General features: G+C 37.2%; 1 pseudogene; it reads left to right on the top strand.

The window, feature by feature from the left end:
* The first annotated feature begins 23,755 nt into the window (after window positions 1-23,755).
* On the top strand, window positions 23,756-57,314 carry LOC149207632 (protein RRC1-like; annotated as a pseudogene).
* Window positions 57,315-72,089: the final 14,775 nt, after the last annotated feature.

The raw sequence follows: 72,089 nt of genomic DNA, 5'->3' as shown, positions 1-72,089 counted from the left end.
TAAATAAGTGGGCCCTCATTTGTAAGATCAATCATCATTTCATATTAATTATTTTATATAATATGCAATATATATTTATCCTTAATGGATGTCTTGGTGTACCAAGTGTTCGTACGAACTTTGTTCATAACAATGCTAAATTTTACATTAGCTATACGCATTTTTTGATAATAAAAAAAGTACATTTCTAATTTTTTATTGGATGTATCAATGCTAGCGTGAGGTAAAAATTTTGTGCCCAGGATGGAGTAGAAGGGTGACATGAGTATGTCGTTTGTAACTTTCAGTGGTAGTGACATAATTAAGTGAATTGATTCAAGTGTCGTATTTCACAGTGCTGCCAACACTCCACTTATTTGTTGAAGTATTAAATGTTCGTCATCAATGAGATTAACATTTTATTTGTATGTGTAACAAATTCCATTAACGTTTTACAAATAATTAAGTATGGATCACACATACCAGTTATAGTTTTGTGTTGTACTAATATGCGAAGCCTACTTTTATTTTATTTTATTTATTTATATTTTTCAAGTGTAATATATCTTTTACTTTTTATTTTTATTTTTTACTATTATCATATATATATATATATATATATATATATATATATATATATATATATATATATATATATATATATATATATATGCACCCAAAAAATATGATTATATAGATAACATAGTAACCATTGCATGACACTCTATTAGATAATTGCATACGAAATATTTTATGTTTGCAGGGCCCTCTTCACACTTATATGTTCATGCATATAAAAATTCATGCTTACGGTATTTTATTTTTATTTTTTGGTAGGTAAGCACCCATGGGGGATTTGAACCAGTGACCTATCACAAGGAGTGCGTTAACAGTGCACCCATTCACCATCAATCCAAAGCCCCGTGAGTAGCTTACGGTATTATTATTATTATCTCCTTATTTATTTATTTATTTATTATACATTATATAAACATTGCGAGATAAAACTTATGATGTTGACCCTTTGATATAAACATTATGATATATTTGGTGTGTGGGTAATAATTGTGTACCCCTAAATGATCTGGTGATGGAGCGAAGTTAACATATTTGACACCTCATAATTAATAGTGGACCATGCCTCCTCCCTGTGACAACACCAAGGGGGTCCACATTCATAGTTGTTGGGCTGTGCAACAGGTATAAATTTACCCTTGATTACACTATCTTTTTCCTCATTTTTATGCATTTATGCCATGACGTAATAAGGTTTTGATAAGACTTCAATAGAAAATGAATGAAACTACTTTTGATGTGATTTAACTGACAAAACTAACTTTCGTTGTTTATTATGTAGAAATTGGCGGAGGGAACAACTGTTGTTCAAAGTATTGAACAGCAAAGGCTAAACAGAGGAAACAACGTGCGTCTTATGCGGTCAAATCAAGAAGCAAATCAAAGTGCAAGATAGAAAGACTTTCTAATAGCGTTTAGTTGTGAATTCCTCAGGATCTCCTGATCTTGAGGAACCACATTTATCTCTTTTCCTCTTTGACTATAAGAAGGGAAAGACAAATAGAATAGAGAGGGAACTTTTCACCTTTTTACTTCAATTGTAATTTTAATATATAGAGCGTTATTCTGAAAGACAATGTGTTGTAATTTGGATTTGATAAATAATATATAATTCGTGTTGCTGTTCATTTACGAGATTCTGAAATAATCAAGCAGTAATCACTGGCGCTTGGGCCCGGTAACTAGTGGATTTCACTGTTGTTCCCTATTTTATAGGTTACCTTTTTGTAGTTTAATTACTCTATTTTATAGTTTTATGATTGATTTAATTTCACTAGTTTTGAGTTTGTATGTTCATTGAATTGGTTCTTATTTCTGTTGATTGTTTCATTTATTCAATATTGTGGATTGAGTTGATTAAGAATCATTTCTTGTTATTTTTTTTTTTCTCTGTAAAAACTGTCTAAGTAATATATTATATGTACACAAAGATTACAAACTGCATGACATGCCTTCCAGAGCCTGAAGAGTAGCCCTGGGACTCCTGACTATAAACCTTATAGCTCCCTCGTAGGGGCAGCTTCTCCAAAACCAAACTGAATTATCCATGAAAACAAAAAACCCATACAGGGGCAGCAACGAACCAAACTCTCAAGACAATAAACTAGACACATGATTGCCCACGCAGGGGCTAGCAGCAGAGATAGTCTGACCTTTATATCTGACAAATGTAAGCGTGACTGTGTTACTGATGTCAGCTATCCAATTCGACTTCCCAATGATGAGGCAAGACCATAGACATGACCAAAGACTCAGAATTAACCAGGACCAAGAAGTAAGAAGCGAATGCCAAAAGACTGAGACAGAGGAAGCAAAAGCCAGAGGACCAAAAGACAAAATCAAGACGTTACCCGTCACAGCTTCAATCCTGGGGACGAACTGAAGATGGCTGGATGGACGCGAAGTATGCATCTGCCGCCTCAGCCAGGCTCGGATCTTCCACGACATAAGCCCACCCGTCACCTTCCGCGCGCCCTTCCCACATTTTCCGCCATGTATCTTCTTCCACACTTGGAGGAGGTGGCCCCATTGGAGGGAAGCGGTCTTGCAGACTTGATTCCCCCTTGCTTCCAACAACAGACGCTGGAAGCACCTCAGCAGCGTTCTTTTCCACAGACGAGTGTTCTTTTCCAAGACTGATCTCTCTGCCCGAGTCTTCCAGTTGTTTTTCCTGCGGGTCCTGGAGATGTTCTTCATCTGGAATTTTTGTAAACATGATGGAGATGTGGGCGTTAAAGCCTGCATTATCCTCGGTGCTTGGCAAGGTGAAAACCACGGAACCGAAAGCCGGGAGCTCCGTTTTCCTTTCACAGGAACCCCCAACCTCCACATATTGTCGAATGGGAAGCGGGGTTGCTCTAGCTCTCCTGTGACAGTAGCAGCAGCAGCAGTGGTGGTGCTCATCTGCTGCAGGTGATCTTGAGGAGGACCCTCTAGATGGGCCTCTTCTGCATGGCTGTCGTTCGCGAAGTTTAGCCATTGTAAGTCTAAAGCTACCTCTGTATACTCGATGGTGAACCTGGAATTGGTAGCAGCAGCAGTTTCCTTCCAATTCACTCTCAGATGCCCAGCTTTCCCCTTGGCTACCTTCGCTTGAGAGCCAACAATTTCTTTTCCAGACTTGATGCTGCAAAGCATCAAATTGCCATCTCCTCCCAACCCAGCAACCAGAATGGCCACCAAGACAATTCTCCAGGCTGCAGGGGAATGAAACGGTGCTTGGCCGGAGCTTGCTATGCTTCCACGACCGCCAACTTTCCTCAGGCCAATATGCCTTGAACGAGCCATCAAACCTGTGATATTTTCCCCCAAATTCTCGTTGCAGGTGCACATTAATGCCGCCCTGCTCCTCCATCTACCCCGCCTCTTCTTCATTGAATGAATTATCAACTTGGGTGGCTTAATTGCCATACGACGGCCTCCATCGGGGAGCTAAAGGATTTACACGAGGCAGCCCATGCGCTGCATGTGGCGTGCCTGTACTTCTCGACTCGACACCCGCATCCGGGGATCATTTCTTGTTAATTGAATGCTTGAGTTTTATTGATTATATCAGATGTATTCCTTTTGTGTAGGACCCTAGATTAAGCTGAAAGAGCTCTGTTATCACTATGGTGCACTCAGTTGATGTAATTGTAGTTAGAACTTTCGGTTAAGATTGGATTGTGATCTCTCTTAAGATTGAGCTTTGATGTTTGAATAAGTTAACTTCCTTGAAGTTACAAATTGGTAGTTTATGGTTTGACCCGTTTACTCTTGTATTGAAATCAATAAGTTATTTTAAAGCAGTACTCTCTGTAGATTCAACGATTTACATCGCTTACACATATTGTGTACACTCTTGAAACAAAAAGACTTACCCGGGTTGATAATTAATGTGAGGCGTTTAAGAGTTCTAATAGACACCTTATTTGCGCCCAACATTTTGGCGCCGTTTCTGGGGAGGGTGTTTCCATTTCACAGAAGGTGATGCGTGTTTTATGTTTGTGTGCTGCGAACGAACTAGGTATTAAAAACGGAAGGTAAGAACCTGCGTACGAGTAAGTAAAGTGCTTGCTCCCTCGCCCACTTTTCAGCCCAATTGCGTAGGAATATATGTCTGATGTTTGTTTGCTGTGAAAGAACTGGGTATTAAAAATGAAAGGTGGGAACCTTCGTACGAGTAAATAAAGTGCTTGCTCCCTCGCCCGCTTTTTAGCAATATTGCATAGGAATTAAAGTAGAGATAAATGTTTGAATTTCTGTGTTAATGACTAAGAAGAAAAGAGGAGAAAAAGATTTAATTCCTCCACCTAGATCTGAAAAATCTAAGGGATCGGTGCCCCTTGGATGATCAACCTTTATTGACGAAATCATAAGGAAATCTGAGTCTCAGTCATCAGTAGGACCCCAAATCGTTTCTACAAGAAATCTTCCTGTGACCCTTCAGGCTGTACTGGATCACCATCTGCAGCTGATGCTGAGATCCACAACATGAATAAAGGGTCTGAACAGAGTTTTCAAAACACTGAAAATTTGCAGTTTAGCCCTTTACAAGAAGGGAATTCTTGCAACCTTTGTGAAGGAGAAGGAGAAACAGGTAGTGCTAAAAAGATTAATTCATCAAATCTCCTGAAGTAGTAGTTGAACAGAGGACACCCAGTATTCCGGACCAAGGTAGTGTTGTTAAAATCATTTTAAAAGTCTTTTCTGACTCCCTGAGAAATAGAGCTCTAGCTCCAGAAATCCTTGAAGAATATTGGCATATTTTTTACCAAATGGCCAATAATCCACAACAACCTCAAACCTCCACGTTACAATAACATATTATTGATACAGCTATCAATGCTCCCATGAAAGCTATAGCATTACATAATATTCCTACCTTCCATGGGTTAACTTTAGAGGATCCTGATGCATTCCTTTTTGAATTCGGTGTTTTATGTAGGGGATATGAATACACTACCGACCCCCAGAAACTGAAGTTTTTCCCCTCTACTCTGAAGGGAGCAACTCTGCGTTGGTTTATGGGGCTTGGTGGAGGTACTATTAATAACTGGGTCCAAATGAAAATATCCTTTCTAAAAAATACCAAGATTATTACCGAACTAGAGAAATAAAGGATGAAATCCTCCAAATGGTAGCTAAGACTAATGAGACTCTTTAAGAATATGTAGAACATTTTCAATATAATATGCAAAGATCTCCTTATCCAAATTTTCCTCCTGAAGCTCTTAAAACTGTGATGATCAAAGGTATGAAAGACTAATGGGTAGAAACATTAAATTTAATGGGGAAGGGTGATATTTATTAAGAGGATTATGACAATATTATACAATTATGTATCAGGTGTTCCAGAGGCAGTACAAGGCTAGAACCAGTCAGCCATGATGTAATCACCAGAGACAACAAAGCCTTAGGAGGAAGCATTACATGAGTTGAAATCGGCAATATACTGGAAGATTTCAAGACTGATATCTTGGGGACCCTTACCACACAATTGGATATCATGTAAGCCAAACAAAAGCAGGCCGAAGCAGAACAGAATATGGCTAATTTTTGTCCATGCTACAGAAAGAAACAAAATCATAGAGAATGTCTGTTAGATATGATTCAAACATGCACCATTTGCACTAAGGATCACACTACGGAAAGCTACCCATCTCTTCCTGGATTAAAGGTGATCTTCAAGGAAGCAGAAGAGGAAGTGGAACCAGTATATCTGATGAACTAGTGTTGTCAATGGAAAACACATTTGACAAGTACGCCCACAGAACCATCTTCTTTCTTTCCTTGTTCGCAATTTAATTCTCAGTAGTATTCAAGAGCAGCATGGCAGAACTGACCACCTTTCTCTATGTTAGTGTCAGTCTTTCCAGCCTTCCTCCAGTGATCAAACATTCTCTTACAAAGTGATTTTCAGGTGTTAAGGTCAAATTTTGTCATTTCAGTGAGTCTTCAAGCAAAATTTGGTCACTAGGTATTAGGTCTAGGGTTTGCTTTCACTCCCTTTAAAAGTTTTCCAAATGTTAGTCCATGTCACCATTCAACTGAGTGTACCATCATTCAGAGGGTTTTCATCATCATGTCAGGTTCCAATGGGTCATTTTACACATTGTTCATGTTTCAGTTGCGCCTAGGTAAGGTCATTTCCCTCTCCTAGGGTTTTGAACGCAATTTCTCTTGGACGGTCAAATCATCAGCAAAACTTGTATCTTGATGTTCATCCACCTTCCCCTATCCTTAATGTACCTTATTAAACACTTCCCATCACTGATATTCCCCAAATTCCTCATTTTCGCACAAACCCTAGTTTCTTGCTACAACCTGGCAATTTTCTAGGTTGGACCCGTGTTTTGCCTTTTTTGACCCCTTCCCCTCACTCAATATTTGAAATTCCACTTTCCCCTGCTTCCTAACATCCCTCCATACTTCCAAGAATTTAGAAGCCCCTTATCCCCTTCATTTCGCTTCATCTCGACAAATCCCCTGTTCCACACATCGGGGTAGGTTTTACTCAAATGATGTTTCTGAGCAATAGAAGATGAATTTTGGAAAACTGAGAGAGGTTTTTGTCCACAACAGGTCAAGAAGAAAAGCCTCTTTCACTTTTTACACAGGTGTTTTATAGAAATGTCAAAAATACAATCGCCTCGGGAGAATTGATGCACCTCTGAAGTGACCTTGCGAAAATCAAGCTTTCTCCTAGATTTATTAGCAAAATGACTTGCTTGATGAGTCAAATGATAACTAGACACAAAGCGATTTCCAATGAGATATCATGAGCTCAATTTGGAGTTGAGGAAGGCATTCAAAAGTTGACTTCAACATCACTCTGCCTTGAGGCAGCCTCATTTGGCACATTTTGACCAGTCTTGGGAGATTTGATTTTTGATAGGGCAAATGAACTCCAAATTGAAAAATTCTAGTTGGGTTGGAAAGTAGACTCAAAGAAATCTCCAACGAGCTATCCTGCACCCAATTTGGATACCAGGAAGGCCTCCAAAAGTTGCCTGGAAAGAGGCACGACGCACTGAGAAGGCACGGCGCACTAGGAGAAATTTTCCAGTGTAAATTTACATTGGCGCGGCGCACTGGGGAGGCGTGGCGCATTGGGCTAAAAGGCCTGAAATTCATTGAAATCTTCCTCCAAATTGCAAATTATTCATTCACAAGTAGGTAGAGCCTCCATTTTTGTGTTTCATCCAAGTTTGTGATAAGGGATGGTGGTTTATGGATGCTAATGATTGAAACAAAAATTCAATTCCTCACATGTAAACTGCTGCCTAGGGTTTCAAAACTTGTTTGCCACCGAGGTTACTCTTTTCCATTATTTCTCTTGTCCTTAATTCCCTTTGTTCCTTGACTCTATTGTTCCCCATCCCCTAAAATTACTAAACCCCTATCCTAAATTCCCTTTCCTCAAAACCTTTAAATGTGAAAACCCTAAACCCTATTCCCACACCTAAATCCTAAACCCCCTCCCATATTTCCCAAACAAATTTCTCCCAATAATTCCTAATCCCTTGATATTATTCCCCCTTCCTAACAGTCCCTGTTTCCTTTGTTTTCCCCTTTGGTGGCAGAATTTGCACACATCACTAAAAGAGCTGTCTAAATAGTACATACTCCAGCATCTTTTTCTCCAAGGCAGTTTGCAAAACAGCAGTCATGGCATCTGAGCATTCATCTGACTATGAAGTGGAAAGCAAAAGTGACTCACCCTTGTAAGGACATACACCCAGGAGGCCTCATAGAGGTGGCAAAACATCCGCGAAGACCAGCAGGCTTCCCAACGAAGCCTAAATCAGAGGACACCCATTTAGCAGGAGATAGAGGCTGATCGAGAGATTTGGCTCGAGAGGATCAACATCCACTTAGAGAAGCTGTTGGCGAAAGAAAACAAAGACAAATCATTACTGATACACATGGATTTCCACTATTGGGCACAAAATCATGTTTTCAAGGCACGAATAAGAAATTTAAAGGCAGACCTAAGGAAGGCATCAAAAAGGCAAAAGAGGAAAAAAGAGAATGATTGACTCTGGATATTGGTTGAGGCAATCCTTGGCCCACCATAGCTCTTGATGAAGAAGCTCCAACCCAAATTTCAAGAAATTTGGAGCAATTTTTGACATTTTGAAATTTTTTGCACTAAAAAACAGAGTTTTTCTCCCTCTACGTCGCGCCACTTGGTGCACGCTTTTGCTAGGAAGCTCCAAACTGCAAAACATTTATATTTTTGGATTTTTCATGAAAAATCATGACTGTTGGTGCATGGCCAAGAAGTTTGGGCAAGTTTTGAGTCCTCAGGAGGTCAAAAACACTCAAAAAATGACCTCTCTGCCCCTATTTTGACACACAGGAAGCAGTCTTGAGAGATTGTAGTTTTGGAGGGGAAAATGGGCACCGAATTCAGAAATTCCACTTGGGTTGGAAAGTAGACAGGCAGGGCTTTCTAATAAGCACACTTGGTCTCAATTTGGACTTCAGAAAGTGCCTCAAACTCAGCCTCAAAGTGGTGCAACACACAGAGAAATTGGCGCGACGCATAGAGAATTTTGGCTTGTTTTTCACTGTTCAGCTCAGCAATTCGCCCAGTTTTGACCAGTTTTGCTTCTTGAAGTTATTCTTGACTTTTCATGATGTAATTTGACAACCATGATGTAATTTTGGCACTTATTTACTAGTTCTAGAGGATTCATTCACTAAAAAGTGAAAATTTAATGAATGAATCAGTTTCCTACCTTATAGAGGCAAGTTGTTTTGGTTTCCTAGATTTTAGTGCTTTGTCTAGAATTGGTTGAAACAACTCCTAGAATGATGAGCTCGACCCCTAGAGGTAAGGGAATAGGTTTGGCTTGTCTATATTATGTAATTTCTAAGTCATTCTCAGTGTTGGACACTTGGAATTGCTTTGGCATATCATTGTACATTCTATCTCTGCATTTTTGGCTAAGGAAAGACCAGGGTTTTGCAGCATTGTTTGGGATCCATGTGGCTTTATGTTTTGATGGTGTGCTTCTCTGAGTAATTGCAAGTTTATTAGTGTTATGTGTATCATTTTCCTACTTCTTATTCTGAATTTGAACAAATGAGTGATTAAGGTAGAATCCATAACTGCTATGCTCTGCCTTTGAATTTGTTTAAATTTTCATGTTTTCATCTGTTTAAGGAGAATTCTTGAGACTCTCTTGCTCTCCTTAACTCCTCGCCGGTCTGATCTATCCATTCACTCACTTTAAAGCATCAAAGAAATTGCCTTCCTTGCCCCAATTAGAACTCTGCAGAAACTGTGCCTCATTCTAGAGCCCAATTTGCCTTTCCCATTTTTTCAACAAAAACTACCAAAAACCAAATCAAATCCTTGCACTTAATACCTAGCCTAAGATCAGTTGCAAATTTAGTCATCTCGAGCCTCATCAATTAGCTTTTGCCAAGATTGACCCGGAGAGAGCCCTCTCCTGTCCTCGTAGGGCTAGCTACGAGGCTGAGCGTGGTTTGATGTGGACCTAGAACCTTGTATTTTCACCCGGAGGCAAATCTAGGCTCTAACATGCGACTCCAGTGGGGAAAGTGGTTTGCTTGTTCATGTCATTTGTTTTTATAGCTACAGACGGAGCCTGAAGTTATGCCAGGTAGCCTTCAAAACGCTTTTGCTTTGCATTAGTGGAAGTAGATAAACGTTGCTTTAGTCAATCTCCAGTCTAGCTTGTAAATGTGACATCTAACTTGTTAATTGCCCCAGTACATGTATCAACTTCAGATCTAATTGTTGATGGTGGACAACAATCAGACACTGGAAAGGCTGAAATCATTCACCTGGCGATTCCAAATCATTTTCGAGCAGATCCAAAGACTCCACTGGATGATGAACTTGGTGAGCAGAAACATGAAAAGACAATATGGATAGATCAGGTATTCAAGTTGGAGTTTCATCCAAGACATTTTGTTCTTTGTTCTAAATTATTTCTTCTCTTTTCCTGAGAATGTTAACAAGGCTTTGCAAAGTATACTATGCTTGAGAAAATATCCCAAGCCTGCATTTGATTCCTTCCCTTTGAAGATGGTAAATACCAAAGATTTTCATGCCTTTGAGCTTGATCAAGACCCTTCTTCTGAATCTTGTGATGACCCTCTTCAGATTGATGAACCTAAAGAAAGCAAAGCTGATCCTGTAGCTCTTGTATATACTCCTACACCTTTTATAGTCCTGGATAGGTATAAACCTCTTGTTTTACCTTCTATTCTTCATGCTTTTCCCAAAAATTATGATCTATACTTGCCGAGGCTTGACGGTGAATGTAAGAATGTCAATGCTGAGCAACATGTGCAGAATGTTGAGAATTTTCTAGATCTTTTTGAAGTTGATGAAGAAGATGTCAGTATAAGGCTTTTTGCTCTTTCTTTGCAAGGCAAAGTGAAGAGTTGGTTCAAAGCCCTGCCTGATGCAAGCATCTCAGATCTCCAGCAGTTCGTCAAAGTTTTCCTCGACAGGTGGGTGATCATACAAAACCCTTTCTTGATTATAGAAGAGTATAACCAGCTGAAAATATTTCCAGGGGAGACAGTACAATAGTTTTCAGCCAGATTTAATCAAATTTATTATTCGATGCCAGTTGATATAAGGCCTCCTCCTAGATTTGCTCTCTTGCACTATTCGGGTGCCTTTGATCTGGAAATGGAGTTTCAGCTGAGAGAAAGGAATGTCGCAACACTTGAAGAGATGCAGAACAATGCAGTAAATGTAGAAGCTCATCTGCTGATCCGAAGGGCAAGGTTGAAAGAAGAAGAGGCGAAACACATAGATCTGGAGGAATCGACATCTCTAGAGGTAAAGCTTGACATTTTGGTAAGTGCCGTAGAAGAGATGATGCAAAAGATCACCGAAAGGAATGATTATGATGTTCAAGCCCATGGCTTGCTGATTGAAGAAGAACAAGTTGCTAATCCAAAACATAGATCTGATAATGATTGTTTTATAGATCACCTTGGAGAAGAGAGATCTGTTGATATGAAATGTATGCTTGATGATGTGTTTTATACTGATTATTTCCCTCAGTTTGATCAGTATGATGATGATGATTATGTTCTCCAAACAGAAGCTAATCTTGCAGACAAACCAGTAACTAGTTTGTGGGAAGAGGAAATTCCTTTTCAGCAACTCGAATACAGTGATCAACCGATGCATATAAGCTATGACAATGATGAGGAAAGTGTAACAAATTTTGAAGTAAGTGAAGGACCTTTGCCTTTTTGTTTTGATTCATGTCAGTGCATCATAGACAACTTTCATGCAATCAGAAATCAGCTGTCAACAACTTTTGATTTGGACCATATTGAGGGCAATGAGAACCTTGTTCAAGAATTTTCATATCCAGATTTGCAGCCCCCGAATGCCTTTGATTGTCAAGTTTCAAATAAAGACTTGGAAGCTGGAACATATGCTCAGATGATGCAAGATGATTCCATACCATTTTGTTTCGAATCATTTCAGTTTTTGAAGGGAAAATTGCATAGTACATCTTCAGTAAAGAATGAGCAGCATGTAGGCAATCATGTAATCACATTGGAACCAATAGAAAATGGGTTGCAGCAGTCTTTTCAAGTTTTTCATGATCCAATAGCTGATGTTTTGGATGAGGTTTGCAGTCAAAGTCTTTCTCCATTGACTACATGTGAGCCTGAAATGTGTACTGATATAAACTTGACCCGACAGCTGGTTTCTTTGTCATTTTCAGCAGGAGTTTCGTCACAAAGCTCAGATCAAAGTTTGCATTCATGGTATGAAGAGAAGAGAGGTAATCCATTGGATGAGTTAATTCCCAGTGTGCTTGAACTTCAAGATCCTTATGCAGTGTTTTTGGAGGCAGATAGAGAATCCATAGCATTCAACAGATCTGTTTCCAAGTTGTCATGGGAGTTGCCTTTCAGTAGTTCTCTCTTGTTGTTCATAAGAGAGCACTTGCGGAGAACAGCAGACGGAATAGTTACTTGGTTGCATTGGTTGTTTCATTTCACTTGATCAGGTGATGAATGAAACTGTTAGAGTAGGTTTTGATGAATAAGCTCCACTTTGGGCATCATTTCCAGTTTTTCGGTTGCGTTTAAGTATCAAGTTAGTTTTTAGTTGAGTGAGAGTCAGTTTGTGTCATCAAGTCGTCAGTTTTCAGTGATGCATTTCAGCTTGAGTTTTGACTCCATTGCCCAATGGATGAAGGCACTGTCTACTCTCCCAAAGATCTGTCGTTCTTGGCACCTCCAAGGAGCTACCATCCCCATTGGAGCCAATGTTAGTGTCAGCCTTTCCAGCCTTCCTCTAGTGATCAAACATGCTCTTACAAAGTGATTTTCAGGTGTTAAGGTCAAATTTTTTCATTTCAGTGAGTCTTCAAGCAAAATTTGGTCACTAGGTATTAGGTCTAGGGTTTGCTTTAACTCCCTTTCAAAGTTGTCCAAATGTCAGTCCATGTCACCATTCAACTGAGTGTACCATCATTCAGAGGGATTTCATCATCATGTCAGGTTCCAATGGGTCATTTTACACCTTGTTCATGTTTCAGTTGCGCCTATGTAAGGTCATTTCCCTCTCCTAGGGTTTTGAAGGTAATTTCTCTTGGATGGTCAAATCATAAGAAAAACTTGTATCTTGATGTTCATCCACATTCCCCTATCCTTAATGTAACTTATTAAACACTTGCCATCACTGAGATTCCCCAAATTCCTCATTTTTGCACAAACCCTAGTTTCTTGCTACAACTTGGCAATTTTCTAGGTTGGACCTGTGTTTTGCCTTTTTTGACCCCTTCCCCTCACTCAATATTTGAAATTCCACTTTCCCCTACTTCCTAACATCCCTCCCTACTTCAAAGAATTTTCCCAAGAATTTAGAAGCCCCTTATCCCCTTCATTTCGCTTCATTTCGAGAAATCCCCTATTCCACACATCGGGGTAGGTTTTACTCAAATGATGTTTCTGAGCAATAGAAGATGAATTTTTGAAAACGGCAAGAGGTTTTTGGCCAAAACAGGCCAAGGAAGAAAAACCTTCTTCACTTTTTACACAAGTGTCATGGTTTTATAGAAATGTCAAAAATACAATCACCTCGGGAGAATTGATGCACCTCTAAAGTGACCTTGGGAAAATCCAGTTTTCTCCTAGATTGATTGGCAAAATGACTTGCTTGATGAATCAAATGATAACTATACACAAAGATATTTCCAATGAGATATCATGAGCTCAATTTGGAGTTGAGGAAGGCATTCAAAAGTTGACTGCAACAGCACTCTGCCTTGAGGCAGCCTCATTTGGCACATTTTGACCAGTCTTGGGAGATTTCATTTTTGATAGGGCAAATGAACTCCAAATTGAAAAATGCCAGTTGGGTTGGAAAGTAGACGCAAATAAATTTCCAACAAGCTATCATGCACCCAATTTGGACACCGGGAAGGCCTCCAAAAGTCACCTGGAGAAAGGCGCGGCACACTGGGAGAAATTTTCCAGTGTAAATTTACACTGGCGCGGTGCACTGGGGAGGCGCTGCGCATTGGGTTGAAAGGCCTGAAATTCATTGAAATATTCCTCCAAATTGAAAATTATTCATTCCAAAAGTAGGTAGAGCCTCCATTTTTTTGTTTCATCCAAGTTTGTGATAAGGGATGGTGTTTTATGGATGCTAATGATTGAAACAAAAATTCAGTTCCTCACATGTAAACTGCTGCCTAGGGTTTCAAAACTTGTTTGCCACCAAGGTTACTATTTTTCATTATTTCTCTTGTCCTTAATTCCATTTGTTCCTTGACTCTATTGTTCCCCATCCCCTAAAATTACTAAACCCCTATCCTAAATTCCCTTTCCTCAAAACCTTTAAATGTGAAACCCTAAACCCTATTCCCACACCTAAATCCTAAACCCCCTCCCATATTTCCCAAACAAATCTCTCCCAATAATTCCTAATCCCTTGATATTATTTCCCCTTCCTAACAGTCCCTGTTTCCTTTGTTTTCCCCTTTGGTGGCAGAATTTGCACACATCACTAAAAGAGCAGTCTAAACAGTACATACTCCAACATCTTTTTCTCCAAGGCAGTTTGCAAAACAGCATTCATGGCATCTGAGCATTCTTCTGACTATGAAGTCGAAACCCAAAGTGACTCACCCTTGGAAGAACATACACCCAGGAGGCCTCATAGAGGTGGCAAAACATCCGTGAAGACCAGCAGGCTGCCCAACGAAGCCTAAATCAGACGACACCCATTCAACAGGAGATAGAGGCTGATCGAGAGATTTGGCTCGAGAGGATCAATATCCACTTAGAGAAGCTATTGGCGAAAGAAAAAGGAGACAAAGCATTGTTGAGACACATGGCTTTCCACTATTGGGCACGAAATCATGTTTGCAAGGCACGAATAAGAAATTTAAAGGCAAACCTAAGGAAGGCATCAAAAAGGAAAAAGAGGCAAAAAGAGCATGATCGACTCTGGATATTGGCTAAGGCAATCCTTGGCCCACCATAGCTCTTGATGAAGAAGCTCCAGCCAAAACTTCGAGAAATTTGGAGCAATTTTTGACATTTTGAAAATTTTTGCACTAAAAAACAGAGTTTTTCTCCCTGTGCGCCGCGCCACCTGGCGCGCGCTTTTGCTAGGAAGCTCCAAACTGAAAAAAAATTTATATTTTTGGATTTTTCATGAAAAAGCATGACTGCTAGTGAATGGCCAAGAATTTTGGGCAAGTTTTGAGTCCTCAGGAGGTCAAAAACACTCAAAAAATGACCTCTCTGCCCCTATTTTGACACATAGGAAGAAGTCTTGGGAGATTGCAGTTTTGGAAGGGCAAATGGGCACCAAATTCAGAAATTCCACTTGGGTTGGAAAGTAGACAGGCAGGGCTTTCCAATAAGCACACTTGGGCTCAATTTGGACTTTAGAAAGTGCATCAAACTCAGCCTCAAAGTGGAACAATGCACATAGAAATTGGCGCGGTGCATAGAGAATTTTGGCTTGTTTTTCATTGTTCAGCTCAGCAATTCGCCCAGTTTTGACCAGTTTTTCTTCTTGATGTTATTATTGACTTTTGATGATGTAATTTGAAAACCATGAAGTATTTTTTGCACTTATTTACTTGTTCTAGAGGATCCATTCACTAAAAAGTGAAAATTTAATGAATGAATCAGTTTCCTACCTTATAGAGGCAAGTTGTTTTGGTTGCCTAGATTTTAGTGCTGTGTTTAGAATTGGTTGAAACAAATCCTAGAATGATGAGCTTGACACCTAGAGTCAAGGGAATAGGTTTGTCTTGTTTATATTATGTAATTTCTAAGTCATTCTCAGGGTTGGATACTTGGGATTGCTTTGGCATATCATTGTACATTCTATCTCTGCATTTTTGGCTAAGGAAAGACCAGGGTTTTGCAGCACTGTTTGGGATCCATGTGGCTTTATGTTTTGATGGTGTGCTTCTATGAGTAATTGTAAGTTCATTAGTGTTATGTGTATCATTGTCCTACTTCTTCTTCTGAATTTGAACAAATGAGTGATTAAGGTAGAATCCATAATTGTTATGCTCTGCCTTTGAATTTGTTTAAATTTTCATGTTCTCATCTGTTTAAGGAGAATTCTTGAGACTCTCTTGCTCTCCTTAACTCCTCACCGGTTTGATCTATCCATTCACTCACTTTAAAGCATCAAAGCAATTGCCTTCCTTGCCCCAATCAGAACTCTGCAGAAACTCTGCCTCATTCCCAAACCCATTTTTCCTTTCCCATTTTTTCAACAAAAACTACCAAAAACCAAATCAAATCCTTGCACTTAATACCTAGCCTAAGATCAGTTGCAAATTTAGTCATCTCGAGCCTCATCGATTACCTTTTGCCGAGATTGACCCGGAGAAAGCCCTCTGCTATCCTCATAGGGCTAGCTACGAGGCTGAGCGTGGTTTGATGTGGACCTAGAACCTTGTCTTTTTCAGCCTAAGGAAAATCTAGGCTCTAACACTCTACATGGCCACCTCAAGCATTTTCTATGCCGCCATGGCCTAGCCAATCAAATAATAATTGGCCAAATTCCTCTTACCATCCACATTTTTGGAAAAACACCCCCTATTCCTCTCAATGGTCTCCTTCTACCTCGCAAAATCAGAACTAGCAACCAAATTGGCAACGATCTGCAAACCAGCCTATGGGAATAGTTCCTCTGCCTCAATCAACCTTACCAACACCTTATATGTTGCAGAAAAATCCTCAACCTAATATACGACCGCAACTCCCAGCTCAACCCAACCCAAATCCTAACAATAGACCAATCTAGTCAGTCCAAATTATTGAAAGTATGAACCATGAAGTTGAGATGAGAGAATGTAATGAACTTAAGTTAAGATCTGGTCACATAATTGCTCCAGATGAGGACAAAAATCCGCAATATAAGGTTAAAGAAACACAAATGAATAAGCCTTCAACTATAGATGACCAACAAATAAAACAGGGAGGAGATATAGTCAGGCAAAAATATCCCTAGCAAATTATAATTACTTCTCCCCCATTCCAAAAAAGATTGATAATACCTCAACCAATTGAATATCCTGACTTTGATCTTCTGGGTGAACTCAAAAATCTCTGTGTAAAAATACCCCTCCTCTAGGCCATTCAAGAAATTCCCATATATGCTAAAATCATTAAAGAATTGCATGCAAAGAGGTTTGTGAGGAAAACAAAAATAACACCAACTGTACATGTCATCGGAACTTTGTTTGATTTATTACTAGGCAAAGAGACACCTGTAAAATACGAAGACCCGGGAAATCCCATTGTCACAGTACAAATAAATGGTCGCTCCTTTTGATCTGAAAATGGGGCACTTAGGCTTCTTGTCTAACTTACAAGCACCTCTCCCACTTCCAAAGCTTAAATATTCCCAAGTCATTATGATTAACCAATGTGGACTTAAATATGTGCTTGAAAATAAGGTGTATTCTTATGGTTGTTTTAAACTATTTATGTGCTGTAAATTGATTTGCTTAAACTGATATAAAACATATAACAATGAAACAATGCAGCAAATGAACATCACACATAAGATAGCAAGTTTAATATGGAGTTCACCCAAAACTCTTGGGCTACATCTCCTTGAGCTCTAGTAAACTCAACTAGGCTCTTTGGGATTATGGTCTAAGTTCTTTTACAAGCTCCATGCTCAACTCCACTAGTTTACACAGAACAAAATGGGTTCAGAACACCATCTTATCCCCTGGCTCTGAAGCTCTCGGCTTTCTGGCTCTAGGCTCTCGCTCTGGCTCTAGCTCTGGCACTTGGCTCTAGCTCTGGCTCTCAGCTCTAGCTCTAGCTCTTCAACTTTGGCTTCTTTGGCTCTAGCTTTAGATTTCTGCAACTTTCAGCTCTCTGGCTTTTCACTTGACCTCCAACTGACTCCAAAGACTCCCTCAACTGCTCTGCGCATTATCTTTTCACTCTCTCTGCTCTCTTGCTTCTGCCTACTCTCCATTGAGCTCTCTGCCTCCTTTGAGGTACTTTTCCAGCTTTTCGGCTACCCCAGTCGTTTCTCTGCATATCATCATCTCTCTGCGCCTCTATGGCTTCCCTGCTCCTTGTCAGTTCGACTGGCCATTTGGATCTGTGGCTCTGTGGCTTCAAAATGCATCATTGCCTATAAGAATGCTCGCTTGCAGTGTGGCACGAGGATCTAGAGCAGTTACAGAGGTTTCGAGGCCTTCTCTTAGGCAAAAGCCCGAAAAAGGAGAAAATTTCATTACACAGAGATTTCTGGATAATACACTATCGGACGTGAAATTCCATTCAATCGCCCCTAAAATCCCTATCGGGTCCGCCATTAGGCAACATATCGCATCGCATAAGAATTTTGGGTAAAATCCCAAATACATAGGAAATACGTGAAAAACTTGACAAAACTCTTTCTATTGGACTTGAAAATTTATCGCATCCACCCTATAATCATATTGGGTCTGCCTTGGGTCACTTTCACAAGCCCCACTGTCGATCTACAGGATGTTCAATCCAATGGTCAATATGCGATCTCGGGTGGCTTAAGGGTACGGAGGTTACCCGCCCAAAAAGGTGGTTTTCCTCTCTCCTCCACCAACCACGCATCATTCATTGTATGGGATCGGGCAGAGCCGGCCCAATACCATTTACTACCTAAGGCCCACCCGAAATCTCGCTTACAGAACTCAAATTTTATAAATCGGGCCTATAAGTACCCTTCGGGTTCGGCTTTATCGCTTTGGGCGTCTTTCCTTTGTATTTCAGTTTTTACACTGAAAAACGTTAATACACAGAAAATCCCTTTTACTGGAACTCAAAATTTATCAGGTCGGTTTTATAAAACCCATTGGGTCCGGCTTTCGCTAATCGCTAGTTGCATGTATATCACCCATTTTACATCGCTGCAACGCGACGTTGCGATGCGATATATCGCAATCGCTAGTTGCATTGGCCCGAGGGTCTGTCCCTTGTCTCATGCCATCACCGATGCCTATCCACCAATATCCGTGATCGCAATATTGTATCAGCTCGAGGTCCTTACTTTTACTCGTGGCATCGCCAACGCCAATTCGCCGATATCGACAATTGCAATTGCATTACTTGGGGTCTCGCCATCGAACACAGGCATATCTCTGACCCGATATATCAGAGATCGGAAATCAGGGGTCTCTCCCTTTCCGCTTAAGTCCACCTCTTGGACCATCTGTGATGCGATTTCCCTTTATAAGGGTTTTTTTCCATCTTTTTAGGGGATTTTTCCTCTTTTTCCAAAGAACAAAGGGTATCTTCTTTCTGCGATAGTTTCTGCATCCTAAGTCCATTTTTGCCCATTCAAGTTGTAGTGGATTCAAAATGAAAAGATCTCTACCATGGCGCTATTTCTAGGAACTTCCTTGGACTTTCATTTTCCTCTGTGAGGAACACTTAGACTTAGGAGTCTATACAAAATCCATTTTGGATCATGCCTTCCCACTAAAAGGACTTTTGGTCTCCAAAATACTGATATACTAATCTAAACAGTAAATGAGAGTAACAACACTCTCTTCTTTCAGCCTCCATACACTTGCCTTGCATAGCTCCTCTGAACCAAAGTCTTTGACCACTTTCCTTCCTAAATATGTTGGTCCTCCTAGGAAGAATTGTCTTCCTCCTTGCCTTTCTGCAAAACTCTTGTCGAGATCGTCACAGAAGGTAGTTTGAACTTCTCTGCCTTGATCATTGATCCAAGGTGGTTCAAAAAAATGTGAAGTACACCTGCTCCACAAAATTCTCATTTCTACCTGTTTGAAAAGCTGTCAACAACCACTGTTAACAACATCAGAAATACAGACAACAACTAGATGGTATAACTCCTGCTTCAACAAAAGAAACAGATTTCACATCTTGTGAACACCTCCATGTCTTACATCTGCATACAAATGATGGACTAGAGAACAAGCCCACAAAACATGCCTTTAAAAAAAATGACCTTTCAAGTCAAGCATGTAGAAAAATACCATTAGGACTCTTTCAAAAGATGAAACATTTCATTATTATCTCCATCTTGGAGACCAAGTTAACTTCTCCCAAGTCAACATCACATCACATGCATGTCAAAGAAATCAACTGTGCAAGTTAATTACACATACATGTTCAAATACAAGGAAATCATCAACATCCCTGTGTTCATGCATATCATGCTCATGCATTGATGTAGGAGTGTTCACCCAAGGGAAAATCATTGTAAATAGTAGACAGGGGGGTCATGTATTTTTAGGAAATAGTTTTCCTAAGTCTCAAAATTAATGTAATTTAGGCCTTTTAGTGATTTAATTAGATAATGGAAGGAATTGTAAGTGCTCTCAAATAAATGAGAACATGAGTGGGAATAAATGACAAGAGTCCAAAGTAAAACAGAACTCTTAGACAATTGCATAATTCTAGGAGCGAGAGAGAGTTTTTAGGAATTAAATGGAGAATAGACATGGAACATTGAGCTGAATAAGGGGACTTTTCTGTTTTAAAATAGAGAAAAAGATGGAAGGGACAAATTCTCGAGGAGATTTATTTATCTGCCACATATGTATTAATGTAGCGAGCTTTAGGGCTTTTGTTAAAGGATTGGTCGGATCCTTCAGTGATCCAATCCAATGTATTCTTATAAATAGTGAACCTGCACGTTCAATAGAGGAAGAGGCCACTAATAGTAGAATCAGGCTTGTGTGTGCATGCAAGACCGAGGAGTCTCGAATGTAATCATTGCTTTTACATTAATATATGCAGAGTTATTTCCTGACGGTGTCAGAATATTGAAGTATTCCATGTATGAGTTTATTGTGAATTCGTAGGTTCTGCAACAGGATGCAGAGGGACAGAGTGATTTAGAGGAATCACGATGGATTTCGAATCCAAGTGAAGAGACAGAGGAAGCTCTGGAGGAATGGCGTAGCAAGGATGTGCTTAATAGTTAAGCTCAGAGAAGCTGAACAGTGGAAGGCGGAGTTCTGAAGAACAAGCAGAGAAAGAGAAGCATGATTCAAAAGAATAGAAAGGAATCATCAAGTCCAATTGGAGCATCAGAGTGGAGCTCTGGAGAGAAGGAGTGAAGTTAAACCCTAGCGAGAATGAGTTGAGCCATAGAAGAGTGGAAAGTATAACCTTTGAAGAAACCCGAACTACAAAGAAGAAACTGAATAAAACGCGAAAAACTAAGTACAGAGAGCTGAGTAGAAAAGTGAAGGATGGACACTCAGCAGTTGTTGGATCATTAAGATCAACAGACAAGATTAAGTCGTGTCAGCAAAGACCCTTTTAAGATTATGGGAGCGAGCCTTAGAGGATTGAGATGAGTGAGTGTGATTTTTTGTGAACCGTTGGATCGTGACTAGATCAACGGTCACAAGTTAAATTGCAATTGGAAGTCGAAGGTACCAAGGGCTAGCAGTAGTGGTTAGTGGTGTTTCGATATCTCGAACAGAGATAAATCGCTTATCACATATCAAAGAAGGCAGAGGTCGTAGCGGAAGCGTGGTGGAGCGATACATTATGGACCCGACGATAAATATAGTTGCGATTCAAATGAATTTGAAATCCAAATAAAGGGTTTCGGAGCGGGGTTTTAATGAAATCCCATATACATATATAAACATTCTGATAGTTGAATATCAGAGTCAGAGAGATAATATGACCATATATGTGATGTGGTCGATATAAGAGTGAATGCCAATAGCGATCGAGGTACATCCTCAGAATCTGTGTGAAGCCATAAGAAAAGTGGAAAAAGGGTATGTTTGCATAAGTTTCTTCTTTGTAAACGCATTTATAATAAATTGCGCGAATGAAGGGTTTTATATGTTAAATATGTATTAACCAAAGGTTGAGAGGACTATTTATATATATATGCAGCTAATGACTTGAACTAAGGTTGTGAAGCATTTAATTCCCGATAAGAAGGATTAGAGGAAAAGCTTTAATCAAAGTCTCATATGAAGGCTTGAGGATGAAAATAGTCTCGATAGGAGGTTTCAGGCGGGGTGATTGGTTCCGTTAACAAAGGAACCGTATAAGAGGGCCTTGACCATTAATGGTCTGAAGATTTGACTCCATTGATAGTCAAATTTCCTAGGACAGGTGTGTTATCCAGATTCTTGCATACTGTGGGTATATGTTGGGTAACCTTGGCATCATCTTGCTAAGTATAGTTATATGTTGGGGAACCCCTGCATCATTTGTGGTATCAGAGCAGAAGTTTGTTATCGAAGCAGATCTGTAATCACAGCAGATTCGTATCAAAACAAAACTGAGGTTAGAGCAGAATTGTAAGTGAAACAGTTGGGGTTAGACAGAACAGAAAGATTCTATGTGAAAGAATTAAAAGATGAGATGATGTGTAGCAGTTCGAGTAGAGGCTTGGAATAGGAAGGAACAGAGAATTCCTTAAAGGAAAGAAAAGGAAAGATTGCTTAATGCAAGTTCTGGAGGAAAAAGGACCTAGAGACAAAATAGAGGACAATCCATTCAAGTGCAAAAGAATGGGTGAAACAAGATCATGCTGAGGTCTTGAAGGAGAGGTAATATGTTATGTTTTGTTTTAAATTGAGAATGTGTGTTTTTATACTAATGCACAAGTGACAACAAGAAAAGCTGTGAGAGGAGAACCAGATGTGTTCTTGAAGACAGAGTAAGGGAAACACTCTGAAGGAGAAGTGGCAATGAACCTGAAGAATCCAACAAGAGATTGGATAGAGAGGACAGCTGAAGTGTTCTCAAGAAGAAGTGAGAGATTGCAAAAGCCTAGAAGGAGCAAAGGTGTTTCTCAAGAAGAGGTTCCAAATAGAGGACCGTACTTACCAAAAGAATGAGTGAGGAGAGCTTAGTGAGGTAAGATTGCAGCCAGGAGGACTAGCTGTTGCAGAGGCTTGTTGCAAAGGAGCTCATGAAGAAAGAAGAGAAGAAGATGACTACTGATACTCATAGCAGAGGTTCAGAGAGAAGCCATAGCAAAGGATATAAGAAAGAGGATGCCAAAGAAAATGGCAAGAGGGTGAGTCAAGAAGAAATTGAGAAAAGAGGTTTGCTGAATTAAAAGAACAACTCAATGCATTAAGGAGAATGCTTGAGGAAAGCCAGAGACTAGGCTGGGTCTTGAGGAAGAAGCTAGTGGAATGGCATGAGATGCAGAGAAGGCTACAACAAAAGCAAGTGAAGTGGCTGATCGAAAAACTCAAGGAAGCTGAGTTGGAAATGGAAATGGAAGAGTATATCTGTAAACAAGAACAAGGAGAAATTCTGGGAGAAAGTGAAGATGAAGACTTGAAGACTGAAACTTCAAGTGAGACCAAAGGGTCACATGGGTTAAAAATTGACAATTTATGTGTGTATGCAGGTGAAAAATGTAAAGAAGGACAATTGGTTGATATTATCATGAAGAAGGAAGAAGACCAGCAGAATCAAGCAACCACGTGAAGGGCTTGAAGAGATTGAAGAGGAGACAATCGCAAAATTTCTAAATCATATGAAGGATTTAGAAAAATAAGAAGATATGATGGTTGAACCATCCAGTGGGACCATAGAGTCTATTGCTTTTAAGATTGATAGTTTGTTTGTGGATGCAAAGAAAATGCAGGAGAATATTAATGCAGATGGTGAGACAAGGATAGCTCTTGGAGAAGATAAACAGCAAGGGACTAAAGGAAAACTTGAGGAAGAGACTATGTTAGCTGAAAACATAGTAAAGGAGCATCAATTCACTATGATGATAGGCACGGTGGAGATAGCCATGGAAACAGTTGAGATAGATAGAAGGGCAGAAATACATCTACTCAAGGATGTTAAGAAGGAAGGAACCTATGCAAAGGATTTAACCTTGGGAAAAGGAACACTAACAAAGGAGTGTTTTAAAGAGGATGGACAGTCTTTTGAAGATGTCAAAAGTCTGGAGGAGTACTCTATGAGAACAGAGTATGATGGAGAAGACCTCTTGAATGAGGGAAGTAGTGATCTGCTACAGCAGAAAGACCTTGAGACTACAAGGGTCAGAGGAAGACAGTGTTTTAATAATGTAACACAACATGTAAAGGATGAAGCTAGAAGAAGAGAGCATTGTGATGAAGTGCTTTCTAAGTGTGAAGAGGAGATTAAACTACTGGAGAAACTGATGAGAGAACCTGATGGTAGAACAGAAGCTACAGTTATAGTTTTTGAAGAAGAAGATGTGTCTCAAGTAGCCATGGAGATAGGAAGATGTAATAATTTCTTTACAGGTTCATTAAAAAGCATGAATGAGTATGAGTATGTGATCAAAGAGATTGAGCAAAGATTGTTTGAACACGGTAAAGAGGTAGTAGGAATCAAACAATTTCAAAGTGAGGATAACCAGTAGCAGGTTAAGGAAGGAGAAATTCACTACTGTGAAACCAAGCAGGAAGACATCATTAGAACAGATGGTGTGGAAGAGAGACTAACTGACGGTCTCATGAATTCTGCTAAGAATTCAAATCATCATACTGATGTACTGACAGAGGAGAAGGAGAAAACATAGCAGCAAACTAAATTGTTGCCAAAGGAAGATAAGGCACAACAGCATTATGTTTTTAATTTTGACAAGTGTTTTATGAATGTAGGTTTTGTTGCAAATGTTGGAGAAGATTTCGCACAGCTAAGCCACTTAAAGATGGAAGAAGGAGATTCTGTGGAAGAATTCAATCCATGGAGCAGAGAAGTTAATTTGCTGGAGAAAGTGTTGAACAGTCATGATTCAATCATGAAAGAGGGTAAGGATGATAGGGAGGCAGCAAGTAAACCAAAGGATGAAGCAAGTAAAAGAGAAGTCAGCATAGGAGTCACAACAAGCGTTAAACCAAGAGCAAGCAAACCAAAAGTTGAAGCAAGCAAAGCAAGAGTCAACATAGGAGTCAGCATAGAAGACAACAATAGTAACCTGAAACAAAAAGAAAGAGGAAGAAGTAAGGAGCAGAATATGGACCAGCCCAAAGATATGCTGGACATAGAAATTGAAGAAATGTGGGAGCTGATGATGAAGTAGTCCAAATGGAGGAAAATGGTAGCAGAAGCAAGAAAGATCAATTAGAAGTTGAACCTGATTGATAGGAAGAAGAAATGGAGCAAAAGACAGTAGAAGTGCAGCAACAACAAGGGAACAAAGCATGTGGACAGTTATAGAATAAAGTGTGGGATCCAGGAAGACAAAGATCAAAAGACACATGATCAAGAGATCATGAATATTTTCTACTTTGGGAGTCTGATGCAGGAGCGTTCACCCAAGGGAAAATCATTTTAAATAGTAGACATAGGGGGTCATGTATTTTTGGGAAATAGTTTTCCTAAGTCTCAAAATTAATGTAATTTAGGCCATTTAGTGATTTAATTAGATATTGGAAGGAATTGTAAGTGCTCTCAAATAAATGAGAACATGAGTGGGAATAAATGACAAGAGTCCAAAGTAAATCAGAACTCTTAGACAGTTGCATGATTCTAGGAGCGAGAAAGAGTTTTTAGGCACTAAATGGAGAATAGACGTGGACCATTGAGCTGGATAAGGGGACTTTTTTGTTTTAAAATAGAGAAAAGATGGAAGGATAAAGTCTCGAGGAGAATTATTTATCTGCCACATATGTATGCATGTAGCGATCTTTAGGGCTTTTGTTAGAGGATTGATAAGATCCTTCAGTGATCCATTCCAATGTATTCTTATAAATAGTGAACCTGCGTGTTCAATAGAGGAGGAGGCCACTAATAGTAGAATCAGGCCTGTGTGTGTGTGCGAGACTGAGGAGTCTCGAATGTAATCATTGTTTCTACATTAATATACGCAGAGTTATTTCCTGTCTGTGTCAGAATATTGAAGTATTCCATGTATGAGTTTACTGTGAATTCGTAGGTTCTGCAACAAGTTGCAGGCATAATTCTGAAGGACGCATAGGGATAGAGTGATTCAGAGGAATCACGATGGATTTCAAATCCAAGTGAAGAGACATAGGAAGCTCTGGAGGAATGGTGTAGTGAAGATGCGCTTAAGATTTAAGCTCAGAGAAGCTAAACAATGGAAGGCAGAGTTCTGAAGAATAAGCAGAGAAAGAGGAGCACGATTCAGAAGAATCGAAAGGAATCATTGAGTCCAATTGGAGCATTAGAGCAGAGCTCTGGAGAGAAGGAGTGAAGTTAAACCCTAGCGAGAATGAGCTGAGCCGTGGAAGAGTGGAAAGTAGAACCTTTGAAGAAACCCAAACTACAAAGAAGAAATTAAAGAAAATGCAAAAAACTAAGTATAGAGAGTCGAGCGAAAAGTGAAGGATGGACGCTCCACAACCGTTGGATCATTAAGATCAACAACCAAGATTAAGTCACATCAGAAAATACCCTTTTAAGATTTTTGGAGCAAGCCTTGGAGTATTGAGATGAGCGAGTGTGATTTTTCATGAACCGTTGGATCGTGACCAGATCAACAGTCATGAGTTAAATCGCAATCGGAAGTCGGAGGTACTAAGGGCCAGCAGTAGTGGTTAGTGGTGTTGTGATATCGTGAACAACGATAAATTGCTTATCGCATATCGGAGAAGGTGGAGGTCGCAGCGGAAGCGTTGTGGAGCGATAATTTATGGACCTGACGATAAATATATTCAAGATTCAAATGAATTTCAAATCTAAATAAAGGGTTTCGGAGTGGGGTTTTAATGAAATCCCATATACATATATAAACGTTCCGATAGTTGAATATCAGAGTTAGAGGGATGATATGACCATATATGTGATGTGCCCGCGATAAGAGCGAATGCCGATAGCGATCGAGGTACAACCTCGGAATCTATGCGAAGCTGTACGGAAAGTAGAAAAAGGGTATGTTTGCATATGTTTCTTTGTAAACGTATTTATAATAAATTGCGCGAATGAAGGGTTTTATATGTTAAATATGTATTAACCAAAGGTTGAGAGGACTGGTTATATATATATATATATATATATATATATATATATATATATATATATATTCAGCTAATGGCTTGAACTAAGGTTCTGAAGGGTTTTAATTCCTGATAAGAAGGATTAGAGGAAAAGCTTTAATCAAAGTCTCATACGAAGGCTTGAGGTTAAAAATAGACCTGATAGGAGGTTTCAGGCGGGGTGATTAGTTATGTTAACAAAGGAACTATATAAGAGGGCCTTGACCATTTATGGTCTGAAGATTTGACTCCATTGATTGTCAAATTTCTTGGGACAGGTGTGTTATGCAGATTCTTGCATACTACGAGTATATGCTAGGTAACCCTGGCATCATCTTGCTAAGTATATTTATATGCTGGGGAACCCCTGCATCATGCATGCATTTCATTCTTCAACTTCCACTTAAGCACATTGTACTTTCGAAGTTGAAATGAAATATAATGTTGCAGCAACAAAGTGAGCCTCCTACTCAACTTCTCCCATTCACCTTCTTGGTAAAGTCCTGCAACTTGCATTCCATTAACAAAGAAATGAAAATAGATGCATCAATAGATATGCAATCTTAATTGGATAAGAACTCTAACCATTTCTCACCAATCCCTTTCAAAGGTACTACCTTTGTTTGCACATCAGCATCAACATGTGAATCATCCTGAAACACATCAATCATGGAAACTTCCTTTCCATTTCTGCCATCTTCTCTTTCCACTTTCTTCAGCTTTGGTGGAAGCATTGTTGGATTCAGATTCCAACACCTTCGAGCAATATTTCCTTGCTTATGGCAGTAAGTGCAACACATGTGCATTCTCTTGACAACATGATTTGCCTTGTCCAATGGACCTTTGGTTTCTTGCTTCTTTTCCTTCAAAAGTTTCCTGTATGTGGCCATTCTCTTCCAACATCTAGAAACATGATGGCTATCCAAACCACAAAAGGATCACGCAATTCTTTTGCCATATCTATGTGGAAATTTGCCATGCTTTACATAATCAAAAGGAATATGTTTAGAACCATATTTATACCTTTCTCTTTCACCTTTATTGCTTTTATGAGGAGGTGAATTGAATGAAGAAGTGGCTCCCTTTGGAACACCATCAATCTCTTCAATGCTGTTAGAGTTTCCATAACTCTCTGGTTCAAGTGTGTGCTTCTAAACACCTGCATCCTACAAATTATGTTTCAATCTATTGCATTCCTCCCGAATACAATTTTCACACTCTTCATTGAAACTCCTTCTTGGAGCTATTTCAATGGTCTTCATGGCAACTTTGGAACTTTCTCCATAAGACTGTCCATATCCAAGACCCAAATACTTAGGCCTTTCCTCAACCATTATTGGTTCAACAATACCTTGTTCATGCTTACCCAAGCCTTTCCCTTCATAGCCCATCTTGGACATTAGCTTGGAACCTATGCCTCTAGTATGTTTTTCAAAAGAACCAATATAAGAATTCTTAGAAGAATTTGAAGACAAACTGGAATGGTTTACCTCTTCTTCAAGCTGATACTTGACCAAGGATTCTTGGGCAACAAAGAGTTGTGACTCCAACTCATGCATCCTTTTCAAGTTCATATTTGAAATATGAATTTGCCTCGCCATTTCCTTCAATTTGTCATAAATCAACTACTTCTCTTCCTTCATGGAATTCAATTGCTCTCTAAGTATGCTACTCTTCCTTCCCTCCTCACACATTTCTCTCACCTTGTCCATCATAATGAACAAGTCTTGCTTCATGTCTTCATCAAAGAGTCTTGTGATGCAAGAGGAGTTTGAGGACTCACTTGTAGAAGTTGTCATTATACCAATGAACAAAATAACTTCAAACAAGATTACTAAAGAGCTTATTTAAGCAACCTTTTGCAACAAACCTCTTGTGCTTCAAGGATTGCCTTGAGGTCCTTTGGGATAGAAGAATGCCTTCAACCCTTCTTATTTCTTGTCCTTCCTGGACTGAGCTATCAATAGCTTTCCCTTCATCTCTGCAGACTCAAACAATAGTCAATCTGCAAAACAAGCGTACAATTAATCAGATAATCAACCAGTCAAGGATTTGATTGTCAAACACCCTTCAGACAAGCAATCTTTGCTCTGTCAATCAAGCATTCTGAGTTGATACCACTTGCTCTGGTATACCCAGCTTTAATATCACCTTCTTGAAGGTGAGGTTAACCAATCTTAAGCTCTGATACCACCTGATTTGAAAATGGGGCACTTAGGCTTCTTGTCTAACTTACAAGCACCTCTCCCACTTCCAAATCTTAAATATTCCCAAGTCTTTATGATTAACCAATGTGGAATTAAATATGTGCTTGAAAATAAGGTGTATGCTTATGGTTGTTTTAAAATGTTTGTGTGTTGTAAATTGATTTGCTTAAACTGATATAAAAAATATAACCTTGAAACAATGCAGCAAATGAGCATCACACATAAGACAACAAGTTTAATATGGAGTTCACCAAAAACTCTTGGGCTACATCTCCTTGAGCTCAAGTCAACTCAACTAGGCTCTCTGGGGTTATGGTCTAAGTTCTTTTACAAGATCCACGCTCAACTCCACTGGTTTACACAGAACACAATGGGTTCAGAACACCATCTTATCTCGTGGCTATGAAGCTCTCGGCTTTCTGGCTCTAGGCTCTCGCTCGTGCACTCGGCTCTGGCTCTGGCTATGGTTCTTCGACTCTGGCTTCTTTGTCTCTGGCTTTGGCTTTCTGCAACTTTAAGCTCTCTGGCTTTTCACTTGACCTCCAAGTGACTACAAAGACTCCCTCAGCTACTCTGCTCATTAGCTTTTCACTCTCTCTACTCTCTTGCTTCTGCTTGCTCTCCATTGAGATCTCTACCTCCCTTGAGGTGCTTTTCTGGCTTTTCAGCTACCCCAGTCATTTCTATGCATATCATCATCTCTCTGCGCCTTTGTGGCTTCTCTGCTCCTTGTTAGTTCGACTGGCCATCTGGCTCTGTGGCTCTATATATTCAAAATGCATTATTGCCTCTAAAAACGCTTGCTTACAGTGTGGCATGAGGATCTGGAGTGGTTACAGAGGTTTCGGGGCCTTCTCTTAGGCAAAAACCTGAAAACGAAGAAAATTTCATTACACAGAGATTTCTGGATAATACACTATCGGATGTGAAATCTAGACGTGAAATTCCATTCAATCGCCCCTAAAATCCCTATCCGGTCTGCCATTAGGCAACATATCACATTGCATAAGTGTTTTGGGTAAAATCCCAAATACACGGGAAATACATGAAAAATGTAGAAATTTTGAATAATTTAACACATATTCACAAAGATTATCCTGATCATACAATTATAAGCGGAACATGTATAATACATAATCTCCTCTACGTTGATCATCAATTTACAGAAGCAGAAACATTCACAGGCACACATAGAAGCATCAATCAAACTCATTAACACAATATGTATCCCGGGGAAAGCATCTCGCTAAAAACCCCACACTATCTGTATATTATAGTGATTGAATCATGTAACAATACATAGTACAATACTCCTCACAAGTACTCAGTACTATCTCCACATGCTACACATAATACAGCTTAGATCTGATCTCCAAATCTCCCCTGCTGCTTGCCTGCCTCCACAGCTCAATACCTGCTCAAGAACTGATGAGAATGGCTTACCAAACTCGTATTTGAACTGCAAATAATCACTCACACTCTGTTGGACGTGAGCACAGGCTACAATTCTTGATATTGGCCAATTCATTGGCATACTCAATCCCTCTAATTGTGCAAATCATCATGCACAGCTATAGTCACAACTGATAGCAATCTGATCCTCTAACACCTGTCCCTGATGAACTGAACATGCACTGACATGCAACTGAGTTAACTGATGTATTCTATAGTTGCATTATGAGTTAATAACTTGTGAATTAATTAATAACTAATTCACCCAACTCATCTCTAGCCTATTGATCAGTTAGACTAAATACAACCAGTTTAACAAAGCTAAATTGAACACAACTCCATCAACTGCACCTCTAGTCCACTAAACTCAACTCACTTGAGTTCTAACTGAAGTCCTGCATGCAAATATTAGTCATCCCATAGGTAACCACATATTTCCCTCTGGGATCTGCATGTACCACATCCGTAGCTCATCCTGAAGTGATCCAAGAGAATAAGATCAAGTTTATAGTCCAAATATTATTATGAGACAATAATATTTGACTTTTCTATTTTTGACAGCCAGTCTAAAAATAGACTTTGATCACTCACACTGTGATCACTCACACTGTGGTCACCCACACTGTGGTCACCCACACTGTGATCACCCACACTGTGATCATCCACACTGTGATCAAAAATAGAACTTGCGCCATAATTTGCCTGCAGGCCCACTTAGTGAAGGTGACTCCTTTCCACTAAGCTCCATCATCTTGTTGCATTCTCAACAAGCATTTCTTGTTGCACACTTTTCAACACTCACTCTCAACAAGAAAGGCTTCCTCTCAAACCTGATCCTGAAACTCTGGAATGTTCTCCATGCAACACATCTGGCTGGTCCACTTGCTCTGTCATCAAAGTCTTTGACTACTATTGCCTTTGTCGACTGAAAACTCTGCATCTCTGTGCTCTTCAGTATCTGACTGCTCTAGCCTCTGTCACTTTGATCTCTGACTGCATCTATGCTGCTGCTAGTTCTATCTCCCAGCATTGCATCCGCACTGCACCTCCCAACTGACCTCCCTGTTGGGCTAGAAACACCCTCTGATGCTGAAGCTCTACCTGCTGCTGACAAGTGCTCCCTCTCTGACATCTACGCTACTGCAACATCTCCATGCATCTCGCACCATTGCACACTTCTCTATGCCACCTAGCACTGTGCAAAACACTTGTGCCTCTTGCATTGCTGTAGCCTGCTAGTTATGCGCTGTCCTGGGATTCCCTGCACTGTCGCTCTCTCTGCCGCTCCATCCGCATCTGTCTCTACCCAATTAGTCAGTTCCTACTACTACACATCTGGGGCTCCCGTAGCAAGGTCTCATCCAAGAGGTTGGGTACCTTAAGGATCTTGCCCCTCCTCCTTGGGACGATCAATCCACATCACCCCACCTCCTACCTGGAGGTATGGCTGCATGCGATCCCTCAGCCCACCTGGCTCGAAGTTTCCCCCTATTGGAGGTCTCTGCATGAGTAGATGTCTCTACTCTATCTCCTCTCAGCTTCCCTTGTTGTGGCTCCTCCACAACCTCCTGAAGTTGCTGCACCAATCGTGGCTCCTCCAAAATTGTCTGAGACTTCTTCTGGCTCTGTATGTTGAGAGGTAATATATGCTCCCTCTCAACCACCAAGTCTCTATCAGTTGCCTCGCTGCTCAAGGCTTTGCATGCATCTTGAACCTCAAGAGCATACAGGTTCTTGACCCGTGAACCAATCTGGTTCACCTGTCTAGTGTTGATGTGTCTAAGGAAAACCTTTCCCTTACTGAAGACTACATCATAGCCTCTGTCTTCCAGCATCGCGATCGACACCAAGTTTCTCTTCAGTCCTGGTACATACTTGACATCGGTCAAGGTAAGGCAAGCTCCATGCTCCCTCTGAAAAATAACCGTGCCTACACTTGAGACACTATACTTCTCATCATTACCCATCCCTATGAGTATCTGGAGATCTTTCTCCTCCAAAGTACTGAACAAACTTTTGTCACCGGTCATGTGGAAAGAAGTTCCACTGTCAAGAAACCAACCACTTCCCATCGTGGATGAAACCATGTATGCGAAGAGGGTGAAATCCAACTCAAACTGTGAAGCAAGTGCCTCACCTTCAGATCCTTCCCCAGATCCCTTCTTGGACATCTTCTTTGGGCAATTAGTAGCATAATGACCCAACTCATGACAACGAAAGCATCTCACCTTCTCCTTGTCAACCTTCTTCCCATCATTGGAAGAATTGGATTCGGAAAGAGAAACCTTCCCCTTCCCCTTCTTCGCCTTACTCGCTAAGGCACAGTTCTCCTCATCCTGCATAGATGAAGAACTGTCTTTGGTGCGCCATCTAATCTCCTCCTGCATCAAATCTGACCATAGTCATTCCCAATTTGGCAGTTTCTCCCTTCCATTCACCGAGTCCTGGTAGCTATGCCAACTCTTAGGAAGGTCAAGGAGTGCTAGACTCACCATCCTCATCCGACAGTCACCCCCACACTTCCCAGCTCATCCCGACATTGGGTGAACTTCATGAGATACTGGGGCATACTGTCTCCATTCTCACACTGAATGTTTCTGAGTTTTATCTCTTGCTTTGGAATTAAATCCGAATTCCACCAGCTCAAAACTCAATTGCTTCTGATCTAGAATTCATGAGAACAAAGTATTTCTTGTACAGAGATTGACTGTCTGGGAATTCATCGGATATCTCACCTTCCAAAAGAAGGATGAATCCAGAGGCTACCTGGCCCGATTACAGACTCTACCTGAAGAAATAAAATGTAAACACTTTCTGAATAATAGATCCGATGATCAATCCTCGCTTGATATCCTGTAAAAATCTTTTCTACAAATCAAGCAGCTCCGATACCATGTAGAAATTTTGAATAATTTAACACATATTCATAGAGATTATCCTGATCATACAATTATAAGCGGAACATGTATAATACATAATCTCCTCTACGTTGATCATCAATTTACAGAAGCAGAAACATTCACAGGCACACATAGAAGCATCAATCAAACTCATTAACACAGTATGTATCCCAGGGAAAGCATCTCGCTAAAAACCCCACACTATCTGTATATTATAGTGATTGAATCATGTAACAATACATAGTACAATACTCCTCACAAGTACTCAGTACTATCTCCACATGCTACACACAATACAGCTTAGATCTGATCTCCAAATCTCCCCCGCTGCTTGCCTGCCTCCACAGCTCAATACTTGCTCAAGAACTGATGAGAATGGCTTACCAAACTCGTATTTGACCTGCAAATAATCACTCACACTCTGTTGGACATGAGCACAGGCTACAATTCTTGATATTGGCCAATTCATTGGCATACTCAATCCCTCTAATTGTGCAAATCATCATGCACAACTATAGTCACAACTGATAGCAATCTGATCCTCTAACACCTGTCCCTGCTGAACTGAACATGCACTGACATGCAACTGAGTTAACTGATGTATTCTATAGTTGCATTATGAGTTAACAACTTGTGAATTAATTAATAACTAATTCACCCAACTCATCTCTAGTCTATTGATCAGTTAGACTAAATACAACCAGTTTAACAAAGCTAAACTGAACACAACTCCATCAACTGCACCTCTAGTCCACTAAACTCAACTCACTTGAGTTCTAACTGAAGTCCTGCATGCAAATATTAGTCATCCCATAGGTAACCATGTATTTCCCTTTGGGATCTGCATGTACCACATTCGTAGCTCATCCTGAAGTGCTCCAAGAGAATAAGATCAAGTTTATAGTCCAAATATTATTATGAGACAATAATATTTGACTTTTCTATTTTTGACAGCCAGTCTAAAAATAGACTTTGATCACTCACACTGTGGTCACCCACACTGTGGTCACCCACACTGTGATCACCCACACTGTGGTCACCCACACTGTGATCACCCACACTGTGATCAAAAATAGAACTTACGCCATAATTTGCCTGCGGGCCCACTTAGTGAAGGCAACTCCTTTCCACTAAGCTCCATCATCTTGTTGCATTCTAAACAAGCATTTCTTGTTGCACACTTTTCAACAAAAAACCAACAAAACTCTTTCTATTGGATTTGAAAATTTATCGCATCCACCCTATAATCATGTCGGGTCCACCTTGGGTTGCTTTCACAAGCCTCACTGTCGATCTACGGGATCTCCTATCCAACAGTCAATATGCGATTTCGGGTGGCTTAAGAGTACAGAGGTTACCCACCCGAAAAGGTGGTTTTCCTCTCTCCTCCGCCAAGCACACATCGTTCATTGTATGCGATTGGGCGGAGCCGGCCCAATACCATTTACCAGCTAAGACCTGCCCAAAATCCCGCTTACGGAACTCAAATTTTATAAATCATGCCTATAAGTCCCCTTTGGGTCCTGCTTTATCGCTTCGGGCATCTTTCCTTTGTATTTCAATTTTTACACCGAAAAGTGTTTTTACCGAGTATCAGAGCCGAGAAACAGCCTGTCCTTCTTTTTATATTATCCAACAAACTGAATAGATACAACCTACAACAGATCCACTGTAATTCCCTCTTCGCTCTCAATCTCCTCTCTCTTCCTCCTCAGAATACAGATATATGTAGACGTAATACAATTCCCTCATATATAGTGAGGGGTTGCCTTCTAGGGCAAAAATCCCTAAATTAAACACAACTTTTACCGTCAGATCTCTGCCTAATGAATGACCCTGTAGCGAATATTTTACGGGTGGCCATTACGAACTGGGGTCCAATGCGGCAATACCTTTGAATACAGAAGATAATTAGGCTCCACACCCAACAATAATCTTCTCTGTCTATAACAAATAAGACTATGGGTATACTTTTCTATTGACATGTTCAAGTTCTTCTACCATCCCTGCTCTTAAGGAGTATTGAACCTCCCTCTATTTATCACAAAAATGTGTAAGAACAACAAAATTTTGTTTTCAGATGGAGGATAGGGGGCCAAATAACGAACCAGCCTACCATGTTCATAAGGTTATAGAAAAGTGGCATTCCCATTATGGCCACCACACCATGGTTATGATCCATTGGATAGCCAAAATATCCTTGGAACAGGAGGTCTTGTCAAGAGCCGGCCTGATCACTTTTGCTACATCCCAGTGAATGGAAGTGTGGTTATCGGGTTACCACACCAGCACACTGATCTCCTTTGTAGAACAACATTGGAACTCTCCATTTATAAATTAAGGATCCTGGCTCATATGGGTTAAAAAGCAACCCTGCTAAGGCTATGGATGCCTGCTGGCAGCAGAGGCTCTGCTTGTGGTATTGAAGTTATATCTTATCATCAATTACTACTATAATACCCTCTTCTTATTCTTTCTTTTTATCGGAGAAATTATTTCCTTAATTTTCCCCTGTTTTGAACCGTTATGCATGAGATAATGTCTTTCGATCAATCATATCATTCTTGGCTAGAATACCGTCAGCAGAGTACCTTTTTGGCATATTGATGTCCTTTTCTTTTTCACATAACTTATCATCAACCCAAAGCATCCTATATCTTATTCATAACTATCGTTACACACTCTGCTCTCATTATAACCATACCTCTTGTCATCCTATCATTGATATGCGTACTCTGCTTCATTTACTACTGTACTATTCATTCCCTTGCCTTGCCATCAGAACAACACTTTCCCTGTCTACTCGGTCATAGGTGACCTCTCTTTTAAGGAGGGGGAGGATTTCCATTATGCCTTTGCATGCGCTATATTTATTCCGCTTATTCGACTTGATATGTTGCTGTGATATCCCATGATCAAATGACATGTGGCAGTATGATAGTCCTTGAATTAATATTATTAATTCTCATGGAAATTCTGCTTAACATCATGGAATTTAGTTGTTACATCTACTTGCTATTCTATTTCACCAAAGCAATTGTTGTTCTCTGCTATTTCTTTTATGTTGTGTTAATCCTTGAAATTGTAGGACAAATATTGGAAGAATTTCAAGCATTATGGGTGGAAAATCAATTCGTCAAGAACCCTTAGTATTGGAGATTTTTGATAGAGCCGGGGAAATTCTAGAGCATGCAAGATGGATATCATATTTCAGTAGACTTTAGGCCCCCAACGAAGAAATTGCTATCGATTTTTTACAACACTTACATAATGGACAGTCCACAGTAAAAGGCGTAAGAGTAACAATATAAGAGGCTGTGATAGCTAAAGTTTCCGAGTTGTTGACAGAAGGAGCAGTATGGCCTAAAAAGCACATAATGTTGCATGACATGGTGGAGATTTTTAGAGACGTAGACGAGGAATTAACACGAAAAGGAAAGGGCATTCAACCATCCTCTTTGGGAGAACCATGGCACAAATTGGCAAGTGTCATCTAGAAGTACATCACCTGTGATGGTCGCTGAGATGTGGTAAAACCACGACAACTTAAACTCTTAGCTGTTTTAAAGCAGAAGCTCACTGTCAATTTACCATTTTTCTTGAATTCATTATTGCATGACACATCAGATAGAATAAGATGGGCTAGACATCTTGAGACTGTAGTTAGTCATCATGGTTTGATCAGACTAATTGTTAGTCACAGTCTGGCCCAGCAAAATTTAATTTGGGATAATTTTATAGCACCGCTAGAGATAGGGACAAACCCTGTAGTCTAAACCCATGAAACTATGGAAATTGAATAGCAGAACCCTGCTCCAAAGAGAAAACAAATTGCTCATACAGCAACAGGACCCCACAAGTGCAGGCGTTCAACAAAGCCAAACCTAGTTTAGAGGACTTTCGTAGATACTTAGGGTAGCATCGAACAGTTGGTAGAACCAACAAGTCCAATTACTGTGCAAGAATCTGAACTGGAACCAGAGGAAGAAGGTAATTCTGAAGCAGAACTAAAGGAAGAACCAAATTTTGAACAGGAACAGGAGGAGGAACCCAACTTTGAACCTAAACAAGAGAAGGAACCTAGTTTTGAACCAGAACATGAGGAAGAGCCTAATTCTGAATCAGAACCTGAGGAAGAACCCAATTTTGACCCAGGACAAGGGGAAACACAACATTATTTTCAAAATTATGATGAATTAGAGAATGAAGCAGGGCCTCCTCAAACACCACCTATGAGCCCCCAAGACAATTGTTTGGAGGAATTTGAGGAAGGGATGGCCCAGGTTCTTGCAAATTTGAATGCCTATATGCAACCTGGAGAATCACTTGACCAGAATCTGAACAAAGCTTAATCCTCAGAAGATTCTTGTCACACAGAAATTTTGCCTTCCCCAGAAGCTGTACATCAGGAAGAGGAAATGGACACAGAAGTAATGCATGAATATGATAAGTAGTCAGGTGAGACGGATATATTGGAACATAGCCAAGACAAGCACCAGTAACCCTTAGATACAAAGAGTATTGATAAAATTGTTTCTATAAAGGGCACTCCTCCAAAGAAGTGAGTAGCCAAAACAAAGTTAAGGAAGCTGAGAAAGAAATACAGAAAGCTCCAAAAGATGGTTAAGCTGCTACGTCGGAAATTGAAAGAGACTGAAAATAGGGAAGCTCAGAACACTACCACTGAGTTAGTCACTGTCGCCACACAAACATAAATATGTGAAGGTAGGGCAATAGGAACCCAGACCGAACCTATTTCCACTCAGATGGAGGTTACACAAACAAGCTTCCACATAGAGTTGATAGATAAGTCTACTCAAACCAAGAGCTTACCCTCTCACACCAAAATCATCCAGACAAAAGAAAAAGTCAATAACGCTCCATCATGCAGTGATCATTTTCTTTCAGAGTTACAAGAGAAGTTGGCACAAGCCCAACTTGCTTTAGAGAAATTTCATATGGAGATAGTTCCTCTGTAAAGGTATCAGGAGTTGTAGAAGAAATTTAGAGAATTGACCATAACCGAGAATGAAACTTTTGATAAGTTCAGGTAGGAGGAAGAAAAGCAGAGGAAAATAAAAGCCAAGCTAGATAAGGTCGTGGGCCAGGTCGATGCTATTTTCTCTTTATACTCTGATGTCTTATCTTGCAGGTCTCCTGCCACAAATTACACTCTATTTTTATTAGAAAGATATTTGATGTTGAAGATTAAAGCTGTTAAGGTTGGCAAGTCAGTTGAATTGAAGACAATTGACGAATTCATAAATTGTTGTAAGGAGCATTGGAAAAAAGGTCCAACGTCTCATCTGTGAATTTTATTTGCACAATTTTGTATTAGAAGGGGAGGTGGATAATAATCCTAGTCCTTTTATTGGGGATATTCAGTTCCAGGCCTTTATTTCTTTTGCAGTAAACCAACTCAAGTGGTTTAAGGCTTATAACACCTTTCAAAGAAAAGAACATGGAACCTACACAACCCTTGCAACTTTTTATTAGACACAAAAGGCTCATGACACAGGAGGGTGTAACTAAGATTCTGGGGCCTATACATAAAGAAATTGTGCAAATAGGAAGGGAGTATTTCTTATCCATTTAGGAAAGATCCTTGATTACATACAAGCAGAGATGGACAGTCTCAACCAATAGTGTCAAGGAAAGAGAACTATTTAATTATAGGAATTTTAAAGCTACTTCAAGCTATTTTGTCACTTACAGAAATATTATCTTAAGGGAAGGACCATATCGGCTAGGATGTCGATTTAGGAGTCCTATTATTTGGTACCCACCTGAAGGATACTGTTTTGATTATGAGTTGCCTGAAGGTCATGAAGGGACAACTTTTGCAAATTTAATACAAAAGCATGGTTTTAGGTCAGATAAAGAAAAAGTCTTTCCTGCTTACTCTTTAACTGCATTACATAATAACTATTTATGTTCATGAGGACGTGAAACAAGGTAAGCAGGGAATACTGTTGGGCTGTGAAACAGGTATAAATTTACCCTTTATTACACTATATTTTTCCTCCTTCTTATGCATTTATGCCATGACGTAATAAGGTTTTGATAAGATTTTGATAGAAAATGAATGAAACTGCTTTTGATGCGATTTGACTGACAAAACTAACTTTCGTTGTTTATTATGCAAAAATTGGTGAAGGGAATAGCTATTGTTCAAACTATTGAATAGCAAAGGCTAAAGAGGACGTAATGCGCGTCTTGTGCGGTCAAATCAAGAAGCAAATCAGGAGGATCAGCGCAAGATATAAAGACTATTTGATAATAACATTTAATTGTGAATTCCTCAGGATCTCCTGATCTTGAGGAATCGCATTTATCTCTTTCCCTCTTTGACTATAAGAAGGGAAAGACGAATAGAATAGAGAGGGAAATTTTCACCTTTTTTCTTCAGTTATAATTTTAATATACAAAGTGTTATTCTGAAAGATAGTGTGCTGTAATTTGGATTTGATGAATAATGTATAATTCACGTTGCTGTTCATTTATGAGATTTTGAAGTAATCAAGCAGTAATCACTGGCAGCTTGGGTCCGGTCATTGGTGGATTTCACTGTTGTTCCCTATTTTAGAGTTTACCTTTTTATAGTTTAATTACTCTGTTTTATAGTTTTATGATTGATTTACTTTCACTAGTGTTGAGTTTGTATGTTCATTGCATTGGTTCTTATTTATGTTGATTGTTTCATTTATTTAATATCGTGGATTGAGTTGATTAAGAATCATTTATTGTTAATTGAATGCTAGAGTTTTATTGATTATATCAGATGTATTCCTTTTATGTAGGAGCCTAGATTCAACTGAAAGAGATCTATTATCATTATGGTGCACTCAGTTGACCTAATTGCAGTTAGAACTTTCGGTTAAGATTGGATTGTGATCTCGCTTAAGATTGAGTTTTGATGATTGAATAAGTTAATTTCCTTGAAGTTACAAATTGGTAATTTATGGTTTGATCCATTTACTCTTGTATTGAAATCAATGTTATTTTAAAGCAGTACCCTCTGTAGATTCAACGATTTACATCACTTGCACATATTGTGTACACTCTTGAAACAAAAAGACTTACTAATGTGAGGCATTTAAGAGTTCTAAAAGACACCTTATTTTCACCCAACAATAGTTCCGATGGGTTCTTCTAAATTGATTCAATGGTCAAATTCCACTACTGTGATATTAGCATAATGTGGGGGGCTGACCTTGTTCTAGTACAAAGAAGGAGGGGGTAGTGTCTAGTTTTGGATCCTCACTTTCCATCAGTGATGGATATCAATCATTGAAGGGATAAAATGCTGGTGTTTTGACACCTGGTCACATGATTTGAACCACTAGTACAAAATGGCTAATTAGTTACTAAACAAATGGCTAAAATTTGCATACAAACGACCATTTTTTAGTCAGTGACCATTAGTAGCTAATTTACAGTATCTTATAATGCGACCAACCTTTAGTCATTTTTAGCTTAATCATTAGTTGGTTGTCTCAATTTTATCTTCTAGTAGTATATTTAGTCATAAATTTGATCATTAATTTAGTCATTAATTTTCACAATTAATGACCAAATATACAATAAAATATATTACTATGTGATCATCCAAGAAAACCAATTAATGACCAAAGAAATATGAAAAAAATGTTGGTCATGTTATAAGATACTGTAAATTAGCTACTAATAGTCGTATACATGTAAAATTTAGTTGTCATTTATAGTCACAAATTAATCATTTGCAAAATTCATTTAATATTTTTTTGGTAGTTTCATATTCGTTATATAAATTACTAATTTAGTAGTTTATATTCATTTCATTTATTTTCATTAAGAATGATTATAAATGACTAATTTAATCGTATATTCATTTTATTTGTGTTCATCATTAATCAATATAAACTACTAATTTAATAGTTTTAGATTGATTTTATATTTTCATTGTTAAAAAACATAAATTAGTTAGCATAATTTTGTGACTAAATTAAAAAAAATGTCATACAATGTGCACTAGTTCATCTAATATGAAAATGCAAAGTTATATATGTTAATTAAAATACTAAACAATATCAAGTGCAACTATAAATAATTTCAACCACATAAATTATATAAATGAAATGTCAAGTATTAAAATATGAGTTTCCAAATTAATATTAGTTGGACTATAATTTACACATGAAATGTTGTTCCATCGCTACAAAACATTATCATTGTGTTGTGAAGTCATTGCAGGTGAATTCACCAACTCTGAAGACTTGAACATTAGCCTCTACATGTGTGTCTTATGCAGGATATTGGCTATAAGGGTATCACTAGACTGGTTCTCTTCTCTCTATTTTTTAATTTGTTGCTCCAGTGTTAGTGTTCTCTTCTTTCTTCAAATCCTTCTCCTTACCATCAATATTGAGTTCCTTTTCTGAAAACAAAAGAAGATACAATGCAAAGTGTAAGACATGAAAGACGATGAACACTAAAATATAAACTAAAGTAAACTATAAAGGATTTATATGACATATACCTCAACATCAACAATGTTAAATCCATTCTTCCCCATAAAACCAAGAAACTCGAACAATTTTTCTTCAGTTGAGCGATAGTAGCCAAATGACCTATAGAAACAAATAAATGTCACCATAGAAAATAACACCTTAGTAACTCAGTACTCAACCTTCAGCGAAATATTATGCACAATCATGAAAACTAAGTTACATGCTAAAAAGATCACGCTGTAAATAACTTGTGAAAACAAATAATCTGAGGTGTGGTGTCTAATCCTAGTCATTTTATTTGCAACAATATTTTGTTCTCTAATGCATGAATTTGGTCAATTGTATAAACAACACGTGCAGAAACAACAACATGAAAGTAAACTTTTCTAATAGTCATTAAAATTTCAACGTAAAACATTTAAAAGGATTTCAATCAATATCGTGTGATACTAATTTCATCTTCAAGCTTTGGTTGTTGTTTAAATGGACATGATACCAAGTATTTTCGATTTCATAGTTAAAATACAAAGAAAAATCAAAATAAACATTCAAATAAAATCAAACAATAAAGAGAGGATATCATGTAGGGTGATTTAATGGTATGCTAAATCCCTTGTCATTTTAATATGTTAACCCGAGGGTTTTGTAAACTTAGAAGCAAACCAAAATATATGGGACCTCAGATGAAACTGTTGTAGAAAGTTTTTTTATGATGGAAAAAGAGAAAGGAAATACATATTACAAATATAACTAAAGAAAATTGCAAAAGAAATCTCATGCAATAAAACTAAATTAAATTCTGAAGTTTGAATGAATGAATTAACACCATGGAATTTCTAAACTATTCAAAAGCAAACAAATCTATGAACAACTGTAAGAAGCAAACTATGATAATCTAGAAAGCAACCAATTAATACAGAAAGCAATAAATAATAACTAGTGAGTTAGTTGTTAAGCATGCAGTTTAAAGGCAATCAAATCAAATGTAAGAAAGTAAATCAAACTTGTAGAAAGAAAATCACACTTATAGAAATTAAAGCACACTTGCATGAAAGGCAATAACATGAATCAAACAATGTTACAATGGTATGTAGGTTGTGGTTGATGGGGATCCTTCCATTCCTCAATGAGCATACAAGAACGGTTATCACATCTTAAGAATCAAACAACACTCATAACTCATGATTTGGAGAAAATGATATTATTCATGCTGAATGAACAATCATAAATCTGATGCTAATGAATAAAATGACAACTATTAGCTTCCTTTGAAGGATGCTCCTCCTATTTATACATGAATTAGGGATATCTACTCAATAAATGTAGATCCCTTAAATATCTACTAGATCCATACTTGTCTCAACTTATCCCTAAATGCTAGATACAAATCCTATGACACATCAATATCTTCAAGATCCTTCTCCTTGGAATATGGTCCACCTCTTGAGTTGAAATTCGAATTTGATCTTGGGAGGCCAAGTAAGACCCTTCTAGCACCTCCAAATACGCCTACACATGTCACAAAACTCATAACAAATATATAGATATATGAAACCATGTTAATTTCCTAGTTTTTAATCATAAATTCACTTTAAATACATGAAATAAATAACTTTGGAAAACAAAGATCCTAACCCATATAAACATGAAGATGGTCACTTGATGTAGGGTTTTAGGCTAGATAGCTATGAAATGAGGGCTAAATGGTTTATGAAACGATGGAAATATGGATGAATATGGAAGACAATTTTGAGACTCAACATACCCCCCAACTAAAGTTGTTGCATGTCCTCATGCAACTATTGCATTGATTCACTTGTCCATGAGTTGATCTTTTTTCTTGAAATGCTTTGCTTCTTTATGAGCTTTGACTTGTACAGATTCTTTCCAAACTTTGCTTGACTATATTTTTTCTTTTTGCAAAGTGTAATAGATTTGATTGCAACATATATTTTTTATGGTTGGTTCTTGTGTGACAACCAATTTTTTTTTTTTTGGAGCAATGGTTCTTGTGTAACAATGCGTTATTTTCTTTGTTGCATCAAAGTTTATGAAAACATTTATAATTTTTTTCAAGTCCTATAATATCTTATCAATGAATTGATAATTTGCAAAGCATATAATCTTTTGGAATCATACTACAAGAATAGTTGATTGGAAAGAATATGCAAGTTGGAATGAAATGAAAATGTGTGATGGTGTATGAAATGTGAATATGAATTGATGTCCCTTCCCCCCAACTAAAGGTGTTTTTTAGTTTATGACAATATGAGAAAGGGAGCGTAAATGAGGAATTTTCCAAAATTACAATTTTAGCATTTTAAGGAATTGCATGACTAAAAATTAGAAAACCACATACCTTCACTTACCTTCAATGTACATGAGTTGTGGATGTTGAAGAGTGTAGTTTCTGATGTTTCCGGATCATGGAGTATGTAAATAAAGGAATTTGGATCTTCTTATGTGTTCTCTTTGTTGATGACAAGGCTTGAATCTTTATTGTTGTTATGACAAATTGATCTGCTACAAACTGCTGAAATGATGTAGTCTTCAATCGTTACAAAACCGATAGTACAATTCTAGTCATGCGAATAAATGTGTCGATGTCGAACATGAAGAGAATTTATTGGATTATTGACCATTGATGAATGTCATTAACCAATGTGAGGCAACTCACCACTAATATCAATGAGTGCCAAGGTACCTAAGTACATCTTGCAAAGGGTGAATAGATGAGCTCATGTCAAGCCACTTGCAAGATCCAACGATCAAAGGGACATTGGTGTATTCCCAAGATTGTTGGCGAGAGAGCTTGTCGTTAAGGCATACAAGCCTCAAGGTATTACTAAGGACAATAGCCTTGATCCTAGATAATGTGATGATGTTGATAGGCCAAGACTTGTTAGAAGGGAGGCCTTAAGGAATCCTCCATCATTTAACACAAGCATAAAATAAGAATTTTGAAGGACTATGGATGAAAAAATTTGTAGTGGTTCAAGGTTTATTTGACAAAGCAAAAAGTAAAATGGAATGAATCAGCTTTGTAGGGGAACTGAACGGTTTTATTGTTGGGTTACAAGTTAGTGAAAGAGAGGTAGGAAAGTATAATGACTATGAAGGAAAATGAATAGTGGATCAAGGTTTTATTTGAAAACATGAAAAGGAAAATGGAATGAAAATTTTATTGACTGAAGAAGTGGGAATGCAATGAAGGTTTTATTTACTGAAAAAGGAGGAATGCAATGGTGAGACTGGCATCTGAAAGCTTTCAAGTGATGAATCTGATCTGACAACATGTGCTCATGCATTGATGTTTCATCTTTGTTTCTTCTTTGATCATTTTCTTTTGAAAGAAATGTGGTCCTTGAGAGACACTGTTTGTTTGTGTCCATCTGTTTATCTTCCCGGAACCTGCGAAAACTTAGTACTTTTTCCGCAATGAAATGTAAAATTATCAAAAGAGAGAGGTGATAAATTTCTCTATTAATGACATTCACACAAAAAAATGAGAATCAGTACTAATAAAATAAATTCACGAAAGAAAACCAAATGAATTTTTACATGTATCGAAACTAGTGTCTTCATTTACCTGTCATGTATTGTTGAAAATTTATTCATTATTTTTACGTTTCAGACTCTGATGATATATTTCTCATTATGTAGATCTCGTTGATATATTTCCAATGACGCTTGAATCGTTCAAATCTGATGTCGTATGAGAAAGTTATTGATGTTTGAAGTTTTTTAAAAAACTGTAAAAATGAAAACATAAGTGCCATGTGGAGCACCATGGAGTGACACATGACATGCTGACATGAGAGTTGAATTCGTTGATTGGGCGATGACGGGCCAATCTGGCAAGCACATCGTCTAATGATACGCTACCATGTAGACCACTCGATAGTTGCCACATGGTAGCTTAATTTTTCTTTAAAATGATTTTTTTTTCTTCGTTTTATACACAACAAAACCCACATTACTTGAATCCATAACCTCTTCGTCACAAATGAGACACCTTACCATTAAATCATTCATTTAACATGTGACATTAAATTTTAAACAAAATATTTTTTAATTTGTTTAATGCCAAATATCCAATTTTGCGAAAAACGTTGAAGCATGCACTGGGATCAAACCATGATTTCTGCCGCCACAATCTCAACGAAACGATAATGATGCCCAACCCAACGGGTTGCTAAACAACTAATGCGGTGGTTGTTTTCAATCCAAATTTGTACCCTTGGAGATTTAAATCAACAATTTAATATTTTTGCTGAAGCTCGCAACTCAGATTGTTTACATTGCAGGTTTTTGCAGCGACAAAAATTTGAATGGCAACAATAATTGCATTGAACTCATAGCTCGTCAATTCATTTTCAGGTTGGAACAATGCCGAGGCCCCTGAATGGAGTCAGTGTGGGCCTACAAATTTGCATTCACCTCCTCGTTGTGACCTAGTCGTTTAAGATTTCAACCCTTGGTTTTTTTCGCATATATAGTGCATTTTTTTTAAAACATAGGTTATCTATTATTTGTTGGTTATGTATTATTTGTGTTCTCTCGTCCCTTTATGGGTTATGTATTATTCATTGGTTTGTTTTATTGGTTTTGTTTTTTAAATGTTGTTTATGTGTTTTGTTATATTTTCTGTTTTGTTTTATTTGGTTCGGTTTGTTTTTTAATTTTTTTTATTAATTTTTTTGGTATTTGATTTGTTGTTATTTGTTGTTTTGTTTTTTTAATTGATTAGGTTTTTTCTATTGTATTTCATATATGGTGGTGCATTTTATGATTACTATTTTTTATTTGATTTGTTTTTGTTTTATTTGTTACAAAATTTTATGTTTTGGTTTTGTTTTGTTTTTTTTGGTTTTGTTTAGATTTTTTTTTTTTTAATATTTTGTTTTATGTTGTTTTATTGATTTTTTTAAATTTTTTAATCAACAATAAATAATCTATGTTAAAATTTATATGTGAAAAATTTAATTGGTTTTTTTTTAAGGAATTTAGAAAAAAACTAATTAGGATTTTCTTTTTCTTTTTTGTTAAAAATAATGATTTAGCTATTCTGAGACAAATGTATGTGAGTTGGAGATCAAAATTTAAACAAAGTTTGACAATGAATAGAAAATTTAGATCTCCTAGTCTTTTTTATTATGGAATTTCAAAGCTAACTTATCCATTTTTCCTTTCTGATCTTCCATGTCACAACAAAGTACAAGAAGAGAGCATACTTATGAATTATTTATGTAATCGAAATCTAAAATTTGAAAAGAAATATAAGAAGAATTTGATTTCAAACCTCCAATTTTAACTCTCTAAACTCCACTTATTTTCCTTCCTCACAAGTATCCCTTTGATTGTAGATCTTCCTGCCAATGGTTAGTGAATCAGGTGGCTCATACTGCACCATAAAACCCTAAAAATTCACAAAAACTTGTTTTTATTTGTTAGTCCTATTCTATTGAAAAATAAATGAAACATTCTCTTAAATATAAGAGAATTTACAGTGCATCCATTTGCATAACAGGATCATGAGTAAACTCATATTCATGTTTAAAATATACTCTTTCATATGTACCGGTATATGAGAGACCAACTACCTTGATTTGAATAATGTTAGAAGATACTGAAGAATGGAATCCTGATATCTGATAACTGTCTTAAACCTAGATTCAATGTAATCCTGTCTTCCTTGGTTTTTTGATATCATGCCATGCAAGTCTTCAAAGATGTGATCTTCATTCATAGAATCGAGTGATAGACCTGCATGACACTCAGGTTTCAACAACTTCTCTTCTTTAACATGCATCCATGATTCTTGGAAGTTACCTGAATATTTTTCCTCTTCTGATTGTTGTTCTTCAATGGCAATTGGTGCTTTATTTTGCAGTACCTCAACATTATGAGTGGATTGAGGTGTTTTATTGTTGGGGATTCCAAATGGTTGTGCAGGTAGTGGAGTGGAAATGGATCTTTGGGGTACTTGTGCGGATGGTAATGGTTGAATTGAGGTCAATTGAGCATGAAATGGATGTTGTGGTGGAGGTGAATAGTATGAATAGCATTGAGCTTGGCATTGAGGATAGTGAGGAAAATATTGAGGATACGGTGGATTTCTTTTGTGAGGCCCTTGCCAACCTTGTTTCCAAGATTGGTTTTGAGGTTGGGATTGAGATGGTCAAGGTTGCCAAGGCAAGGGTGTTTGCCAATTACTTTGAGATTGTTGTGCATAACCTTGAAATTGAGAAGTAAGATCTTGCATCATACCAGGTTGATGAGGTTGCCATGATCTTTTTGGAGCCCCATAACAAGATTGTTCCAACGTTTGATTTGCTCCTTGGTAAACTGCCTTTAACCCTGGTAATGATGGACAATCTTTAGTAGTATGTGATCCTGCACAAATTTCATACATTTTAATGTTATCAAGTGGACATTCATGCAAAGCATGTTTCTTTTTGCATTTAGGGAAAAACATAAATGAAGCAATGTCCTCAACTATTAGCTTGTTTTCCATTCTTAGCATATCAATTTGTTCTTTTAAGTTACCAAAAATGTCTAGCAAATTGTTAAGTTCATTTTGACTTACCAATATTGATGTCGACTTACCTACTCTTTCCATAACAAGCTCCTGAGGGGATCTCGCATACTTTGTTTTTCCTCTTAATATGTTCTTACATAATTCACAAATCTCTTGAAATGAAAATTGTGAAACATCTCCTTTTCCCACCAGGTTAAGAAGATCAATCCATTCATCCTTTATAACATTTAGTAGGAGATATTTTAATATGTCTGATCCTAAATTATGCATTTTAGCTCTTTTGACATGATATGTAAATCTCTCCACTAAATCTTCTAAACTTTCATCCTATTTTTGGTTCATCTTAAAGACTTGATTTCTAAGGTCATGCTCTATACAATAATCTTTGTATTTTTCCAAAAATACTCTTTTCATATCATCCTATATCCTTATTGAATTTTTTCCTAAAGTCATCAACCATTTAAGAGCTCTATCCTTTAATGTTGCTGGAAACAAATTCAATTTTGAATGTGTAATAAGTAGCCATAAGATCTACAAATTATTTCAAATTCAAATAGAAAAGTTTTTGGGTCTTCTGATCTCATACCATTGAAGATAGGAAGTACAGATGGGGAGATGTTCTTCATACGAACATTGATATCAGTTTCTTGAATGGGAAATGCAAAAGGATCTTCCTCGTCTTCACCATCTCCATCCATTTCTTCTACCTGCAAAACTAGGAATTCATGATATGGATGGCTTCTTTTTATGTTTTTTTTTTTAGTGAATGGGGGTCTAATTTTATGAATGTTTTATCTTTTATAATTTCTATCTAAATGCAAATAACCCTAATGAAAATGCTTTATAAACAATATTCCTAACTAGCTACAGCTAAGTATGCTTCCCCAGCAATGGCGCCAAAAATGTAGGGCAATTTAATGGTATGCTAAATCCCTTGTCATTTTAATATGTCAACCTGGGGTTTTGTAAACTTAGAAGCAAACCAAAATATATGGGACCTTAGATGAAACTGTTGTAGAAAGTTTGTTTAGGATGGAAAGAGAGAAAGGAAATACATATTACAAATATAACTAAAGAAAATTGCAAAAGAAATCTCATGCAATAAAACTAAATTAAATTCTAAAGTTGGAATGAATGAATTAATGCCATGGACTTTCTAAACTATTCAAAAGCATACAAATCTATGAACAACTATATGAAGCAAACTATAATAATCTAGAAAGTAGTCAATTAATCTAGAAAGTAGTAAATAACAACTAGTTATTTAGTTGTCAAGCAAGAAAAATAAGATAGCTAGTAAGCAAGCAGTTTAATGACAATCAAATCAAATGTAAGAAAGTAAATCAAACTTGTAGAAAGAAAATCACACTTATAGAAAGTAAAGCACACTTTCATAAAAGGAAATAACATGAATCAAACTATGTTATAGTTGCATGCAGGGTGTGGTTGATGGGGATCCTTCCATTCATCAATGAGCACACAAGAACAACTATCACATATTAAGAATCAAACAACTCTCATAGTTCATGATTTGGAGAAAATGATATTATTCACGTTGAATGAACAATCATAAATCTTTGATAGAAGAGGAATGACTTGTTATAGAGTTTTGTGAACCCAACATTTCAGACTACTAAGTGAGTCCATCATCAGGGGATGCGTCAATAGATTTTAATATAGAAATGATGTATCCAGGAGCTATATTTCAGAGTATATATATATGGTTTATGAAAGGAATACTATAAGAAATTTAGTCGGCCAATATTTGATTAGTTTGTTAATTTTTATTTATTTTTTTAATTCTTGATCTTAGAATAATAAATGAATAATTATGAAGTTTCTCTTTGTGTCTTAAATTGATTAAGGATTTACTTAATTCATTTACTATAATACATCTAATTTATCATAATCTAGAAATTCACATTAAAAAGGGTTGTAATAATTCAATTTAAAAATAAATCAAAACATAGTGAACACTAGAGTTTAGATATCAAAATGATTATAGTAAATTAATTAAGTAAATCCTTAATCAATTTAAGAAACAAAGAGAAATTTCATAATTATTCATTTACTATTCTAAAATCAAGAATTAAAAAAGAAAAGAAAAAGTATTAACAAACTAATCAGATATTGGCCTACTAAATTACTTATAGTATTCCCTTCATAACCCACATATATACTCTGAAATACAGCTCTTGGATACATCATTAATATCTTAGAATCTATTGACACATCCCTTGATGATGGACTCACTTAGTAGTCCGAAACATTGGGTTCACAAAACTCTATAACAAGTCATTCCTCCTCTACCAAATTTTTTTCTCACCTGTATGGATTCATTATTTAATAATCATAACTATGATGCTAATGAATAAAATGACAACTATTAGCTTCCTTTGAAGGATGCCCCTCCTATTTATACATGAATTAGGGATATCTACTCAATAAATGTAGATCCCTTAAATATCTACTAGATCCATACTTGTCTCAACTCATCCCTAAATGCTAGATACAAATCCTATGACACATCAATATCTTCAAGATCCTTCTCCTTGGAATATGGTCCACCTCTTGAGTTGAAATTCGAATTTGATTTTGGAAGGCCAAGTAAGACCCTTCTGGAACATCCAAATAAGCCTACACATGTCACAAAACTCATAACACGCATATAGATATATGAAACCATGTTAATTTCCTAGTTTCTAATCATAAATTCACTTTAAATACATGAAATAAATAACCTTGGAAAACAAGGATCCTAACCCATATAATCATGAAGATGGTCACTTGATGTAGGGTTTTAGGCTAGATAGTTATGAAATGAGGGATAAATGGTTTATGAAAGGATGGAAATATGGATGAATATGGAAGACAAGTTTGAGACTCAACAAAACAACACGTGCTCAAACAACAACATGAAAGTAAACTTTTCTAATAGTCATGAAAATCTTTCAACTTAGAACATTTAAAAGGATCTCAATCAATATCGTGTGATACTAATTTCATCTTCAAGCTTTGGTTGTTGTTTAAATGGACATGATACCAAGTATTTTTGATTTCATCGTTAAAATACAAAGAAAAATCAAAATAAACATTCAAAATAAAATCAAACAATAAAGAGAGGATATCATGGAATGGACATTACAATTAAAAAAAAAAAAAAAAAACTTTCCCAAAATAACCATGAGGTAAAAGAATCACAACATTAAAAACCATAGGAATACCTACTAGAAACATTTCCAAAGTCAATGGCTCAAGTGCCTAAAGGATCTCCAACAACAAATGAACCATATCCAAGACGTGAACTGTACATTGTCTCCCTATCATTTTTCCATTCAAATTTCATGTAACCTACCCTTTTCTAACCAAAATAAACAAACAATCCCTCTAATAAAACTTCACACCTGATAAATTACTCTGCCACGTGCTTAGACTAAAGATGATATTATTAGAATCATATTTAGGTCATATGTAATGGGATATTTGTATGTTTTCCATGATGCCAATTCAGTGCTAAAAGCAATATACAAATCCAGGTTATTATTAGTGAATTTCAACTATAATTCAAAAAAATAATGTCATTGCAAGATATGGAGAGAGAAACATCTTCGTAATTAGGATTCTCTATTTTATTTTGATTTGAGTTGAGTTGGTATTTGAATATATAGTTTTCTCTAAAGAAGTGAAATAGAAATATGAGAATCGAAATATCCTGTGAATTTTTAATTAATTCATATTATATATCTCTAAAATAGCCAGGTCATCCTTCTCTGCTATTTGATAGAGATTTATTGTGCATAGAATAATAATGAATTAACTATCAAACACAATGATGCAATATATTAACCAAGGAAATAAAAATGGCATGGTTGTGGTATTTGTGTGCTCGAAGGAAATCCAACAATGGTTGCATGCTTTCTTTATCATGAAATAGTAATGAAGGAAAATGTCAGTTCAAAAATTGAACTCTGTTACTGATAGGAGATGGTCATGTTGGGTAAGGAAAGGATGAATTGAAGGGCTCAAGGTCTAGCCCCAATACATAGTTATCCTTGTCACTACAAAATACAAAGTTTTCATCATTTGCTTATCCAGGTAAAAAAATTGAGTTTGTATTTGTGCACTTGTGATAGTATATGAAAAGGAGAGAACTAGTTGAAATCAAAGTGTCTCGTCCCATCATCCAACCTACACACAAAAAATCTATATTCAATTGTTGACTATAGTGGAAATCAAATGTAAAACCCACTCAAATCTATATTTACATGACATAGGCGTAATGAACTAGTACAATAACAACATACTAACTCAGAAACATGAGATGATAAAAAAGAATAATGGAACATTATTTCCTACCACATAAATGGCATGCATAAAATTTCCACAGAATCCATCCAAAAAATGAGAAGAACTTATGGAAAAAGAACATACCATTAATGTTTTGTACAGTTTTTAAAACATGTAGACTCGGGAAGTAGAGGAGGCCAAATGTAGCAAGATTCCAATTGTGTTGGATGTGGGAAAACACGCCTGCCAATTCACAAAATCTCACTCTAAATAATAGAACATGTTGAGGATAATAATGATGAAAACAAAGCATGTATGAATATCAAGTGCCTTTAACTTGCACTAAGATTCAGATTCTCCATGTTTTCTAATTTTATGAAAACAATCAAGAATATCTTGGGTCTACAATTAAAAGACTACGGTTTGTCCTTTCCAGAAATTACTTGAAAACTTATATAGTCCAAAGGCTTTTCAAATCCAAATCTCAACATTGTACCTGTAGCTTTGATTTCTCCAGTTTAGTATACATTTATTTTTGTTGGCCTGCATACAATCAATATTTAGGTGCTTTATGATTCCATAGGAACTGGCCCATCCTAAAGGTAGGCTAAAACTTGAATTTTTAAAGAAATCCTTCCCTTGAATCTTTGTAACATGATTTTTTTCATGCTTGTGAAAAAAATATGCATCTTTCACTACAAGCAATAACTCTTATAGACATATTTCCACAACAATCTTGTTTATCAATTCAGAATACATCTAAGTTCCCCCACTCGTGTGATTAAATTTGAATGTGCTCATGAGCATGAGAAATCCTCAAATGCAACTTAAGATGCTAGGAATAGGAGAGTGGATCAGGAATGTGCTTTAACAGAGGGCCAAAGATATTAATTTGAGGAAATTATTTGTGCTTTAAACTTGGAGAGAAATTAGATAAAAGAAGTAATGGGGTTTTCTCTAGATAATGTCGATGCAGTTGTCGAGGTATTTGAGGTACTTACAGATTCTTTGACTCTAAAGGAGATGCCTATTCCAACTAAAGTTGCAAGGCTCATGTTAGTTTATGATATTATTCACAATAGTAGTGCTCCTATGAAAAATGCTTCTGCATATAGGACAAAGTTTGAAGCAACATTTCCTGATATTATGGAAAAATTTAATCTTATACCGAAACATCACTGGTCGGACTACTGCAAAAGCTTTGAGGGAGAGAGTGATTAAAGCTCCACTGGTTTCGTGAGACTGGTTTCTCGTTTTAGATGCTTATGATAATGGATTGAGAGCTTTCTTTCTTCAGTCTGGAAATTTAGGTGTCCCTCATTTTCATCCAATATATGGAGATGCCCCACCATTGAAGGACCTTAATAGTTTTGAAGCCAATATTACGAACGTAACAAATGATTCTGGTCCAAATCAAGATGCGGCTCTAGTGAGTGGAGAGGGAGCAACAACTTAATAATTTTTTAATATTCCTCTTGTGGAGCTTGAAAAATGGTGTAGGAAAAATAGTTTAAATATTTGTGGTGATAGGGAGGTAATAGTTTCCCAATTGTTTAGCTTAGGAGAAGCAGAGAAACATAAGAACCAAAATCAAAACTAGGATATCAAGTATGGGTATAAATTTTCAATAAGAGGGAAGGATTCAAGAGAAACTAATGCTTATTTAAAATTGGGAGAGGGAAGGTGGAGGATAGGTGAAGGGAAAAAATCCATACTTGATGATGATAAGGACTGTATGTCCAGATCTAGGCAAAATGTTTAGGAAGAATCATATTTATGGTCACAAGCTGAGGAACATGAATCAATGGATGCCTCTTGCAATGGAACTTTACCAAAATATTCTAGTGTGGTGAGGACCTCAAATTCATCAATCCCACAACTAGATCTAAAACCTTTAATAGAAAATTCTATGAAAACACATCATGTATTACAGGCTTCAAAGTGGACTTGTGAGGATGGTGGAACTTATACAGAGGACAAGGAAGAGCTTAAGGTACTTGGTTTGAATTACTCTTCTTTTGGTAGTGATGACATATTTGGGGGTTTTGGGAAACAAGACAAACAAGAAGTCACAATGGACAACATGTATTCCACTCTTAATGACAGTGGAATGGATGAAGGTTGCAGGTGATTCTCCTTGCCTCTAGGATGCTAATTTATTTTGTTCCTTTATATATATACCATCTGGTTTGATACTGTAAACATGTAATATCAAGAAAAATCTACGTTAATTGGAGGTAACACTCATGGAGTATCGTGAGTCTCTTGAAGAACATGGCACTAAGAATGCCGAAGAAATTGAAAGAAAAGTCTCTTCCCACATAAAGAGATTAGAAGTTGAATATGGGTTAATAGATCCAGTGACTAATAAAGACACTAGATCAAATTTTGGATACTACAGGCATTCGTCTCGCATGGCAGGTAATGCATGAAATTGTATATCTATTGGATTGCATTTGATTGAAGTGGGTTCCATATGAAGTCTCTCATTCTTGGAAATTGCAACTCATTTTAAGTCATATTTATAACAACTGGTATCTACATGATTAATATATTTGTGGATTACTTATTTTACTTTGTGATGGGAATCGTAGAAAGAGTCTATCACACAGATTAAGTAAAGACAGGAAAAGAGAGGACAGGGAGAAGGGTTTTGATGGGGATGGGGAACGAGATCTTGATATTGTTTCTATTCATCGTGAAAGAGATGGTAATAGAGATAAGCTTCATGATTCTGATGCTGGAAGGGGGAGAGGGAGGAGTGGAAGTAGAGAACATGACAATCATGATAGGGATAGGGACAAAGACAAGGAGAGGGGCAAGGGAAGAGAGAGGGATAGGGATCATTATAGAGAAAGAGAGAGGGAAAAGGAAAGGGATAGAGATATGGAAAAAAGGAGTAGAAGAAGCTAGTCATTTATTTTAGTGTCTTCTAGTGCTAATATGTACTCTGCATTTTTATTCGAGTTGTGATTTCTATACAAGTAGGTAGATTTCTTTCAATTTTAGGTTTAAATAAATGTTTCTTTACCCTAGAGGTTTTTGATTCAAGTTATATTTTGCAGCCTATGTGATTAATGAAAAAATCCTTTATTGAAATTCAGTTTGATACAAAGTTATCCCATAAGAATACTAAGGTGGTTTCAAAGTATAGAAGGTGACTTCTATCAATGTTTCATTTCTCATGTAATAGAAATTGATTCTAATGTGCATGCCTTAGAACCTTACATATGAAAGCGTTGTTTGTTATATTCTCTTGTTTTTGAGATGCTATTGATGAGTTGTCAAGATGCCCAAAATATGCACACTTATGATGGTGATTAGCTCCCCATGTTTCAAAGGGTTTTGTTCTTCAGCTGGCTAGCCTTCTAAAGGAGTATTCAAACCATTAGAGTTTATGTAGTGGAGCATAACTATTACCATATTATATGTATTTTCCTTGTTGAACTTAGGGGTCATGGAAGTGAATTATCTAAAATACGTTTTCATTATCATGTGACTAAGTGACATGTTTCATGGAATCTACTGAGGGACCTTAATTGTAATTTTCTGATGATTGCAGGTGTCGTTGTTAGTGAGTGTATTTGATTTCTAGCATCTTTCTTCCATTTTTATGTTTTCCAATTTAAATGCTTTGAAGGTTATAAAGCCTATAGGCATTTTAATCTCTTTTTAAATGAAACTTTTTTAGATTTAACCAGTGCAAATACTGATATACTCTGCAAAAATGAGATTAAACGCAAATATAGTGGTGATAATTTGAAAGATGAGAATGTGTGTAACAGTTTGATAGGCGAGCCTAAATATTTTAGAATCAAACCATGATTATAATAGTCATTAGTAAACACACCCTTATATGTCACCCTTCATATGAAAATTATATAGAGAATCATACTTCAATATTAATGACCATATATATTATTTTGAATTTATTATTAAAGGCTATCTTTTTCTTTTACACTTGGGCCTTCTTTAATGTGTTAAAAAACCTTGATGGGATGTGTAGACTTCAAAACTGATTTCTAATACCTTCCAAAAAACTTTCATTGCAATTGTTAGACCATCTTGCAATAATTATGTTTAGAGTCACCTGGACTAGCTACAGAACATCGAATCAATATTTAGTTTTACTTGAATGATGCATCACAACTTTGGATGAAAGAAATAATATTTTATATAAATATATTGATTTTGAATCATCATATCTTCAATTATTGACTCTATATTTTGTTATCTAGGTGGATACCACCACATTTACCACAACAAAGTACAAAGAGTCTAGAGCATGAGAAAGTATCAACTGCAACTTACGCTACTAGAAGGACCAGGGTAAGCACCATATCATCTGTTGGGATTTTGATTTTTAATAATTTATTAAAGGTCATTTAAATATTTTTGAGACATTAACACCCATTGACTTTTAGTAATGTAAAACTTCACCAAATACTCTGCAGGGTCAACATCTAATCAATTTTCTTTGAGTTTGAAGTTGAATAGATTTTTGCCCCGCTGTTTCTGATTTGTAGTCTGATGTAATTGTACCATAGAGTGAATTTGAGGACATGCTTCATGCTTTAACCTTGGAGAGAAATCAGATAAAAGAAGCAATGGGGTTTTCTCTATACAATGCCAACACAACTGGCGAGGTATTATTGTCATGATGATGATGTAGTTGTGGGCTTTATCTTGTGTCTTGGTTAAGCACTTTGACAATATGATTTATTTACAACTTAATTGGTACCTTGCATGCATTGTAGGTAGTTGAGGTACTTACAGAGTATTTGAATCTAAAGGAGATGCCTATTCCAACTAAAGTTGCAACGCTCATGTTAGTTTTTGATATTCTTCACAATAGTAGTGCTCTTGTGAAAAATGCTTCTACATATAGGAAAAAGTTTGAAGCAACATTTCCTGCTATTATGGAAAGCTTTAAAGCACAAAGCATGTCCTAAAATTAATCTCTTTGGCCCTCTATTAAGCCACATTCCTGATAGATAGGCATATGACAGCTGCCTTATAGATAGGCATATGACAGCTGCCATATAGCGGGTATCCCAAAATACCCTAAGAAGGTCATCAGAAAGGACTATGCAAAGAAAATGATGAAGGAATTAAGGCGGAAGTCTTCCATCAAGGCTATTAACTACAAGCACATCATGCCCACCAAGTATAGTTTCGATGTGGATTTGAAGAATGTGGTTACCTCTAATAAACTAGAGACCCGAGATAAGAAGGTGGTGGCACTAAAGGGAGTAAAATATTCCTTTGAGGAGAGGTTCAAGGCAAGGAAGAATAGATGGTTCTTTACAAAACTTAGGTTTTGAGATTCTCATTTTTGAGAAGTACCATGTTAGAAATTTCAAGTTTTTATATTTTGATTATTTATAGTGGCCTTGGTACCATCATAGTGTTTGCAATTCCTAGACATTTTTGAGCTGCTTAAGAGTTTTGATAGGAAACTTAATGCTAGTCTATCTTATATCTACCATTTATTTGACAGTTTTAGATTTGATTTATCGTGTCAGTGGGAAAAGTGTATGGAATATTACATTATTGGTCATCAATTAGCAAGGTGGATGGTAATTTTTACTTGTAAAAAAGAAATATCATAATAAGTGTAATGACTGTGTGGATCATTCTGTGAATTTTTTCACATTTATATTCTGGTGTCCTTGTAGGGAGAGTGATGAAATCTCTCCAGGTTTGGTTAGACTGGTTTCTCCTTTTAGATGCTTATGTGAATGGACTAAGTGCTACCTATCTTCGGTCTGGAAATTTAGGTAGTCCCTCCTTTTCTTTCAATGTGGAGATGCCCCACCATTGAAGGACCTTGATAGTTTTGAAGCCAATATTACAGACGTAACGGATAGATCTTGTTGAAATCAAGATGTTTCTATGGCAACTGGAGAGAGAGAAGCAGCTCGAGAATTTTTTAGTACTCTTGTGGAGCTTGAAAGACGGTGTAGGAAAAATTGTTTATCTATTCGAGGTGGTAGGGAGGTAATGGTTTACCAATTTCCTAGCTTAGAAGAAGTGGAGAAGCATGAGAACAAAGATCAATATGAGGATGTCAGGTATGGATGTAACTTTGCAATCAAAAGGAAGCATTTGGGAGAAATTGATGCTTATTTAAAATTGGGAGGGGGAATGTGGAGCATAGGTGAAGAAATAAAATCCATACTTGATGATGATAAGGACTATATGTCCTTATCATAATTGAGGAAAAATGTTTAGGAAGAATTATCTTTATGTTCACGGGCTGAGAAACGTGAATCTGTGGATGCCTCTTGTAGTGGAATTTTACCAAAACAATATCTGTGTGGTGATGGTAGTGTCACATGAGGTGCCCCCAAAAGTTTAAATATTCTAGGCAATGTCAAGGAAAATTACTTTCTCTTCTCCTTAACTCATATTTTGCCCCATTAGTGTTTTGATAGACCAATTATCAAGATCATAGAATGATCTTCTCTTTAATGAGGGAGTCCAAGGGCTAACAGTTTATGGATATGATCAAATATTTATTTTTAAATAGACATTCTTGTCTAAATTGCAAGGACTTGGGTGTCAAACTCACTTTTGAGCCAAATTTATTCAGATGTTAAAATTTCGAGTATGACTTTGGGCTAAGCTTGACTAAGAGGATTTCGCTTAATACTATTTAGTCAAGGAAAAGAATCAAATTTAGAGCCCATTTGAATTATTATTCATGAAGTGTAGTAACAAAGTTGGTGAGCTTAATAGGGCTCATCCTTACCGTGATCTATTACACTCAAATGGCATGAATTTCAAAAGGCTAAGATATGATATAAATCTTGGAAATTTTTAACCAAATAAATAACCCAAACCTGACACCTGAGAAATGATATAAATCTTGGGAAATTTTAACCAAATAAATAACCCAAACCTTAAACATGGTAGTGTGAAATCCATTGTTTGAAGTGTGGCTAATGAATACAAATTTCTTAAATACTTTTAAAAATTAACATACAAATAATTTATAAAAGCAGGGCATTTTCTTGTCAATCAAATGTCAAACCAGATAACAATTCAAGCGATGAGTCGAAATGAAAATCCAAAATCGACAAGGCGTATTGGAAAAATGTTTAAAACTCATTGGTAACATCCTAATCGTATAGGTTTCTCACCTAAAGCACCCAAAAATGTTACCTAGCCTGGGAAAAATGGAATTTTAATGATACAAAGTGACCAGAAGATAAAAAAAAAAAAACTGGGTGTCGGAACCAACACAAACAATGAATGATAAACAAAATGAAAATGGGGCAAAATGTCGCATACCCACTCCATGAGACTGCCATCCTCTTCCATACTAAATGCTGCCCAAGACTAAGCAGGTTGAACTAGTGTCCACATCCTCGTATCCACGTTAGAATTCATCCTGGTACCACATACAACCTGCATTGGTCATAACCTTCCGTAAAGAAAAGAAATAAAAGAAAATGAAGCCAAAAAGCCTTTTTACTGGTCAACAGTTCAAATATTTTGAAGCCTGTATTTACAAAGAATATTCTCATACCAATATTCTTGCTTGCTTTGAAACTCTATTCAAATACATCACTTCTTCCAAAAACTTTACATACAGTGGATTCTCATAATCCAAGTCATCAGTTAAACCAAGTTCCATCATCTCTAGTGTAGGGGTGATATGAAGAAAGATTTTTTCTTTTTTTTTGACAAAAAATTAACCTGAGAGGAATTCATTTCATAAAATTTCATTCTATTGAATTGTTTACAAATTTATAATTCATTTCATTCAATTGTGTTTTGTTTGTGATGGTGAAATTCAAGAGCTCAATTCAACGAAGCTGAGAGCAGTGGGATGTTTTGCATTGCACATCTACTTTAGAGTCTCCACAATCTTCCCATCCACTAACGAAAAGATGAGGTATGTGATTATCTGTATATGTTTCATGATGTGGGAGACCATGGGGGGATGCTCAATCTCTTCTTTAACATGTGCACATGCTTCTCTATGAGCAACACAAATGTTGTCAACTTTCCTTCCCTTTGTAATCGTGTGCTCCACTTCTGGTTTTCTAGTGAGAATTCCTTAGGCTATATTTGGAAATTGCAATTCCAAACGAATGAGTGTTTTGCATACTGGAAGTATTCTTAATGCAAAGTCGTCTAAAATTATGTGGATATGTGCTATATTCATGGGCATGTATTTGACAGGTATAACAGTCGGTGTCTAGTTATAGCTAGATATGTCAAGGGAATTGGAGTCCCTTGAGACATGGACTAGGTGTGTTCAGTTACAAGGCAACATGCTTCGCATAACAAGGTAAGCTAACTGGTATGTTTTTATGTTTACTTATGCACTGACAGTTATGTGTTTATGGCATTATGATGTAGGGGATTGCATGGAAAAAGAGATTGCCATGAAATCTTAAAGAATGTCCAGGTTGAACTTTTAGTTGGAGGTACTGGGAACAATGAGGATGGATTCAAGGTGTCTGTTGCTAGTTTTTTTCTTTTGATATGTGTGATTTGGTTGCGCTTGATTGCATCTTTATTATGTGTGGTGCAAGGCCTTGCAAGTTTGTTTGTCATGTTGTATTGTTATTGATTTTCCTGGCTTTTTTTCTTGTTTGTTTCTTGTCTTGCATTTTATGTTTTGAGTCTTGGGAATTGGTTTGGGAAAGAGGAAAGTTAATGGAGTTCGATGAGAGTTTTGTGGTACCCCACATGTGATGTAAGGCCTGGATGAAGCTCAGTTTATGTATAAGTGTAGCTAAAGGCAAGCATATGATAGCTAGTTGGATTGGTTGGGTCCATTGAGGTAAATGGATGGTGATATGACAATCATGATAAAGGTAACATAAAGGGTAAAGTAAATGGACTTGAGGTATCATATGCCTTGGCTATGTTGGGAATCGTTGTTCTTAATGTTGGGCATGCTGTGAACAGATAAAGGGAGTTCTCTTAACGTTGACCTTATGATATTTGGTAATTATGTTGTGATCATGATTATGTTGATCTCTATATATGTATACATGTATGTATGTATGTATGTCATGTCTGACAGGGTCATCATGGATCATGATTGTTTTTATGCTAATGTTTATATGTACACATTGGATATGCAGTGTTGTGTACATATTGTACTCTGCACATTATGGATATGCAGTGTTGTGTGCATATGGTGTTGTACGCATGTTGGATATCCAGTGATGTGTACATATGATGCTATGTACATGTTGTATATTCAGTGCTATGTACATATGGTGTTGTGTGGATGTTTTACATGTGGTACTATGTGCATATGGTATTGTGTGCAAGACTGTGCAGTTGGTGTTGTGTACATCTTGTACATGTGGTGTTGTGTGCACGTGGTGTTGTGTGCACGTTGTGCATGTGGAATTGTGTACATGTGGTGTCATGTACATGAGGTATCATGTACATGTGGTGCATGTAGTGTTGTGTACATGTGGTATTGTGTACACATTGTATAGGTGGTGTGGTGTACATATGGTGATGTGTATACGTTGTGCAGGTGGTGTTGTGTACATATGATGTTGTGCACACATTTTGCAGGTGGTGCTATCTACATGTGGTATTGTGTACATGTTGTACATATGGTACTGGTGTACATGTGGTATTGTGTGCATGTCATACATATTGTGTTGCAGGCATGCAATACTATGTATGTGCATTGTGTAGTCGTGCTATCATGACATGTGCATTCGTTGTGTTGTACTCTATGTACGCATATGTATTGCGATGTACATCGAGTATAGGTGTATGTATTGTGTTGTGTTGTACACTAGGTGTAGGTGTATGTGTTGTATGTCAAATGTAGTTGCATGTATTGCATGGTGTTGTATGTTGTGTGTGATGCACACTATGTCTATGCACACATGGTTGAGGAGAAGGCACTAGGTGTTTGTCAAGTGTGGCAACTAACCTGGTGTGCGTACAGAATAAAGACAAAGGTAGAAGTTAAGGATTGATTAAAGGATAAGTATCAATATTTTATTTCAGTTTTATTATGCATGTGATTTATGATTCTAGTCTATGATGATTACATGTGATTTATGATTATTACATGTGATCTCTGATTCTAGCTTTCTAACAATCCTCATTAAAAATCCATGTAAAATATATAAGACAACGGTCATGGGACACATATTCCAAGCTGAATGGTGGGAAAAATATCCGAGTGGGTGTCCATTTCAGTTATTATGGCTAAGAAAATTGGCAAAGGCTTTGGAAAGGAAAAATGGCATTTTTGGTACTTTTATTTATGAAAATAATGGAAATTAGGAGAAAAGGAAGGTGAAAGGTCACAGGTTGCGTGTGAGGAGGAAAATGAAGGAAAGTAATGGAAAATGAAGAAAATAGAGGCCTCATTAATAAAAAGGCTTTTGATGATCAATTAGCAAGCTTTTTCTCAAGATTTTGATAGGTTTTGGTGGAGCTCTCTTCTATTTTCTCTCTCTCCATACTCTTAGACACTTGGAGTGTTCTTGGAGAAATCTTGGAGCAGTGTGGCATACTTGGAGTTTTGGAGCAAGAAGGAAAAGGAATAGAAGGAAACCACAAGAGGACATCGGGATCAGCATCTAAAATGGGTTTTCCTTGCAGGTACCGAGTTGCATGTATGTTTTTCTCACTAGTTTCGGCATGCAGGGCACATGCATGTGGTTTATTGATCATGATCTGCCATTGGCATGGAGGATTGCCTAGATTGACAGTGGATTTTCCTAGCCTTGCCATTTCCTCGATCGCCATGGTGTGTGGGTTCATTTATTTGTTTTTCTGGTTGGTTCTCGTGTTTCCTTTAGCTTGGGTTGAGTTACTAGTTCCTGGAAGATCTAGTTGGAAAAACACTCTAGAAAGCCCTATAACAGCTTGGGTTGAGTTACTAGTCTTGGAAGCCTTGGTTGGACAAACACTTTGGAAGCCTTATAACAACTTGGGTTGAGTTACTAGTCCTAGAAACCTTGGTTGGACAAGCATTCTGGAAGCATGGTGGAAGTTGTGGGTTGAGTTACTTGTCCTGGAAGCCTTGGCTGGAACAAACTATTTGGAGCCTTGGAAGGCGTGGGTAGAGACCAATCTGATGATGGTTTTGTGATGTTCGACCATGAGGTGGAATCATTGTTTGATGGATTGATGTGGTTGGCCTATGGAAGCCTTGAATGGTTTTGGATTGATGTGTTTTATGAGATCCCACTTTTGTGCTTGGAATATAGCATAGGGGTTACTGGTTGAAGAGATATTTGGCTCAGCCATGTCTACAGTAGGGTGGTTCATGGAAGTCCCACCACTGGTTGGCCTTTGCATCATTAATATGATGTTATTTCTCCTTGTTATTTAATTAGTATTATACTGGTTTATATGTGGATTATATGGTTATCGTTTCCTTCGTATTTTTGTTCTTATTATGCTAATTAAGAATATGAATTATGGCAGTAGCTATGTATGGCTCTCATCATGTTTTTCTTGTAAATGATTGAACATTGTATCTATGGCCTAATGGATGAAGATAAAACTAATGTGTTGAGGCATTAATGCTTCTTAGCAATTCTCAGATGAGTATGAGACCCCTATTCTTAGATCTATTGTTTACACCTGTAGATTACATATTTGTGATATGTTTGACAAAATGTCTATCATGACTAGTAGGGGTCTAGTCAATGGCTGGTTCAAGTAATTGTATTTGTATCATCATTCCATTGTTATCTTTCTGTTATGAAGGTGTCATTTAATTTTGGGCAGCAACCTGGGTTCTGGGCCTTAAAAAGTGGCTCAAATCCCGGGGACGTTGGCACAAAATGAAGGAGAATAGTCCTTAGAAACTGCCACACCATGTTGTGGGAGCGTCCAAAACCTTCTAGGCGCATGCATGCCCATATCATGGGAGTGTATGGGGGATAACTGGTCTAAAAACTTAGTGGGACTCAAGGGTTGGTTACCTGAGAGGTTGGGATGGTTCTTGAGAGTCTTGTTGCTGTTGTGGAAGTCTGTATTGTGTGTTTCCATTGATTCCATTTCCTTAATGTGACTTAGGAGGTTCAATCATATGATAGTAACTTCTCCTCACATGTTTACCCCTATCAACTGGTTACATGGGTAGATGTGGGAGGAGGGTTTTATCGATTTATGATGGTTACACGTGATTTATGATTTTGATCTATGATGGTTTTGTTTTGAGTTAATATGATGTGATATGTTTATACATGATGATTTGGTCAAATATGCTAGTAACTCAACCCAAGTTGTTCCATTACTTCGAGAGAAATTTTCCAACCAAAGCTTCCAGGAACTAGTAACTCAACCCACAACCATAAGGAACATGAGCACCAATTAGAAAACTAAAGGAAAAACCCACAATGCCATGGCTATCTAGGAAATGGAAAGGCTAGGAAAAACCATTGTCAGTCTAGGAAATCCTCTATGCCAATGACATATCATAACCAAATAACCACATGCATACACCATTCATGCAAAAACTAGCAAGTAAACCATACATGAAACTCGGTACCTTCAAATTAATCTAATTGTAGTTTTTGATCTCTTTGTCCCCTTGTGTAGGGAACAACCCTATATTTTATTTTTATTTTTTATCAAAATACAATACAACCAGAAGAGAAGAACATTGGGAATTCAAATTTATTAAGCACTATCTAACACATCCCTGAATTTCATTTCACTGAACATATCATAAAATTTACATATATTTAACTAAAGCCATAAAGAAATCATACAAAAGAATATTGTAACACATATGTACCATTCACCAGAAGACAAGATTCCACTTGATTTGTTGTTACTTGTCTTCCTTTTTGTCGGTCACCTCCGAATGTGAATGACGACGTACTTGATCTGAATGCAATGACACACTGGTTGACCTCCCAACCTACTCCTTGGGTACTCTTCTTCCCCGCGGACCCCCAAGCTGCAATGGGGTTGTACAATGGAGAAATGTAATAGCTGGTAGAGGAGAGCACTCCTTGGCTCAAGAGTCCCCTCTCTAAAGTCCTCTACCTCACCAAACTCACTATAGTTCGTAGACACTACTCTGACATAGTCTCATCCATCCAACAATAGGTTCCCCCCCAAAAGTCTCTTCTCCCATGGCCTACCCCTTATTTTATACGAGTCCTCATAGGTGACACTTCACATTTCATGCATAATTAATTATTTTTTTATAATTCAGTAGTTTGATTATTCACCCACCCATGTGTCACTCTCTCATCAAGGATCTCCAAAACTATTTACTTAAATTTTAATTTAAAAATAATATTTTTGCTCACCTCAACAAGATTCCTATTTCTTCTCCTAGTTGTCTCTTGATCCCTATTTTTACTCCTTAATTTGTGTTCATTACTAAAGTCAATTGATAAGTCGAGATTTGATCCCCTATCTACTCCCTAATTTAACTCAAGTTATCTCTTAGATGGATATTCTTATGTTGGTTGTTGCCACATGGAGGTTCTCTATACTTCTCTAAAATTTAATTTAATAATCTTATTTTAATTCACCATCCTCTTCTCTTAATTAGGTTTATCTATTTTAGGATTAATATATATCCTTACATTTATGTCCCTCTTTCCCCTTTTTACCTAACTAAACTACATTATCTACTTAATATTTGCCAACATGGGTAGGGTATATTTTTTAAGGTAAAATATTTTATTTCTTCCTATGATCCTCTTAACCCAAGTTTTATTCTTGATTTAATTACCTCAGTTTCTAACATCATTTACCCTTGATGTGAATTTACCTGGTTTTCATTTCTTGATTATATTTATTAATTTATTTATTTTTAATGATTCCAAGGGTGCCAAGTTTAGTCATGCCCTTCAAGAACTTCCCTTGAAGTTCCAAGGGTGCCACGTGTAATAGTTTATTTGTGATGCCAAGGGTGCCAAGTTGGTCGTGCCCTTCAAGAAATTCCCTTGAAGTTCCAAGGGTTCCACGCCACTTTCCCTTCATGCATTCAGTGGCTACGAGGGGAAAGTATAGGTGCAACGACAGAGACCACTATCATCTCTTATGTTGCTAGCTATAATGAGACTAATGGTGTCGGGGATCAAGGAATTCGCCTTGATCTGCGCTCGCCAGTAAAATCCTCATGAGCGACCCGGCTTTGGGACTTGCCCTCATGACATCGTGATCTTCAAGGTGAAGGTGTTTTAACCTTTCCAACCCAAGTCACGGTGGGAGTGCTAGTGGGTGAGATCAGGGACACTGTCCCACCCCTCCCATGTAGTTCCATCAAATTTGTACAACCCCCTCACCCATATGTGAGTCATTTGGCCAAGCAACTGATCCGTGCCTATAGCCACTAACATATCATCAGAATATAGATAAACATATATAGCAGGTTTCAAAATTGACTTAGAATTTCAAAGGTAAAATAATATAAATTTTCATCAAACCAGGTGTCGTCAACTTGTCATATATACAAGTGCCTCTAGTGGTTTCCTGCCATACTCAATAATCATTAGTAACAAAGTTTCTCAGTGGTAGTCATTGTCCTAATAGAATCATCAACATGACCTAGTCATTCACATCATTTTTCATTGTGAACCAAAAAAAATGCAAGTAAGTAACATAGGGGACACATCCATCACGGCTATCATCATCATAACATCAATGGAAACATACATATCCATCAAAGCTATCAACATCGTAACATCCATAGAAAACCTACCTATCCATCAAAGCTATCATCATCATGAGTAGTTTCATAATGTAGGTATCTTACACGGGAGTTCTAGGTGGGTAGGGTTAGTGTCTTAGCATCATACATATAGTGAGGTCAAAATTCATACCATCCAACAATAAATTATCAGCATTGATACTTCATTTGTCTTTAGTATGTCAGAGACACTGTGATGACTCTTTCCTTCTAGTTCTGTTGATTACCAATTGGGTGCTAGGTGTCTAAGCTACTTGGCATTTCAAAGATTGACGGGGATGAGATTGAAAAGATTATTTAGAGGCAAGCAATGAAGTATTCATTTCCAGTTCAATCTACTCGCTTAATAGATTGGGAAATGTTGTAAATTTTTGTGTCATTCTCTTTGTCTTGGGCCGTATACATCATGGGATATATTTTTTCTTTGCCTCCCAGTTTTCTTCCCTTAGCTGCACTTCTTGCATGACTTTTGCTGGCAATTTCTAATTCAATTCAGAGAACTGAGTAGCAGACTCTCCACGATAAGGGTGATTATTGCCAAACTGTACTATGCAGGTAGCATAATAAAAGAAATCTTTCCTGCCGAGAAGGTAAGACCAACTCCATTTTTGTGCCATAATGCAGTTAGAAAAGTCCTAACACAAAAGGATAATATAGAATTTCTACTGGTCAATGACATCAAAAAAAATAAAAATTAAAGGAACATCGGCCACATACGATGAGAATTTCCTAGACAACTCAAGATCATTATGTCCTCTCTTTTTTTGGCAATGACATGGGTTAGAAACTCCAGTTTGAAATGTAGACCAATAGAAGGCACATGACATTAACCATGAATGATTTGATCTCCAAATGGAAATAGAAATTCTTAGAACTATTCATGTTACATATGAGCACATCGAACAAGTGGAAGGCAAACCACATTTATACCCACTATTGTTATATATTATAAACAACCTATAATGTTGACTCAACCAGTGACTGTTCAAACGAATTCCACACTGTTACTTTCACCAGCAAAAGATCTTGTAGCCCTCAGTTGTGGATCCAGCCATATAGCGAGCAGATTTATGTAAAGGACTTCAAAATTTGTGAAACGATTCCAACATCAGCCAGTGATAGGCTATTTTAGAACAAGTCATCTACTCAAATGCCAAAAAAAACTTCAAAAATGTGAAAATAATCCAACATCAGCCAGGGATATTTTGGACCAAGCAGCCTCTGCGACACTGCTGTGGTTAGAGGCACAAGGGCATGTTAGAATTTTGAAATTTTTAAGTTAAAATCGTTGCTTCATTTTTTTTGTTTTAGTGAAACACCCTTTCCATTTAATATATAATAGAAGCAACCTGGTACAAGAACCATGTAAACATGGTATATTTTTTTCTTTTATGTGCTGCTTCAATGATCTATATCCAACAGGTAAAATTTCTTGTGTTCCAACCCCTAGATTGCAACAATTCCATCTATAAGAAATAAAATATTTTTGAGGTGGGTACTTTTCTGGAAACCTTTGTTTGATGTTTTGCTTGAGAATATATGCCCATAAGTAAAAGGGCCACTAAATTTAAACCTAGGTCATGGCAGTGGTAAGCAACCATATCTAACATTAACAAACAACATCAGTGGCTAATAAACTATGATGTCATTTTCAAGTACCGCTTTCCATATGCCGCTAACTATGTAACCTTGTAAGATAGGAGATAAGGCTATTAGATTTTGTTGCACTGCTTATATGTGTTTCGTGCATTCAACTATACTCAAAATAATTTCAATAAATTAATAGAAAACCTTCCATGGCTCTACAGAAAATTACCTTCGACTAATTGGCGAAAAAACTTCACTTAATTGGTGAGTTAAGGGGAAATTATCAGAAGAAAACAAACCTCCAATTAAGTACTCGACGACTTTCAAAACCTCCTATAAAAAGTGAAATCCAATTTTATTGAAGTTTCGTATGAGGTTTTTTTTTTAATGTCTATTCTAGCAAACAATCCAAACAAAAACTAAAACCTGACAAAACTGGCCATATAGCTACAATTCACCCCGAGAACAATTTAGAAAAAGAAATGAAAGATAACTTACTCAAGAAATTGAATTCTTCAATGGAACGAGGAAAAACAAATAACTTACTTGACAAATTGAATTTCTTCAATGGAACGAGGAACTTTAGAAATTGGTATTTGACAGCAGGCATGGTCCAATATGTACATATCAACCCTAACGACAAAACACAGAAAATGCTAATCGCGGCCACCAATTCGAATTGCGTCAGAAAAACCTGGTTGCGCCCGTTTTACTATCAGATTTTCCATTAAAATTCTCAGAGCTGGAACTGTTGGAAGTTGCCATTGTGAAACTCATTTCTGTACTGGAAACACCCTTATTTGATTACTTCAGTTTGAATAAATCTAGGAGAAGACATTCTTCAGGTAACTGGCTATACTTAGCTTGAATCACAATATAGCCAAGTCGTATCTTTCTTTGATTATGAAATTTTGGGATCTGCATTCGCTATTCTTGTGTGTAAATTGGTTCTTTTAAATAAATATATTTCAAGCTAGAACCTGATTAGGTATTCAATGTTTGGTTTTGACAGAACACAGGTCAAAATCTAACAGAAAAGATGAAGGACTAAATAATCATATCGAAATGCCATAAGAACAGTCAATTAGTAGCTTGGAGATTTACATTGCTAGTTCCACTTAATTTAATGGGAAGTGAGGTCTATCAGAAACAGAAATGGTCGTGCATCTCTTATGGAATTTAGACGCAACAATTTATAGCATGTGTGCTTCTGAGGGATACTTCATGCTTGTGTCATGCCATAAGCAACATATTTGCATTTGTTTCTCTATTTCCAAACATGTCACATTGCTTTGTTTTTGTTTTTCACAAATTTCTGAAGTTTGAACTGATCTAGAAATGCTCTACCCATAGCTTACCCAACTTCAGGTCACAACATTTTAAAATAAATGCATATCCCATGTAGGGAAGGGATTTCTTGGATGCATAAAAATATACATTAGGTTGAACAATGGAAGAGACGGAAAGCATCATAGACTCGTTTATAAAGAAATGGAAAGAAAATGTAAATGTTCCTCAAACATGACTAGTGATGTAATTTTGAGATCTTAAAGATAGCGCCTAAATTGAGAAAATCGACACATCAGAAAATTGCATTAAATTCTGGGACAGAGTTTTCAATTCTCACAATCCTCCGTAATCTCAGTCGAGACAGATTTCTTTTGGCCAAAATAATTTTTATACAGAAACGCGTTAAATCACAATCAATGTTCCAGGAGATTCCAAAAGTGCGTAAACCTCGCTGGAAGGATCACAATAGAAAGAAATTCTGATTGACTTCCATATATTTAGAGAGTCAAAATCCAAACACCTGCAAACTATTCATCCATTTCCTATTACAAAGCCAAAACTATCGCGCCCTTCAGCCTTTGACGAATCAGGAATTTAGAAAACGAATCCATTAATTTTTCAGAAATTCAAGATCACAACAGCAAAAATTGGCCAAAGATCTTTGAATTTTCCTCAAAAGATCTGTGTAGGAGGCAAAAGCCTATAAAATCAAATTCAGACAGACATTCTCTAGAAAGCATGGTAATGACAATGGTTCCACATGTATTGCCCCAATAGCAAAAGATACATTTCTATAGTGAACATAATATTTCCGAGTCCAATTTCACCAATAAATGATTCCATGGAGAGAAAAAAATAGCCTATATGAAAGCCAATTAAAAGGGCAACATATTGCAATGCATCAATGTGCATCAAAGCACACAAACTAATTGATTAAAAAGGGCATTTGAGCCATCTATTATCAATGAGGCTAAAATTTCCTTTATCATCATTTTTGAAATCAACAAGATTCATGAGTTTGCAAGCAATCCACAGAAATGCTTGGCATATGCCATTGTTTTGGTAGCACTGCATGTGCCCAAATCTGTGAACCTGGCCTTGTTGATCACCTATCCCATAGGCCGCAGCATGTACATTATAATAGTGTAATGGTCAAAAAGCGCCGCATAAAGTGCTTGATTGGTACCATTCGCGTACTTCTCTGCTTCTATAGCTCTATACATCTGATTAGAAGAAGGGGAATATGAATTTCTAGTAGTCCCTTGTGTGGTGGATTTTCATTTTTTTTTTCCAGTGAAAAATGACAAATTTGCCTACTAAGACACCTTCATTGCGTTGGGTTTGGGTTCGTGCCATTTCAAGGCTGAGAATTTACTGTGCCACATGCACTCAATTCCAAGCATCACGAGTATGTCTGCCTATGTTCTTTGGAGAATCAATATATCTTTGCATCATTATATTAGTGCAGCAAGCTAAAAACGTGGAGATCTCTTGGGCAATGCCTTTTTAAAATAAGTAAAGAAAGTAAATGATTAGTGCAGGTGATTTTTTTTTTATGACCCTGTTGAGTGAGTTGTATCTTAACATGGTTAGATTTTCTCGCTAGTTTAATGTTGGAAGCTCTTTTAAACTGGTGTTGCATGTTTTGTACAAATTAACAATCTGGGAGTTACTCTGTAAGCCTTTGCCTTTTGAGGTTGGATTTAGGATGAATTTGTAGCAATTGTTGCCTTCACTAGGGAGTAGTTTGGAATTTGTAGCCCATGATCATAATCTTTCTCATTCATTTGGCATTGTTTTTATCTAAAGTGTTGGAGCTACTAAAGCAATTGGGGTGAGCCTCGCATATGGTAGAGATAAAATATGTATTCCTTTGATACCAGAATGTAGTAAATAACTAACAAAACTAGTCATGCATGCATGGGCCCATAGGTCTCAAGGGTTCAACATAAGCTCTGAAACCAAGTGTAGGGACCAACCCTATATTTTCTCTGAGTAGTTTCATAATGTAGGTATCTTATAGGGGAGTTCTAGGTGGGTAGGGTTAGTGTCTTAGCATCATACATATAGTGAGGTCGAATTCATACCATCCAACAATAAATTATCAGCGTTGATACTTCATTTGTCTTTAGTATTTCAAAGACACTGTGATGACTCTTTCCATCTAGTTCTATTGATT

This window comes from Pinus tabuliformis, chromosome 1_2 (assembly GCF_031772625.1).
Source record: "Pinus tabuliformis cultivar Carrire ecotype Pingquan chromosome 1_2, CPIR1, whole genome shotgun sequence".
Lineage (NCBI taxonomy): Eukaryota > Viridiplantae > Streptophyta > Pinopsida > Pinales > Pinaceae > Pinus > Pinus tabuliformis.
This window is presented reverse-complemented; position numbering and strand designations above follow the sequence as displayed.